The sequence below is a fragment of the Gossypium hirsutum genome, chromosome A12 (genome assembly GCF_007990345.1).
Source record: "Gossypium hirsutum isolate 1008001.06 chromosome A12, Gossypium_hirsutum_v2.1, whole genome shotgun sequence".
Classification (NCBI taxonomy): domain Eukaryota; kingdom Viridiplantae; phylum Streptophyta; class Magnoliopsida; order Malvales; family Malvaceae; genus Gossypium; species Gossypium hirsutum.
Window position 1 is genome coordinate 84,480,618 of NC_053435.1, and position 72,089 is coordinate 84,552,706.

Sequence of the window (72,089 nt, forward strand, 5' to 3'; positions counted from 1 at the left end):
ATCTCGATTGCGGTACTTTCAATGGGAATCAATGCACCTTCCTTCAACAACAAAAACAAGAGATACAGGAGAAAACGAAGGGTCAGAAGGATTAAAAAAGAAAGACCCAAATTTCCTTGGTGTATATATAATCTCAACCTATACCCAGAATTTCACCCCCCCAAAAAAAAAACCGTAATCATTTCAAAAAGTAAAAACCGAGTTACAATAATATCCATACCAGTGAACTAATCATTTCATCTACACCTCTTTCCACCCCTAGTCAGTGTGACAGAATTACATATAAAAGTAATTGAGTGTTCTAATGATCTACTCTTCTTTCAGCATATGAGAAGGTATAATGTCTTGAAGAAGGCCATGGTCTTTAAGCAAAGACTGCCCCGAGGTGCAAAGACGCCTCTCGTGAAGAAAACTCGAGTCAATGGAGGGACCATTATGACCAAAGTTCAAAGAAGACGAGCTATTGGCAAATGGATGTTGATGCTGCTGCTGCTGCTGCTGCTGCTGGTAGTAGTAGTGAGACTGAGTATTCCTTTGCATTGGCACACTGAAAGCTGCTGCGGCTCCGGCGGAGATGCCGGAATTTATAGTAGAACCGACGAGATTCGGCCGAGGCATGAGTGGGCTGGGGTGAGTGTGTTGGCCTTCGTAAGTGGTGACCACAATGCTTGGGTCGGTAAAAGATCTCTCCACTCTCTTTTTCACATTACATGAGGTGCTGGTGCAACGATAATAACTCCTGGGGAAATTAAAAAAAACTTAACCCATCAGCCAAATTTGTTGTCTGAAATTGGTGAAAAAGAGAATAAGGGGACAAAAATGGGTTAAAGTGTGAAAAGAAACATTGAAGTAAGTACCTAGGAAAAGGGCTGTTTTTAACAGCTTTTTGGCCGTACTTTCTCCATCTGTACCCATCTTCCAGATGATCAACCTCGCTCTTTGTCATGAACGCGAATCTCGGCTCTCTCTGTCTCTTCTGGTTTGTCTTCTTCACTTTCAACCTACACACCCAAAACCCCATCATAAACATAAAAAACCCATCTTTGTCTTGTGAGAAAAGGGGGTTAAACTTAAAAAAGAACAGAAAGAAAGTATACTCACTGTTTCTTGTTTTTTTGTTGGTCATCTTCTTCTTCTTGGTCGTCTTCTACTTTAACAGGTTCATCATTGATGGCTTCACTCGAAGCTGATGAAACCGAGGAAGAGTAAGGTGTAGCAGGCAGATTAAAACCCTGCTCAGGTGACTCCATCTTGGTCGAAACTGGAACTTGTTGAGCCACATCAAATGAAGGACAGGTAAAGTCTTGAACACCCAACAACTCCATAAACCCTAATGAAAAATTATTATTATCATCTTCACTACATGAATCAAATACACTTTGTAATGGGAAACCATTGCCTGTGTAATCACAAAACGATGAGTTTGAGTTTCCCATTACATAGTCTTCCATTTTTAAAGCCTCTTTTCTCTCCATGAATGTATGCATATAGGTTCAACAAAAAAAGAACTAAGAGAAACTTTGTTTAGTCAGTTTTTGATCTGATTTTATAAGGGCAGGTGAAAGAGAAGAGTTTTAGGTTTAGAAGAAATGGAAGAGAGTATAGGGGAAAATGGCAAACAATATAAATAATGGATGACATATTATTATCATTACCGGAAATTGTAAGTCAAAATTATTGTACGGAGATTCTACAGTGCCGGTTTTCATTCAATGCATGTCGACTATCTTTCATTTCATACGTAGAATTTGACTGAGTTAACCGGTCCACAAGTGTGAACGCAGTTCCGTCTCCACGTGAAGATTCTTATGGCTGTAATTTGTAAAAAAGCACCAAAGTCCCCTGGTTTTTGGCCTTTTGGTGGCCTTGGTTGTATAAAATATAAATATATATATCTTGGTTTAACTACAAAATTGGTTCCTAAATTATACTGCTTTTTTTCACTTGGATACCTAAATGTTTTTTAGTCATTAAGTGAGAATTAAAATATCAATTTCGTCTAATTTTATCCAAAAGATGTATGATGTCCAATAAAGAAATGTCACACATGTCGCATCCTTATCGTGAGTCGAAATTAATAGTTTAGAACCACTTGAATTTTGCTAAAAAATACTTTCAATACCCAAGTGTGAAAATCCATATAATTTGGGGGTGAATATAGCATTTAAACCTTATGGCTTTTGATGTGTTGAGATTTTGAGCATCTAAATTTAAATTTTATCGAATGTATATTTATACATATATGTGGATATATTTTATTTTGATTTTAAGTCTCATTATATACAAATTCTATTTGAATATATTCAAATTATTCATGTATTCGTCTGTGGATTGTAATAATTCAGGAGTTTTGTATATGTTCAAAATCGTATGATGTGAAAGTAAGTATATTTAATAATTTCCATAAAATAAACTGACATTCTTTTGGGTACGTGTATGTATTTCTATGGGGGTGTCAAAACCCTGAAAAACGAAAAATATTATTAAATGGGTACAACGTGTATTAGAGAAAGTGAAACTCGTTTAAGAGGATAAGATAACGTATTGCATATAATATTAGTGTATTTAGTTTAATAATTAATTAATAAAGTGAAAGGGACCTAATTTGTCCTATAATCAAAATGGCACTACGTTGTATTATTGAAATAACTACATTATAATAAAATTTATTTTTATTCTTACCTTTAACATCAAACGTCATTCTTCCAAAATAAATAAATAAATAATCAAAGGTCATTTCCTTCTTTATACAAAATAAATATATATATATTTTTTTTAATTTTGATAAGAGGAGGGAAATTGGATTTTTATATTTAAATCACTTTAATGATAAATTTGTATTTTAATTTTTTTAAAAAAATTTAAAATTAATCTTGATTTCTTTAAATATTTTAAAAATAATAATTTAATCTTTTAAAAGTTGTAAATTTTTACGTTCATTTTAACTCTTTTAAAATTTAAAATTTAAATTTGGTATCCCAAAAGAAATTTTTAACTTCGTCCTAGTCTAGATCCAAAAATTTGCTAATACACGTTGTTTGCTAAGCTCATATAAATCGAGTCTAATATTTTTTTTTAGATTTAATCATAAATTTATCTCTATACTTTATCAAAACTGAAAATTTAGTTTCAATACAAACAACCATGAACTTTTCAATTTTTCTAAAATACAAAAATGAAATCCTAACAATCTAAAATAAAAATACAAACTCCTCAATTTTATGGATAGATTCCATAACTTAAAAAAGAAATTGACTCATAACCCAATCCAACTCAATCTAAACACACCTCTAAAATATACCATGGATGATTATAAATAACCTAAACTAATAAGATTAAATGTGAAATGGCAGGGCATAAAAATTTTGCATAACTGCCCTCAATCTTCACTGATTAAAGTGGGTGATAATGGCACAAACTTTAGATTTTGCCGGCGAAAATCCCAAGAAGAAAAAGGGCAATAAAGATTAAAGAAGGGAGGAAGAAGATGATGAGAATTCTCTTTTGCTTTTGGCTTTAAGATTTTTAGGGATTGGTGTGGTAATATATAAAATATAATGCACGTGTGATGTAAAGCCATGAATTCGATCCCACCGCACGCTGACATAATTAGCGTGTAAGCTCAACTTACCTTTGCATGCCTCAATAATTCGATTCCTATCCTTTTTGGGTAAACCATTAATTTTACCTTCTTTTTTTTCACATACCATCTTTTGTTTTAGGAAATATGTGTTTAACCATGTTTGTTAAGTCAAATGATAAAAGAATTTGAGTGTAATTTCATGTTTTAGATAAAGAAAATGATTATGGGGAGTGTTGCTTTTACTTTTATTTTTTAATTTGGTGAGGCTGGAATTTGATAGTTGGATCTAAGAAACTTGGATTATATTAGATTATGGCTCATGCGTGATGTGAGTGAAAAAAATTATATAAAAAATCAGACGAGGTTTTAGTTGAAATAATATTGTTAATGCTACGATTAAACATGGCGGTGTAATTGGGTGGTTCACCTCATTGGATACAAGGCGAAGAGACACAATGGGAGTATTTAGGCTAAGATCGTGTTTTAGGTCAAGTTAGGAGTTGAAGAAAAAGAGGGAAAGAGAGAAGATAGAGAGAGCGTAGATGAATCCCCTTTTTAGTCAAAGCTAAGGGCTTATATACCTTTAGCTACAATCTCGAGACACCACGTGTTATGCCTCTATTAGTGAGTTTGGGGGAGGTGGCCAAGTGGTCTGCTATCATAGGTTTAGGTAGAGTGACGATTGAACATGTTTTCAATCACTTCAAATGGGATGTGGTAGTTGAGACCAACAGTGATAGTTAATAAGTGGAGTCTAGATGTACTCATATAAATGCTAAACATAGGAATGTCTGGAGGGTTTTGTCTAAGGAGTAACCGGGACCCTCATGAGGTGTAGATTTGAGGGGTTATCTCCTAATGGTGGATGTATAACATACATAATTAAGGTTTTACACACGGCAAAGCCAAAATTGTTAATAAGGGGGACGAGATAAATATATGTTCAAATGGGTCACGCTCAGCCTCTTTTAAGTATTTTTAAGTTCGAGATAATCTTGATTACTAAAATTTAGAAAAAAAATAAATTAAATTAAATGCTCAATTTGTATAAGATATTATAATTATTTAACTTTATTTTTACCTAATTAATATTTAGATACCATTTATACCTAGATATTGCAATTACTAAACTTTACTTTTACCAAATTAATATTTAGGTACTACTTTGTATTAATTTACCAAATTAAAACTAAAAATATTACTACATTTATCATAAAAATTATAAAAGAAATCCAATTAAAAAAACTTTGAGGGGCAACACAAATTTGCTTTTTTTAACACTAATTATAATATCAAAATAAAAAAATTTTAAACTTTAACAAAATTTTCAAATTTTTTTTGGGGGTGGGGCCGTTGCCAACCCCCTAAATTTATTTTTGGGTTTACAGATCATGGTACATTAAGCTCAAATCATATTATATGCAGGTATTTTATAGATTTTGTATAAAAAGAAAAATAAACCTTTAAATTAACATTTATTATTCTGCAAAATAATGACTTTTTTAACCATTTTTTAACTATATTGATGTCTAATTAACTCGTAATTCCAATCCATGCAAAGATTTCATGTATAAGAGTGTGGGTATATATGTACAAATAGAAGTATCCATAAGTTGAGCTAAGACTTGATTTTTAAAGAAAATTAGTAAGCTCGAACTATTTTATCCAAAAAAGTCTATATTACACTTAGAAAATAATAATATATATTAATAGTTTTATAAACAAAAAAAATTAAAAATCATTTATTTAAATTTGGACCAAATTGAATTAATCTATAAATAAAATTATTTGTCCAAGCTCGACTCAAATTTAATCAGGCCAACTTGACTAAGTGGACCACTTAGGCAAATCAACATCTCTCTATACAACACACTTAGGCAAATCAACATCTCTCTATACAACACACATCGTATTAAGAAGCAACACACTTAGGCAAATCAACATCTCTCTATACAACACACATCGTATTAATAAGCATAATTAGATTCTTTCTTTATTGGACCCCATGCACTTGATTAGATGAGATAAAGTGTAAATGATTAGAGGTGGACAAAACTTGATTTGATTATTTTTTTTAAATTTCGAATTTTGAATTAATCGAATTTAGTTATTCAATTTTTTTAGTCAACTTGAATGATTCAAATAACAGATTAGTCTAAATACCGCTTTAGTCCCTGTCAGTTTTGAAAATAAACAAATTAGTCTCTCTCTCAACAAAAATTTAAAAAATTATAAAAATTCCAAAATTTATAATTTTTAAAAATTATAAAAAATTATAAAAAATCTAACATTGACCTAAATAAATTAATTAACGATTTAAGTTTATCATATTAAAGTATTTTTTTCTTCTTATTTTGCTTTGAAAAACTTTCAAATAGATATGGTTTCAAATTTATATACTTTAACATAGAATTAGATATATTGTAATAATATTTTAATTTGACATGTTTAATTTTTTAATTTAACTCGAACAATTTCATTTGATTTGACTTAATTAGAATTTCATTTCATTCAACTCGATTCGAAAAATTTTCAAATCGAGTTAGGATAATAAAACAGGACTCTTCAACTCTAATTTTTTTACTCGATTTGACCGAATACTCACCCCTACAATTCACATAAAATAGTAATATAAAATTACTTATATTTTATCTTTATATTTTTTTATATAAAATTACATCTTGAGAAGCAGCTGATTTTAGAATATATATATATATATAATATAAAAGAAGGTAACTTTCAGTTGGAATAGTTATTTTAGTTCCAAAATGTTTTTTTAGTTATATTTAAACTGACTCTCAGTTTTATTTAAGTTTTAAATATGTTTTCTTACTATTTTTAATTATTATTTAAGTTTTAAATATTAATTTTCCTTTGAATTTTTAAGGAATTTTTAAAAAAATATTTTAAAAATTTCTTACAATGTTAATAAACCAAACCAATTTGTGCATCGCACGAGTAAAAAAATTAGTTACATTATATATATACTGATATTAAAATAGACATAAAAAAATGGTGAAATAAAATTATATATATTTTAAATATAATTTAATTGTGAATAAAAGTAAATAGGGATGAAGAATTGGTTAAGATGGAACACAAAATTAATGTGAACTGAAATTTTAAACATCAACCTTTTACCATAAAATTTTCTTAAATAATTAGTTTATTATTGCATGAAATTCATCCTCAAATGCCCAAAATAGTACTCTAATCCACTTGTATCTTTCAATTAAAGATATGGTATAATTTAGGTTAGTATAATATAAACAATGTATTAATCAACTTAATTTTAAATAATAAAAAATCATTATCACAAACATAAACAAATACTAAATAATTAAGTAGGTATGTACGTTAATCAAGTTTCCCATATTTTTTTTTATTTTGTTTATTAAAGGAAGAGACAATAATTTAGTAGAAACAAGATTTGTCTTGCAAAATCCAAACCAAAGATTATAGAACCCCATAAATCAATGTTGACTTCCTCACTTTTTCTTTTCCTTTTTTTTAATAAATTATTTTTAAATTTATATTCGAAACAAACTAAATCTCAAGTGAAAATTAAAGTTAAACCTTAATAATATTACAATTAAGAGTGCTCAAATAGTAGTAAACTTGAGCTCAAACTTGATTGGTTGAGATCGGCTCGAAGCATAATGAAGCTATTTGATCTTGAGTTTTATTATGTTCATTTATCAATATTCATACTCAAATATCAACTCGAGTTTAATTAAGTTTATTTGTATTTAAGCTTAAATTTTTTCATACTTCTAACTCTTCCTACATAATAAGAGTAAAAATCAGTGATGTTTGAATTAGATCGAACTAGCTGATTGGACTAGTTGGATCGGGGACCAGCCAAGGCACATGTTAAAAAAAGATACCGGACAGGTTGAACCGTGAATCGATCAAACCAACGATTGAACTATTAAAACTAAATTTCTTTTAATTTTTAATTAAATCAATCAAACTAAAAACCGATAATTTAATCAATTTAATTACAGATATAATTTTTAAAATATTAAGTAAAATATAATTTTTTTTAATACATATATGAATTAAACTTGCAAACCATTCAAATGGAATACTATAAAACTCGAACTTAGTCCACTTGAGTCGCTCAAATTCAAGCTCACGTTTAGCCACACTGTTCCCGTTTGTGGCGCGCAACCATTGGAACCTTTTGCCACGTTATCAGTCTCACACGTGTTATTTGGCTACGGGCTTTGCCTTTTTGGGACCCGCCTTTCCTTTAATTTTTTTCTTTTTGTTCTTTTTCGGGGCACCGCCAGTGTTCCACGTGGTTGATCCAACGGCTGAGATTTCCCTGTAGATGATGACGAAGCACGTGCCTTAGATTGTGCCGTGAGTTTGGCGTTTTAGCCAAAAATATCTTCAATCACGTTATAAGATTTGAGATCATTTTAATTGGACCGTTTATTTATTTAGTTGAATTTAATATCACAAATTAAATGTAAAATAGATTAAAATATTATTATATTTTAATAAAAAGGCCATATCTCTTAAAATTTTATAGGATAATATCACATTTACTACATATATTTTCATCAAACGTTTCAATATGATATTTGTATTTTAAAAATGTCCATTATGATACATAAACTATCAATATGCATTTTATTATGGTACCTAGTATTAATACCGTTAGCCAATGAATTACTAAATAGCCAATGAAAATTTGACAAAATGAATAATACAACATTATGTGAAAAACTAAATAAAATAAAAAATTAAATTAAAAAATAAATAACTAAACATACGGTTAATAAAAAAATACTAAATTTACATAAACAAAAACGTTATCTTCTCCGTTCAAGTAAATGACCATCTTCTCTAAAAAAATTTCTATTTGAAATAATTTTTAATTGATTTTCAAATAATATTTTTTATTATCCTCGAAAGTACACATACTTCCATGCAAGTTTAGCATTTACTTCCTTTTTCATTTCATTTATTTATTTATATTTTAGTTTTAACGTAATACTATATTATTCATATGGATTTGATGATTTGAAAAAAAAAAATTCCATGTCGAATTTTTATTGGTTGGTTTAGCAATTCACTAACTATGTTAGCACCAGGTACTATAATAATATATATATTGATAGTTTAGATACTACATCAGACATTTCCAAAATACAAGTATCACATTGAACATTTCATGAAAGTACAAGTGTCAATCGACACATATTGATACTTGAGTTTAACACATATCAATAGCTCATGTACCACATTAGACAAAAGTTATATATTTTGGTACATAAAGATAACAGTGTTAATTGCTAATATCATTACATTTGAACTTTTTCAAGATTTTGTTAATAGAATAACTTTTGTGTTAACTGTGAAATTGTTTAATTTGTGAAATATATTAAAATAGATGTAATTTAATTTGGATTTTAGTGTAGATTTGATAAAAATTAATTGCTAATATTATTAGTTAATCATGAATTTTCATCAAATCAACTCTAAAACCTGAATTAAATATTAAAAGTTAACACTGCTATTTTTAAATATAAAAAAGTATAACTTTTGTTAATTGCATGTAACACATTAAAAAAAATGTCAAACTCAAATATGCAATTTTTTTTATTATAAAAAACCATTAAGTTTATAAAATAATTAATTACAAAATATTCTATTTTACTTGTAATATTTCTCACTCATATGTCAATTTTTTTTCCATAAAATTCCATAGCGAAAAGACTTGTTTATTAATACTAAAAGTTTGGAATTATTTTTTATATACAAATTTGGAGGGAAAATGAATAATTGAAAGCTTAAATTCTGATTTTTAACGTCAACATACAACAATATTATCAATTTAAATAATTTTTAAGCTTAAAAAATTGGGTTTAAATCGATTGAGTCTTAGTTCGAATGGTATGAGTATTGTTATTAATGTAAAAGAATGTAGATTTGAGTGTGTTGAAACACATCATCTTTCTTTTACGAGTTGAGGAGGAATTATAGGTAATTCTAGACATTAATTCTATAAAAAAATAAATATCATCAAAACTTATAATATAATTATTAAAAAAACTTGATTTGAAATGCTTTTTTGAAAATAAAAATAATAAATTTAGAAAATAATAAACTATAGTAGAAGAAAATTATGTACTAGTTTTGGGACCGGTTTTATTGGTACCAAAAGCTTAAAACGGATAACCAATAGAGTGTACGTGTAGTGACATTGATTAATGTGATATATGAAATAATAATTCATGTAAGAGAAACCATCATACATTGATTAACCAATAATTAGACCAGAGTTGCTTAGGCCCTTTGGGTTAACTGTCGTGACGTGCTGGAATTTTTTATTTCGTAATTATGGTAATTAATTTTATCAAAAAATAAATAGATTGTCTGTCTAAAGAGGGCTAGTGAAGATGATTTTCACCGGATGATAACTTATTAGAATTGTAGTTAAATAATTTGTGTAAATTATGGTATTTTTTATGTGAATTTATTTTAGATTTGTTCAATTTTTTACAAGAATACATCTTTATTTAGGTGGGGATAATACGTGTCAATTGGTTTTTTTTTTTCAAAAGGACAAATGTGAGGATATTTTTTATTGATGAAACAAATAATATCGCAGTCCCACAATCCTCAAGTAAATTGTATCAATTGTTTCTGGTAGAATAACAACATGGGGGATAGAGATGACAACAACAATCCTATTATTTGGTATGAGAGTTTGATTTCAACCCCCAATTTGGCATCTGAAAATTTATAGTTTTCATTTAATACTTGATTTTCTTTGTTATAGTTAATTACGTTAGTTTAGTTTTAATGTTTAATTTAGCACTTGATTTTTTTTATTGTCCCAATTAAGTGTTATGTTTTTTATTATTAGAGTATACATGTCAAATATTTATAAGGCCACGTAATACCATTTGATTTGGGTATCAAAACAAACATTGAAACAAATGATATACTAACCCAATATTAAATATAAAAATTAATAAAAATAAGGGTAAATTATACAAATGGCCACCTAGCTATGTTCGCATTCCTCTTTTGTTCACTCAGCTTTAAAATTTTCAATTTAGACACTAAACTTTATATTCATTCCTATTTTGGTCACCAATCATTAAATTGACAACCAAAACACTTTTTCTAATTAGTATAATAACACATTTAGTCCTCAATATTTACATATTTCATCAAATTGATCCTAATTCTAAATATTTCAATAAATTTAACTTTTCACATTTACAATTTCTATCAATTTGATCCTCAACCTTCCTCAATTTTTAAACATGGAGATATTCCACATATATAAAATTGTAAATTTCAAAAAAAAAAAAAAATTCTCCAACCGTGCAGATACAACATACTTGTAATATAAATATTTGACATCACATAATGCCATGTCCATTTCTCCATCACTCAACTTTTCAATATAAATAAAAAAGATATGAATATTAAATTAAAGATTATTATTGACTTTAGTATCTGCAAAGTAAAATAAAAAAAATAATTATATAAATATATTTAATAAAATAAAAAAAGTAAACATGCGATATTTTTTAAATCCCACTTTAAAAAAACTAATTTTTATATTAGCATATTTGACAAAATTGGAGAATTTATTTTTTTTCGAAGTTTTATAAATTTATAAATATGAAATATCTTTATTTTAAAATTTTAAAAATTTTAATTAAGAAATTTGAGAGTAAAAACAATAAAATTTATAAATACGAAAGGTTAAATATATCAAATTATTTATAACTAAGATTTTGTGTTTTTGTTTGTTTCTAGAAATAAAATGTTTATGGAAAAATAAAAAAGGTGGGATTGTAGTCTTTTTGTGTATGCGGCTTTGGAATATTTTGGAGTTTGCTTTCGGTACACGCTCTAAAAATTTTTGTTTTTTTTACTCCTTGGTTAATTATTTGGCTAATTGTAAAATTAACCCAAAACTTTAATATAATTTTAAATTATTATAATATATTACTAATTGACTGGTGTTTCCTTGTTGGACACGTTTGGGAGCTCAAGAAAGATACAAAAAAATAAAAATAAAAAATTATAGGCCAATAAATAAATATTCCAACAATTCTCTTTGTAAATTATTTTTTTTAAAAAAAGTTGTTTTGTTTTGTTATGCCAAGTCGCCATCTTCCATTACCAGCCTACTTTTTGGACACGAAGCCCAATAGTTGACTGCATTCACTATTCAAACTCTACCCTACTTACTCTTTAATTATTTTTAAGAGTTTTTTTTTATAAAGAGAACTTAATTAATTTATTCAATGAAAGAGATTGTATAATTTAAAGGGAAATAATAAATATTCATTGTAAGTGGTGAAGTACAAGCTCCATCAATACAACAAAGGTTTCAACCTCACTATCAATAGAATATTATGGCACGTTAACACTTAGCTCTGTCACAACTCAAACACAACATATCTAGAGTGATTGTAAACACTTAATATAATAAGGAAATCAACTCCAGATGGTCCAAGGCGGTAGGTATAAATTAAAAAAAAGAACCGAGCATCCACCAAACTAGAGAGGACAATGACAAAACTAGCCCTAAAATCACTTGCAAAAACAAGATTACATGCATAAGTAAGACAAAAAAATACACTATAAGTGTAGACAAATTTTTTTAAAAATGAAGACTTACTAAACAATGGGAAAACAAACAAAAAAATATATAAAACTTAAGACAATACGGGTCCAAACTGACTCATTAAATTATTTATTATTCTGAAATACTCTCAAAATAAAAACAAATTAAGCAGCCAACGAAGGGTTACCCACTTTCTAAAAAAAACTGTCGGTGGTCGATGGTGTTTCAGCGATGATAGGCATCGTCATCTGTCCATCACAACTTGTGAATACGATAAAGATATCAATAAAATAGATATGCAAATTGAAAAGGGAATAGACACATGAAGAAAAAGAAAAAAAGAGAGGGTTGATGGACAGGAGAAAAAGGCGGGCAGTAGCTAGTACCGTCGCTGAGTAAAACAAAAAGATAAAGAAGCAAACGACTTGAGCAAAGAAAAAGAAATTTTTTTATAAAATTTTATATATTATTACTTTGGATCTCGAATAAATTTAAACTCGAGTTAGATTAAACCTTTAAATGAGAGATAAATTTTTTTATTATGGTTCTTTTCATCCTTAATATTCCAACTTAAAATTTTATTTAAAAAGCATTTTACTCGATAAGTGCCAACGTATCTGTGTTTTAATTTTACCTTTAGGGACTAAACTTAAATAATATTTTTTTTGGGTTGAAAGTATATATATAATACCTGCATGACCATTAGAAAAGATTGGAGGCATGAAACAAAGTTTTGTGATGTGATTACATATGTAATTGTTTATTGATATGGTGGGTGATAAAAGCTTAAATGTTATGCTGAGATGTGTATATTAAAATATTATTGTTAGTGTTAGAGGTCGTGAGTTTGAGTGTGTTGAAGTATATTATCCTTTAATTTAAAGGTTGGAGAAGGATTATGTGTAATTCTAGGCATTGTATCAAAAAAAGCAAATATGAAACAACTTATAATAAGATTAATTTTAAAAAATAATAAATTTTAATACATTTTAACAATTGTTTTAACCCATCAAATAGTTGAAATTTAATTAGAAAGGCACATAAAATTATTAAAAATATTTTAAAATTATCAAGAAAATATTTTTTAAATTTTTAAAAAATTAATTAATCATTTACATGGTATACATATGAATGCTACGTTAATAAAGTATATAAATATTAACTTTTACATTTATTTTGGGATCATTTGATAAACAAATCAAGTTCAAATGTTAAAAGAGGAAAAAAATTAAATAAAAAATTTAAACCCTAAACTAAATATTACGAATTAAAAAAATAAACAAATTCAAATTTAAGTAAAGGAGCATGAAATAATAAACTCCTCTCTTTTGATGAGAATAAAGTTTGTAGAAGATTTGGAATCAAGAGTTACCATTTTTAAGTTTCATGGGCCTTTGGTTTTTATGATTAATTCATATTAAATGATTTTATATTCAAATCAAAAAGCAAAATTGAGACCCCCCATTTTCAAATTTTATTTTACAATGAAATTAGGGTTTTTGTTGCTATTTCTTAGACGGATAAAGAAAAAGACAATTATCACTTACCTTATGCTTTCCATATTTTCACTATATTTGAATTTTTAAGTTTTAATTTAAGATAGTTTGATATCTGTGCTTTTATAATCCCTACTAATATTAATTTTTTTTTTTAGAGTTTACAAGTTAATCGAGTACGAATTTAATTGTATAATAATGAAAATATCTTTACTTTACAAACTAAATTATATTATTTTAAGTGTGTTTTTGTCCTTTATCCTTTTATATCTTTTTTTATAGAAAAATAGAAATATATATACAATAGGATTTCAACCAAAGCCCCTATAGTTTTCTAACATTTGTATTTTATCATTCAATTAAAACCTTATTTATTAATTTTTTTAATGAATATATTTATTACATAATTATGTTTTTCACTCACATCGTGAGTATGTCATAATTATATATCATTAATTAACGTGAAAATTTTCACATAAATATTAGTTTGAAATCATAATGTTAACATGGATTTTTTTTATGTGTGTTTTGGGAGGGTGGTGTTATATAAAAATTTACATCAATATTTTTGAATGGTGTTTGTAATGATGTTTAGTTGAAGCCAAATTGCATTTTACTCCTTCTACTAAAAAAATTAGGTAAATTAGTTCTTGTACGTTAGATTAAAAAGCAGATCGGTTCATTCTGTTAAAAATTTCATCCATTTGTACTATTAAAAACTGGTGTGACTTACAAAATAACTAGACAGTGCCATGTATCTCATGCCGACGTATAAAGACCCATATTTAACGATAGAAATGAATGAAATTTTTAATAGAAGGATAATTGTATTATTTGATCTAACGTACATAGATTAATTTACTCATTTTTTGAATAAATGGAACAGAATGTAATTTAACTCCTAGTATCGTGATCTTCATGGTAGTTTTACCTCGTTCAGTTGTAATAATGGATTCTGATTAAAACTATTGATATAGTTATAACTTAAAAAAGAAAAACACCTGGAGTACATTGTATATTTGTGTGTAATAGAGAGTCCAAATCATAATTTGACCGACAAAATCCGAAATCAAACATTTGTTAATGGTATTGAAATACCACATCAGCTTCTTTTTGCTGTCTCCTTCATACAATCTGTCTACATATGTATTTATGTCTGTCACTACCAGAGACAAGACAAATGCTCTAACAGTCTAACGTTGTATTAATTTTGACTGTCACCAAACAAAACAACATTATGAGCAGCGTAATAGATAAGAAACGTTGAATCCAGCAATGTAGGGAAAACAAAAACATTTTTTTCATGAAAAATTGACTACCACATGCATCTTCTTTATTTTCTGCAAATAAACATTACAACAAAAAGAAACTTGCCGACAGTAAAAATAATTTGGGTATTGTAAGATCGAGGGGGTCATCGAAAATGGCAGAAATGTACGATGGGTATGTACAAAATATGGGAAAAATATTCAGGTGGTCAGAAAAGGAAGGAATTTGGTCCATTCCCTATGTTTTTTTTCGAATGGTCCTAGTTTTTAGTACCCTGTGTGTGATTTTGCATTTAAGGCTAAATTTAGCTTCTTTCTAATTTGATTGGTTGGTGCCGACACATTTTGTACGAATTTTTTTATGTTTATACTGGAAATTTTTGGATTAGAATGGTAACTGTGATATCGGGTTTGAATCTGAATTTTCAAACATACAATCTTTGATTCTAGAGATAAACGTGTTTTGATTTGCTTCATCATATGACCATGGAATTTGACAGCTATCATGTGGCTAAATTTCAGCCTGAGTTGTGTTGTTGTTTCTTTGTTATTTCCTTTTTGAATTTATTAACATGGAGTGTTGCCAATAAGATAAAAGAGCAGTGGTTATGATCCTAGTTGGTAATAAAGTTTTTGAAACTACACTAGGTGAAATAATTAGACCACCAATTTTTAATTTTATCATTTTAATTGAATAAATTATTAAAAAAAATCGATTTAATCGTCAACCTATCTAACTCCGATATTTATTGACTAAACTAAAATCTTATTTTCATAAAATAAAAGGACCAAATTCTAACAAGTTAAAATAAAAAGATTAATTTCATTGCTTTTAGAAAATAAGAGAGACCAAAATTTGACATACTAAGATAAAAGAGATAAATTTTCAATTTCCATAAAATAAAGTGATGTACGAGATTTTAGATTAGTTAATTCGAAATTTGCCCACGCCCCATGATTTGAAGCGTTGATATGGCATTAGAGATGCTCCAAAATCTTGAAACAATGAAGGAACTATCATGTCATGTCCTGTACCTTTAAAGCTTATTAATGGTTTCTGGCCAATAACACTGGTGAAGCAAGCCGGTCCACACCATGACCCACTTTTTTTCTTTTAATACCTAAATCCAATCGAACATCAAGGGGGAACTTTAGTTGTCCGTATAAGAACTTCCACTAGCTTTGGACAAAATTAGGACAATTCAGTGCTTATAATGATCTATTATTGAAGCGGTTGTAATCAGTTTCCAAAGATTAACAATAACTAATTTAGCTCATGCTTATGTGCACTGGATAACTGGACATTTGGGGTTTGATTGACTTGCTTTAACATCTTCTCAAATCCTACCTGGTATTTGATCTAATAGGTGAACACTTTTATCCATCATTTCGGAAATCGGCATTAGTTAACAGGGCTGTGGGTTCATCTGAACGCTGATAGTCCATAGCTCCATCGAAGTGATGGGAGAGTAGTCGAAGAGATCAAACAAATGGTTAAAATACACGTATTTGATGTCTATTTTAATATGGGTATTGGAATTTAACAGTCCTCCGACCAACCACATGGAAAAACATTAAAAAGCTTAACATATGTTTTGGATACATACTTATGCCCACACTCGCATTGTGTTCATGTAACATAGCTCAAGTTACTAGTATGGCATAACTACCATGTTCTAATTTTGCTTTAGGTTATACTGCCTGTATTGATTCTGACAAAAGTAAGAACTTGAAATTTTTACCCATATAACAACGAGACTTTAATACCGATAAGTAAAACAAACTTCATGAATAAGGGGAAGAGATAACCTGGGAGGCTTAGCCATGAGATTATGATGTCTAAGAGGTGAGAGCACCTCACACCCTAGGCCATAGAACCTGTTCATGCGGCAACCATGGATTCAAAATAGCCATGGTACCCCTGTTTCATATGTCAATGTTCAGGATCATCAATAGAGAATCATGTTGTGTTCAATGTTAGCAACAAATTCACCCATAATTCGACATATTTATTACAACACAGAATATCCTCTACTGAAAGTACATTGTAGAAACCGGGTAGCAAACGTCAGCTATGATTATGGATTCTTGCTAGATGTTCATAAGTAAGCAACTTAAAATGTGTAACTGTGTATACTAATGGTCAGGGACGAAAATTTCTGATGTTGTTTGCAGCAGCACCATTAATTTCTTGCCTTTCAGTTACTAACACATTTATAATTGCACCAATTTTGGGCAAGAATCTGCAATTAATGAGTCATTGACATAGCAAACATCAGTTATTTTTATGGAATTCATATGTAAGCAATATATAGTAATTGTGTATACTTAGGTCAGGGAAGAAAATTTCTGATGTTGTTTGCAGTTGCACCATTAATTTCTTGCCCTTAGTTACTAACAAGTTCATAATTGCACCAAATTCGGACAGGAATCTCTAATTAATGAGTCATTGACAGAGCTTTCACTAACTTTGCATTTATAACCATAGGTGTTGCATCATGTATAATAGAAAAAGAACCACTAATGCACTTAAAGGGTGAAAATCGCCAAGAGTAGAAGAAACAGAGTTGTTAGTATACAAATATAAGCATATAACAGCAATAAATTAAGCCTCTTCCTTTATATGTAGGATTCAAAATGCTATATATACCAAAAAATATTGAAGTATGTGCCTCTTCAAGAAATTTTCTATCAAAAGGTATCCTTGAGCACAATGATAATAAGGCAAAGGAAAAGAGGGTAAACAGACCAAATTCAATCAGGTTGTATACTCTGATTACGTTAAATTTTGAGCTATATGACAATCAACTCAAAATAAAAGGCTTCTAACACCAGGACTAAGAAATTAGAAGAGACACAAGATGCAATTCAAAAGAGTTTTAAAAACTTTGATATTATCAAAGATCCACCAAAGGATACTACTTCAACGATATACAGAACATTGCAGTTAGTATCCTTGGAGTACGGTCTACAAGTCTCCGGAATTTGGGTTTTTGAGACAAGAATCGACTTGATGAAACAGTAATAGTGGGTCCTGATGAGACCATAAAGTCTTTTCTACTTCAATGCATACTTTTCAAGGCTTTATCCAGATCTTCCTCCTAGAGTTTGTTTAATGTTTATTATCCTCAAAACAACAGGAAGATGAGCCATGACATTAACTTTAGCGGAAAAGATTTGCCTTGTTATCTTAAACACTCGGACCGGAGAAGCAAAAGTTGAGATTAGTATCCATCTCGATAATTCATTCTGCAAGTACTAGTTATATTCAAGGTGCTACAAGCAACAAATTTTACATCCTAAACCACTTGACCATGATTCAGAAAACCCTGAAAATTTCAGGATAGGGTGTTCCCAAATAAAGGTCAACAAGAATTTTGAGGAATTTACTTAGCTAAGATGAATGAAAGCAATTAAAATAAGCAATTGTTCCTTTGTCTTTGTCCTAGCTTTCAAAGAAAAGGGAGTTTCATGCATAGATCTAATTGATGAAGCAATATTAAAAAAGGATGAAGATAGAATATCAAAGTTTTTTCAACAAGCACATGTATCAAATTTGCAATTAAAAGTGTGATTTTCTGCTGTATAATACTACTATTAATAGAAAAAGAATCCTGATCAGTAATACCTTTTTCAATCACCACTTACTTTACCCTTTCCTTTCCAATAATAGTAAGCTTTAAAGTTCTTTTTCCTAATATAACAAATCAAAATTCTGGAAAAATTCCTCAAAACATAGTCAAATATTTCATCAAATAAAATTAATCTAAAATTCGACATTACATTCAAATTTAGAGGATCGATCTCTCCTTAACTCACAATCAGGCTTGATAATAAAAGCTATTGTCTCTTCTTCTTCTTTTTTTCCTTTTTCTTCTCCAAAATTATAGATTAAAATTGCCAATCCCTTTGGGACCAGAAAGAAAAAAGGACAGCGACATGAAGAAACGATGGGGAAATTAGTGAAAAGACAGACTACGAGTTTGTGCGTGAATCTAATATGAAACAAATCCACATTTTTTGTGTGTGGATTACAGTTTTATTAGATTCACGCACAAAACCCGAAATATGGCTCTTCTTTTTTCAATTTTTTTAAAATTGTTTCAATAATTCCTTTATTCATCCAAATATGAGATGAACAGGGAGAGACTGAAAGAGGTTTCAATTTTGATTGTACAGTGGAAATTTGAAATGGATTTGGGAAAGATTTGGAATTGATGAACCCTAATGTAAGTGGCTCAGGTGTAACGGCAATACATGACAACCAGATGGATCATCGAATCTTTTAATTTACAAACATGTGCGTTTTGCCTTTATTGGAGACAGGCGGTGCAATGAACTAGGAACAACTGTACTTGGGACGGGTGGTGCAAATTACTAGGCAAATAGATTTGGTATAAATTTTTTTATATATATAATAAAATTAATGGTCAAATTTAATTAAAAAATAAATAATAATTAAATTAACTTAAAATATAAATATGAGGTAAAAAAATAATTCATAGGATTTTAGTTAGTTGAGAAAATATAGCATTTTTTTATTATATTTTGTTGATTATATTTTCATGGCATAATTTTTTATTTGGTCCTTTAACTTTACCAAAATAGTTATTTTAGCCTTTTATTTATTTTTTTGTCTCTTTCAGCCCTTCAATTTGCATTACTTGTCAAATCACCTTAAAATAGATAAAAAAGTTAACCTCTGTTAACTTTGTTGACGTGGTATCTGCATGGTAGTCCACGTATAGTCATGTCAATAATTAATTAATTTTTAAAAATTTAAAAATATCAAAAAAAAATTTATAATTTTTATGCTTTTTTAAATAATTTTTAAAAATAGTTTTTATACTTTTTTGAAATTTTAAAATTTTAAAATTAATTAATTTTTAATGTAGCATTCACGTACATGCCACGTCAACAAAGTTAACAAATATTAAATTTTCATCATTTTTAGTCGATTTGATAAACGACGCAAGTTTAAGAACTGAAAAAATGACAAAAAAAATCGAGAACTAAAATAGATTTTTTTTTCAAAATTGGAGAATTAAATTAATAACTATACCTATTTTCATAATTAACTTTCCATGGTTTTTCTTTATTGTTAAATTTCATACTTTAGCCGAGCAAAAGAACACCTTTTTCATTTTATTTGTAATTCATGGCAATTTAGTAACGCTACTTGTTTACTTATTATAAGATTTTTCTAAATAAATAAAAAAAATTTATCATCTCTTTGTTAAAAATATTAAATTAACAAAAATTATAAATATTAAGGACTAAATCTATCATTATATGTTTGAAATTTAGCCCCTTAGCTTTGTGAGAGTCTGATTTGACAACCCATTCTTAGTAACCTTATTATTTTGGGGCTACCTAATCTCACCGAGCTAGGCCCATAGGCCTGTTATAGATATAGATAAGTCCAATGTGCTCCACTTGGGCCAGTAATTGTTATATACAAGCTTTGGGCTCCCTTAATCAAATCATATGTCTTAGACCTTTTTTTAATCATATTTTGATTAAATTAGAGTCCAGCTGAATTAGACCTCTTAATAAGGATGGAGCTTTTTCAATACTGTTTTCTTCATCCATAAGATTTAAACTCGATTTTACATAAGAAGCATCTAACTTCTCATGGTAGGTATAAAAAAAATCTATTTATTTTATGATATCAAAAAAATACATAAAGTTGATTTTAAACAAAAAGGTTAAAATATGTCATAAGTCTATGTATCTTTGTAAATTTGAGATTTAGTTCTTGTACTTTTTAGATTTCAAAATTCAGGTCCAACTATTAACATTGTTAAAAATTATTTTATTAAATTCAGGTTCATTACAATATTTTTTCTAAATTATATTGTTATAGACCTGAAATTTGAAATATGAAAGGTAAATAAATTAAATTCCCGAAAATAAAAGTACAAGAACTAGATTCTAAATCTATGAAAAATACAGGAACAATATGGTATATTTTAACCTAAAAAAGAAATGCAAATTTACATTTTATTAATTACTTATTGTTATTTTTAAAATTTTAATCAATATTTTTAATTTAAAATACATCAAACCCAAAAATATGGTCTTGAGACTAATGAGGAATGGATCCATTCATGCATGCATTTGAAGAATAACATCAAATAATATATAAAAATCCTAAAAGTCAAATTGTGGGAAGAAATAATATTATCGAAAGCCTTGAATAACGGTTAGTTATGGTTGTTAGTTAAAGTGCAGTTGGTCATCTAACATCACACTTTCACTTTCATGAGTCTTGGGACTATACTTTTGGCGATTGGACCGACCTTAAAGAAGTGGATAATCTTTTGAAATAACATATGCCCAAACGCGTTTTCATTAACATATGACTCCTGGTCTTCCATCAAGGATATCATATTTTTCTAGGTCTCCAGTGTCCCATACTTTTATAGGTTACATCTCTGTTTAATATTGATTCGAGTTAGGTTGAATCTTTATATAAGAATAAAAGATGTGGTATAATGTAGTATTAAATCTAAATAGATTTGATTAAAAATTTTAAAAAATTTAATTAAAAATAAATTGTAATTTTTAAAGTTATTTAAACAAAATTTTATTATTACATACCTTAATTATTTTATAATTTTTAAAAAAATTAAATTAAATTTTATCATCTTTAGAGAGCAACACGTATTTTTACTATTAGGCTAATTTACAAAATAAACTTTTTTTTTATCACTTAACAGTGGCAAAAAGCATTACCTGCCTTTAGACTTGTCCCTGATCTTAGCACCAAACCAAAACTTTAACAAGCTGATATTGTATTGAAGTTCATTTGTGAATGTGTCATTCTATTAGAATTAATTAAATTATTTTTTATTATTAAATAAATTAATTTAGTTTATATATTATTAAAAAAATTAAATAAGATTAAATTGAAAAAGTTAACAGTTATTGTTTAAAAAATATTATTTATTATTTAATAAAATTATTATTTAAAAAAATGGTTCTATAAATAAAATCATTTATTTGGAGACACTTTTATATAATAAATGTTAATTCTATTACAATTTAAACTTAATTTTATTTAATAATATAAAGATTAAATTAATCCATTTAATAATAAATAAACTAATTTGATCCAATTTTTATAACATAAGAATTAGACCTTCGGGCCACCTGACTCAGCTCGGCCCAAAAGCCTGTCTAAAAAATAGGAGGGTTTGTGCAATATATAGGCTCAAAAAATAAACTTAAGCAAAAAATGAAGTCCGTTTAAAAAATGAGTCAAGCCTTTATTAAGTCATTTTTTGCTTAAGTCCGGCTTGAATTCACAAAAGGAAAAAAAAATCTACTATTTTTTGTTGTTTTAATGCTATTTTCTTCTTATTTTCTCTTTATTTTGCTACAATTTTACTATTATGTTCTTACTATTTTGTTGTTATTGTTTGGATATTATATAACACTTGTTTTATTGTTAATTTTGTTATTATTTTATAGGCATTTGCTTGTTAAGTTGTATCTATCTTAATGTTATTTAAATATACATATTTTTTTAAAGTTTAGAAATATTTATTTTAATATTTTTAATATTTTTGATGTATTATATATATATTAAAAATTATATAAAAATAATATAAAAAATTAATACGGACGGGTCGAGCTCAAATTTTAACATTTTTATCCTGGTTAGACTTGAATAATAATTTAAACTTATTTTTCGGACTGAACCCAAACTTAACAAATGGAACTAAATTCTTTATTCCGGCCTTGGACACCTGTAAGGACCTCTCAGTGATATATATCACTTTATTTGAAATGGTATTAGATAATATCAGAACCATGACCATTCAAATCTGCTGTTTCGTTTTCAAGGGGATTGAAGCGTTAGAAGCCGACAGGTATTGCCCAGATTTGTGTTTGGATTATTTAACCGCTGGCTTTGGGGGGGCTAACATTAATGAACACTTGTTGATTAAATGCGAAACTTCAGTATCTTGTTCTTCCCTCACCAAGCTGTTGTTTAATAGTTGTTCATTAGTTGTTTAGTAGTTATCTTACCCACTGGTTTTTTTGTTTGAATGACATGTTTGAAAACGACTACTAAAGCAATGGGGCACAGTCACTTACTCTCAAATACTTCTTTTCTGGCAATTTTGGTGTGTTCTTACACAACTTTCTATTTTATCTTTTATTATGAAACGGAAATTAAAGTTCAACACTTGGCATAAAATTTAGAGTTGATTTAAATTTTTTATTTAAATATTATTGAATGATTAAATTAAAAATCGATGAATTAATTAGTTTAATCATCAATTTAGATGGATGAAAACAAGAATCAAAATTTATCTCTACACAGAGATAATAAGGAGGCTATACTCTTCCAAATTTTTTAAGATTTAGAACTGAGATACTTAATAAAAGAAAAAAAAATTAAATAATTTAAATTTTTATCTAAATAATATAAATAAAATAATTATTAAGGAAAATGGTGGAACACCCCTATCAGTCATATCTCTCCTTGCTGCAAATTTGTTGAATGAAAAGATGAAAAGACATGACTCAATTGGCATGTCTTTCTAATATATAATTAATTAAGTCTTGTTAATCACAATAAGTTTATATTAAGAACCATTAATGTAATTGTTCCAAAAAGATGACCAATGTCCCATACATCATTTCATTCAAGTTGCTGTTCTAGCCATCAATTTGCCCTATGTTTCAGGCCATTAACATCTCCACATTGCAAAATATCTTATCCTTTTGGACCCAAATAACATGACACAGTAGTTACTGTCTAAAAACTTATTTGAAACATGAACTTAGATTGTTTCATTATTTTTTAATTTTAAGAAAGGGATGAATAATTACATCCTTAATTAGTATCAAACCTAAACAATAATCCAAAACTACTAGATAAAAGTAATTTAAAAGACAAAGACCACATCAGAAATTCCATTGGCTTCCTCGGTCCAAGGGAGATCGAGCTTTAATTTGCCATCGGCAGACCACTCGGGAGCCACCTCGGTACCGTTCAAGTAACAGGTCTTTGGAGCAACATTAGAATAGGCTAGGAAGTTCCCACTACCTTTGATTTTGAGCCTTGCAGCTGCTGCTCCGGTCTCGTTGTAGTCCAATTCTTGTATTGTCCCTCCGGAATTGAACATGTCGGTTACACCGATAGGGGCAAATTTGGCAATAGGACCAAGGTTTTTCACGGGCACGAAGCTGAAAATCTCGAATGAAGATGATTGGATGGTGACCTGGATCGGATTGGATTTCGGTGTCAACAGGAGTAGGCTTTCAGCTTGGTCTAGGTAGACAACATACTCTTCAGCCTCACCCATTGCAGCAGCTTCCATGCATTGGTCCCATTCGATATCGGTGATGTGCACTGAACCGGTGACAGGCTTGTAGCACTGTGGATAGCCGATGATCCTCCGAACCTTACCGTCCCAACCGGCACCTTGGCAGTTGAAAGCTCCAATAACACCTCCATACTGCACAAAGTCGTAAATTTGAGATCATATATGAAAAGTAACTTCATGTACAAGTAAAAAAAAAAAATGGTAATAATGGAGGTACCTTATTGAAATTCCATAGCTTGAGAAGGGACTTATTATCGATTAAAGGGTTTACAAAAAGACAATCTCGGGTCGGAAGGGCAAAGCGCTGGCACTTCGGGATGGTGCCATCAGGGTAAACCAGCTTCTTAATAAGGTCAAAATTATGGCAGCCAAGGGAGTCGCTCAGATAAACTGGTCCACCGCATATTGCCCTGGATCCAGCATGATATTTGGCACAAACATGGTCGGATTGGAACATGTCCCAATCAGGTTGTATGATCTGACCCATCCACAAGCTATTATAAGCACAGTGGATCATGTGAACACCTTGCAACCAGAAAACTCCATTCGGATCCCCATTCGGGTCTTGAAACCAGAAATCATCACCTGTAGTGAAATATAGATGAGACCAAAACTTGTTTTTGGTACACTTAATGTAAAGTGGTGGGAATTAAAAGACGTGTTTGAGTTTCGTACCAACTCTGCCCATGGATATCTGTTTTGTCCCAAGGAAGAAAAAATCATTGCATTGTTGCATGCTGGAGATGATTCCAGTCCCTTTGAAGTTCTTTGACAATGAACTCGATAAACCATTGTAGTAAGCCTTGGCAAGGTTAACCCTGCCTCCGTTCTTCGGATACATATTCGAGAGTCTGCATTAAGAACATAATCATATAGAATCTTTACAATGCTTCATCAAACATATAATATAGTACTAATTCGAGTTTATAAAGTTACTTACGTGGATGACATCGACTTTTACTCCAGTAACACCGGATTCAGAAAGATGAGAATGCATGGAATCAAAGAAATCATCAGCTTGACTTGGATGAACCAGTCCAATCCCACCTTCAACAATTTTATCCACGGCCAAATCCGGCATGGTCCCCTCAAGTCCTGGAGAGACATTACAAGGAACCACCTTACAGTCGAGGTGAGTTGCTCCTGGTCTAACACCACCCCAAGCACCACAAAGAGCATGCCACACCCAAATGTCGTCTAAACCTTTGAACTCGGTTCTCAAATCCCTTGTAAATGCCTTCAAGCCGAAGTCATCACCCTTGCAGTCAAAGCTTTCACAGTTTCCATTTGGGAGCCCACTTCCTTCTCCTTCAAACATAACATCCAATTCTTGTTTCAGCTTCTTGATCTTGGTTTCAAACTCGGAAACATCAGTAGCACCGGATTGAAGTGCCTTGTCACGAGCCTTGACCGCATGTTCGATTTCAATGGCCTTAGTGATCAGCATCCTAGGCTTTTGTGGATTGAATGACAAGGCATTAGAACCCAAGAAGGAACCACCCTTGTATTTTCTAAACTTGTCACACTCTTCAAACCTATGAAGCCTAGCAGTCATTTGTTCCCCACCAAGGACAAGGTTTTTAGCATCCTCATTAGGGTCATCACCATCATTATTAATGCTTTGCCACCCATCATCAATGATGACAAACCTCAGCGACACCCCTGCATCGGCAAACTCTTTAACACCCTGCCATACACCAGCCGGTTCAACGGTTAAGTAAAAAGCATCCCAAGTGCACCAACCAAATTTGTCAACCATACTAGGAAGGCTCTTCTCTTCCAAGACCTTAAAGGTATTAAGATGAACCCTAATGGCACTAAATGCTTCTTTCATCAAGTTGAAAGGGTTTTCAGACACATGAACATAAGCTATTGAACTAAAACAACATGACTTAACATGACTAGACCCACTCTCAGCAAAGATCATGACATGTCCATCATTACCAGGTCTAAGAGCAGACCTGAAACCACCTTCAATGATGGGTATAATTATTACATAGGACTTAATTTCAGGCACATCTAAAACTACCCATTGAGTTTCCATTTGCAAATCAGACCCTGAAGTTCCAACCCATTGTGTAGACCACCAGGTTTTGAACCTAAAGATACTCAAAAAGTTCCTATCAGCAAACCTACCCAATGAGTTCAGCACACTATCAGATGGCTCATCAGTATTGAACCCTAAGAACCCACCTTTGTGAGACAAAGCCTTGACTCGTTGAACCAAAGGAAACGGTGCATCAGACTCTGTTTCATTACAAACCAACGAAAATGGTCTGAAACTAACATTGCTAGGAACATCATGTAATAAAGGACAACCTTTGACACTGAACTTTCCCTTACATAAATCAAAACACTGATCCAAACTACTAGAACGAAGACGATTCAGAATAGAATTAACAGGGTTGTTTGGAGGTGCCATAACAAAAGCCAAAAAACTCTCAAATCCTAAACAGATTTATACACACAAAGATTGAATTTTTGGTTGTCAATGTGGGGATAACAAGAGACAAGATTTATACACACAAAGGGACCACTTTTTTTGGGGACTCTAAATCCTAAACAGATTTTAAGTTAATGCAGCGAGTGATTTACGAAGAAATGTGGGAAATAAATTTGGTAAACTTTAAAAAAAATGGAAAAAAAGGTTACAAGGAAAGAACAGTTATGGTAGTTGATGAACTTAAAAGAAAGAACACTGATTTTTTGCTTGCACACGAAGAAGATTTGGTGATGAGCTTTGTTTCAAGCTATGGATGTATATATAGAGAAGTTAAAGGACGTGGGTGTATAGTAAAAGCTGAATTTAAAATAGAATCAAAGTTTATCTAGATAAAAAGAAGATCATGTTGGGCGGTTGATTGTTAGTTTCCTGTTAATTTTGTCTTGCCTTGTTTTTAGTTAAAATCTTCGTACGCATAGAAACCTAATTTGATTTTTTGGTGTATGCATGCATGTATGGATGTTATGTTATGTTAATGTATGGTGAAAGAGAACTAGAAACTTCTTTAAACACTTAATATTGAACTTTGTGAATTTATTTTTATTTAGTTGTAGGGGCCAGTACTTATGCAGAAAGTAAAAAATGGTCGGTCAGAAATTTTATTTATTTTATTGGGAGATACCATTGGCCATAAGCCATTGACATGGGAAATGATGACATGAGGAAAGATCTCAAAGGTTTAATTTCGATTTGAGTCCCCCTACTATGATAAAACTCGAGATTTAATCTTACTCTAATTTAACATAACTTAATATCTCTATTTTTATAATATTACTAGTAGATCCAACTAATAATGTACAACTAGTAATAAATTTACATGTTGATCAAGTACTTAATGTGATAAAAAAATCCCTATCTCTATGAAAATTAATCTTTTCGAGGTTCATATTTATTCCACCTAATAATATCATCATCAAGACTTAAAAATTAATTTCTCTCTGTGTGAGTGTAATATGCCTTTTCACTGCATTCAACTTTTATTAGTCTCATCATCACTTTAAATGCAATAACTAATGGTGTTATTAATTCCAACCTCAAAACCAAATTTAAAAAGAAGGATTGAATTCTAAATCGTAATGTAGTACATGGACTAAAACCAGAATTAGTTGAATCCCAAATAGGTCTTTCTGCACGGATTTGTGGAGAGCAAGGTATTATCCAAAGCACGAAAGCCAACCTTAGTGTTGGGTAAAGGGTAAAGCTACTAATGAAATTATTTCTATAAAAAAAATTATACTATTAATGGTTAACAAAGTGAACAAACACTAAAAAATTATTGTTTTTTTAATAGAAACATTCAATTTTTAGACCAATTTAATAAAGGAAATAATTAGATATGGTGGCCAACTGATCTCTCCAGAAGACTGCAGAGATTTCTGGCCGATTAAGTGCGTATTGAAATTAATTTTCCAATTTAATGTTTAATTAATTATATGTATTAAAATATTAAAATAATATTTTATTACTATTTTTAGCTTGCTAATTAAGCATTTAAAGGTATACCATAAATAGTGTAAAAACGAATGTCCTTTTCATGGTCAAAATGGTCAATTCAACGTGAATCTCCGGACCCAAAGTGACCCATGCCCGACTATCAATCAAATCTTTTCTCAAAGTCAAAATTGAGGGTGAGTTTTGATAGGTGTTTTGGTGTAGAACGGTTAATTTATTTTTTTCACCCTATAATATTTAATTTTATTGTTACTGTTATTTTTATATTAACCACAAATGAATATATTGTCTATTCACACCCATCAATAATTACAAAAAAATTATAATATCTTCAAATTTTGGTAGTTTTGTTATATTTCATTATTTTAAAATTTTAAAATTTAAATCTAATTATTAGTTGATTATTTTTTTAAAAATTTGTAAGCATGACATTTTGAAATAAAATAATAGTAATTTGATAATAGGCTTATTCATGGACCAAGTTACTTGTTTAAACCCAAATGTCCATTCAAAATTTAGGAGAATTTGAATAAAAATATTAGACTCAAAAAATGGGATAAGATAAAAAGAAATTAAGCCCATTTAAAATATAGGCTAAGCTTGGACATAGAACTTCAAAGGCTGGATCTAATTTGGCCCATTTTTTTAAGTTTAAAATGTTTTATATTATGTTATTTTTATATAATATGTAAGTTTGGCCCGTTTAAAAGTGTGTAAATATCATGTCTAGGCCCGATCGAACCTGATCCGACCCATGAACATCTCTATATTTTATAATCATATAAAAAATATATTATAATGAATTTAAATTTAACAAAAAAAATCAACGGGGTTAACAAATAAATTTATAATTTTAATTAAAAATAAAGAAATTAAAATTCTTGAAATAAAAATAAAGAGTTAAATTTCAAATTTATGAAAAATATAAAAATTTAGACTATATTTTAAGATAAAATATATACAAGTGGGATATGTTTCATTTCTAACGATATTTTTTTCTTTTTGGAAAAAAACAGAAAGTGAGGATATAAATCTTACCATTTCATGGAAAGTGGAATAAATGGTTGCTTGAAAGTTGAAAGGTTTAAAATAAAAATATTTAAATATTTAAAAAATTTATTTTTGCATATTATTATTAAGTTATCTTCATTATTTTGAATATAAATTACTTATTTTTACATAAAAATTAAAATAATTATAAATTAAATAAAAATAGAATTTAACTAAATCAGAAATCATTCAAATACCATCGATTGCATCAATTTTCATTTTCTCAAATTTTTAGCTCAACTTTAAGTCAAACTATGACATTAATCTCTACATTATGTATAAATTGTAGATTTAGTCCATGTACTCTATTTTAATCAATTTTAATTTCTATACTTTTTGAATTTTGAAATTTCAGTCTTAACCCAAATAATAACAGTTAAATTGGTTAGGTTAAATTCTACCATTACTCTCGTATTATGCGTAAGTTGTGGGTTTAATCCCTACTGTCCATTTTGTCATTTTTAGTTTCTATACTTGTCGAATTTTGAAATTTCAATGTTGACTTTTACTGGATAGTTATTAAATCTATTAACTAAAATAATACGACTATTTTGTGAGTAATAAGAAACGAACAAGGCTTTATACATATGATAATATGTTTATCGAATAAGATTTTAAACGTATTAAAATTTAACTTAAAAAAATTTAATGACTATTGTCCAATAGGGATATTACATGACGGTTATATTTATTGATCAATAGGGATATTACAATCCTTCTTCAGAGTTTATATTTATTAGCATAAGAAGTATAAATGAAATAAAACTCTACTTCTAATGAATATTAGAGCCCTAAAGTGCATCAAACTTATCTTGATATTGATGAATACCCTTTAATAATAAAATATTTATAACAAAAAAAATAATTTTTAATTAATTTATTTTTTTCAATAATTTATCAAACAAGACCTAAGTGTGAACCTGCTTAGTTCACCTATCATTCTTTTCTCTCTTTTGTGAACCCGCTTAGTTCACCTATCATTCTTTTCTCTCTTTTCTTTTTTTGAAAAAAAAAATCATAGTGCTTATTTAGTGAATTTTATATAATTCAACGAAAATTCAATTAAATATATCTGTAACGACTCATATTTTATGGGCACCGGAAAAGTGAGTTTAGGGCCTCCGTCTTAGGAAAATGAGTTCGTAAATATTTTTATTATTAATTACTTACTATTAATAACAAATAATATTAATTAATATTAATTGCTAATAACTTGTAATTTGATTAATTGATAAGCATTTAAATTGTTATATAATTTCGATTGTTAATTGGTTTAGTAGTGGAATTTGATAAAATCGCCCTGAACTGAAGAAAGTATCTGTCCTAGCTCTGACCAAATATTCTTTCGTATCAAGAATCAAGAACGAAAATGTGGATATAGTCGAATGGTAAAATTTCTCTTTACCAAGGAGAAGACACGGGTTCGATTCCTGCTATCCGTCCAGGGCAATGTATTTAAGATAAGAGGATAAAAGATTCGTTATAGTTGACTGTAAATAGTTGACTGGAATTGGAATATAATACACCCCCCTAAAAGAAAAAATGACTAGTTAATTGTGACTTGAATTAATTTTTAATTAGGTGAATTTATTTTTAATTAGAAGTAATTATTAAATTGAATAGAGCATAAAAGCTTAATAATAGAATAGAGAAAGGATAAAGGATTAAATTAGTAATTAAACTAAATCAGAGAAATGTGTAAGTTAGAAAATAAATACATGTGTATTTAAATTATTAGTACAAATGTATATAATATATAAATTTACTTATAAATTAAGTAAAAGATACTTACTTATAAATTAAGTAAAAGATATTTACTTATTATTATTATTATTATTATTATTATTATTATTATTATTATCAATTAATTGAGATAATGACAAATGTATGGTGATGAAATATTACATGTGTACATTTGTGTATGAATACACATGTAATATTTTTATTTGTATTAATTAGATATTTTATTATTAATTATTAATTAAGTAAATGAAAGAAATAAAATGAAATAGAGAATAAATAAAATAAAGAAAAACAAGAAAAAAATAGAGAAGAAACGAAATAGAAAGAAAGAAAGAATAAAAGAAAATAAAAAAGAGAAATTAGGGTTTGAAAGCTTGAAAGTTAAATTGGTAAGTCAATTAAGTCCCTTTCTTAGTGATTTTGATGTTTTTGAAGTTCTGAGGTTGAATACTTTTGAATTTGTGTGAAAATATTGAAAGATGATATACTTTTTAGTAGGGTTTATGTTGAACTAATGATGAAATTGGGGGTTTAATTGATAGAAATTTTGATTTAAATTGATTAAAGGATTAAATTGTAAACAAGGTCATAAGTTTTGTGTTATAGGGATTAAATTGATAGAAATTCAAAATTATGGAAAAAATGATAAAAATTTGATGATTATATTAAAGTTTTGATGGAAATTGAATAAGGAAATAATATGAATTATAAAAAGGGAAGAAGATGAAAATAGTTAGGACAAATTTGGGATTTAGGTTAAAGTTGCATGGAAAGTTATTATTTTTTTTATAAAATATGTGTGTTATTAATTAATTATAATTATGCTAATTTTCGTAGCAAATAAAGAAACCGAGACGTTGAATGCGAAGGGAAAGGAAAAAGTGATCGAGGAGTAGCTAGAGAAAATATCGGTTTGTATTTCCTTAATTCAAGTTATTTATTATTAAATGTTTAATTTCAATATATGTTCATGAAAAATGAAATTGAGGTAAGTAGTGATATTTGAATTGAATGAGAATTAGATTTGATTGATGAATGTATACATGTGTGAAATTGAATTGTATAATGATTTGTGGTGAATTTGAAATTGTGATTGAATTGTTATTGTGATTGATTTGAATTCGAATGATTCTAATACCCTATTAACTAGTCGGGCTAGGGTGGATATAGTTGGCATGCCATAGGATAGGAAGAATTCAGGGATTCTTCGACCTCGAGTCGATGAGACACTTGGTGTGTTATATTTACTTCGGATAGATTTGATGAGGCGTTGGTCGCCACTTTGCTTCGGCTTAGCCGATGAGACGTTGGTCGTCACTTGTTTGCTTCGAACTATCCGATGAGGCGTTGGCTGCCACTCTGGTGTGTTTGGTTGGATCCGTGTATCCTTCAAAGTCCGAGTGATGTTAATAGGGGAAATATATGTGAAGAGAAAAATTAAATGAAATTGATAAATTAAATTATTGAATGAAATGAGAAAGTGATATTATAAGATGAAATGAGAAATACAATTTGAGCTATGAGATTGAAGGCATAAAACCAAGGCTCATGAATTATTCATATTTGAATGTGAATTGGATATTTATATGTGATTGAGAGATGAACCAAAGGTTCATGAATAGTTGGTAATCTTATTGATGAGATATTGAATCAAATACTGAAAATGATAGAATGAAAATATGATAACTTAGTATGAATTATATGTATGATTTGTTAATTATCTATGCATGTTTATAATATTTTATATTTGCTATAATTTGAATTATGGTAATATCACTGAGTATTTCCAATACTCAGCATACGGTTTGTTCTGTGCGCAGGCTAGGTAAAGTTGAAGTTTGGTGCAGCATCCGAGTCAATCCCGACCTCAGCTTAATTTCTGGTGATGAATCTATCTTTTGGAAATATGGCATGTATTAGGTTTTGTTTGTCACTTAAATATATTTTATGTTTTGGGTGTAAGATAATTTGTAACTTTTAAGAAGTATTTGAAATGAATAAATGAATGTTATTTGATCAAGATTTATAAGTCAATGTTTTGGGTATGAATTAGGTGTGTTTGATATGTGAAAATAGCTCAAAAATGGTGAAAAATCAGGTTTTCACACGGCTAAGTCACATGGGCGTGTGCCCAGGCCATGTGGCAAAGTCAGAATTTGTGAGAAAGTAAGATCTGCCCACGGGCTGGCCCCACGACCATGGGAGCCCCACGGGCATGTCCCAGGCCACACTTAATTTTTAAGGGTTAACATGTAGTTTGTCTCCAAAACTTATCCAAAAGTACCTAGTTAGTACTAGAACTTGTCCTTAAATTTGTATTTTTAAAATTAATTTATATTTTAAATAGACTTTTAATTTTTTAATTTATGCCTGTCATGTGTCATATTAAGAGGTTGTCTGTTGTTACTATAAGATTGATTATCAATATCACATTAGCACAAATTAGCAGTATTAATAGGAAGGTACAAATCTAAAGACGAAATACAAATTCAGATTCCAATTACATAAAAATAATTAAATACAAGATACTTTTAATAATTTCAAAGAAAACTATATATTTACCCTAAATATTTTAACCAAAAAATTTTAATGAAGTACAATCAATTAAAGCAGAGGAATGATGACGTGTGGGGCCAGCCTAACCCATTGCATAATAAAAAGAAGAAGAAGCAAATGGGCCCAAATTAACCAAGTTGGGTGAGAAAATCTACTTCAAAAAGTTGGAACCGACCTTTAACAAGGAAAAGATAAAAATAAGAAGAAAACAAAAACAAATTACAAAAGAAAATTATAGACAGAGACTTTTTTATTTATTCTTTCTAAAAATGATTTTTAAAATATTTCTGTTTTATTTTTTATTTTTGAAAATTAAAATACAGTTTAGTAAAGAGAAAGTAAAAATTTGTTTAATAAAAATATAAAAACATATTTTCTACCTATTTTCCAACCCATAGGAACATAATAAAAAACTAAAAAGATTCTTACATTTATATAGATTCGAAATAGGTAAGAAATTTAAATTTTTTTATCGAATTTTAGCAAACATAATATATTTTTGTAAAACTAATAAAAATAATTTTTATATATTAAACTGCTAATCAAAATGCAACTATTTTTATATAATATCAACTATCAAGCTAGATCTTTTATTTTTAATTTTTTTTCACATATTATATTAAAACCACTTCACAAGAAAATTTATGGAATAAATAGGAATAAAATAGGTATGTAAAATTAAGTTTAAGGGTAAAAATGGATCTTTCACTTTTATATAATAATTTTTATTAGAATTATAATTGTTTTTATATAATATCAAAATGCAATTATATTTACATAATATCATGCTAGACCTTTCATTTTTCTTTAAATTTTTTTTCACATATTATATAAAACCACCTCCTACGAAATTTTATGGAATAAATAGAGGCAAAATAGGTATATAAACTTAAATTTAAGGGTCAAAATGGATCTTTCACTTTTATATAACAGTTTTTATTAGAATTAAAATTATTTTTAAAATTATTATTAAATAACTAATCAAAATGAAATTATTTTTACTTAATATCAATATATATATTTTAGAATAATATCATTATATCTTTACTTGAGTTAGGAAGAAGAGCTTGCCTTGAAATGGTGTTGCCCTAACATGTTGAAGTCTTGACATTTGACTATTTGATTCAAAGTAGGGAATCAACATGGTTGAAAGGGGTTTTTTTACTGAAATAATTTAAAAAAAAATTATTTACCAAAATAAGTTGTTAGCCTGATTATTTATTAAAATGGGTTGTTTTTCTCATTCGCGCCTATCTGACAGACGCAATTCAATTTTTTATATTAATTTTTATATTTTTTTAAATAAAATATTTTTTTATTTTTATTAAAAATATTTAAATATATATACAGGTAAAAATACAGTCTAACGGGTCAAAATACGGGTAAAAACAGGTTGCGCCTGTCAAATAGGTGCGATTAATCGAGCCTGACAGGTAGGCTCGGATGGGCTGCCCACACAGTCCCCCTCCTGCAGCAGCAGACCGCCCACCCCGCTGCCCCTTCTGCCCGCACAGTAGATCTCCTGTAGCCTCTATTGCTGCATGCATGTAATTTTTTTGTTATTAATTATTAATTATAAAATATTTATGTTTAATGTTTATAGTTTTGGATTAATATTTTGTATGAATGTAATTTTTTTTTATAATTATTTTAAAATTAATTTGTTAGTAATTTAGGATTATGTTAAAATTTTTTGTGTTTGTAATTATTTTAAAATTAATTTATTAGTAATTTAGGATTAAGTTATAAATTGTTGTGTTTAGTTTAGTATTTGGTGAGTTTAACATATAAGTTTAGAAAAAAATTAAAAATCATTTCATTTTGAAAATGAATTTGGACAAATGATGTTTAAGCTCATTTAAATTTTTTAAGTTACTATTAAGTATTGGTATGTTAATGGTTGCTGTTAACTCATTTAATTTTTTTTATATCAACTTGAATATCAAGATTAAGTTATATAAATTATTTAACACCCATAAATACCAATGTTTCTAGTGTTTTGTATTTTAAGCAACAGACGTTCCTGTGGGCTCCACCATTTGCGCCTCTGAGATAGGCATGATTAGTCGCGCCTCTGAGAAAGGCTCAACTAGTTGCGCCTCAGAGATAGACGCAATCTGTATTCGTATCTATACATGGGTCATACTGATCCGAAAATAAAAAATAATATCTTATTTAAAAAAAAATATTTTAATATAAAAAAAAGAGTCGCGCTTGTCAAATAGGCGCGAATGAAAAAAACAACCCATTTTGGTAAATAATCCAGCTAACAACCTATTTTGGTATATAATTTTTTTTAACTTATATCAGTAAAAAACCCTGGTTGAAAGGCAATTGCTCAGTATACCCAAAATTGAACCATTAGAGTTGCTTAATTTATAAAATTGTTTGGTATTTGTTAAATTCTTTATTTCGAGTTTATTTTTTAATTTTTGTAGTTATTCATAAACAATATTAGCGATAATTTTCATTATCTTCTACCATAAGAGAACGTGCATGAATGAAAGACTGTACATTGATGTTCTTTAAGTTAATGACAAATTTTAACAAGGTACTGAGCTAGGATATGGAAGCTTATTTTATCAAGATTATGTTTCTTGGTGTTGTATTTTGGTTTACTTATGGAAGATGTTGCATAAATATATATTTCAATAGGATATTGAATAAAATAATATTTCTATCTCTTATATCTATCCATGTCCTCTTTGGTTATTTGCAAGTTACAAATTTTCTTTGTATATATTAATTTTTCGATTTTTTTAATGTTACCATTGCAGAAGCTTTAGTTGTTGTGCAAATTCTTAAAGGACAATTCTCGGCAAATAATATAGTTGGTTGCTCAAGAGAATAGAAGATGATTTATTTGACCTTGAAAATATATATAAAAGATAAAATTGAGACAAAATTGTTACTTTAAGTCTCATTTCTAATGAAAAAACTACTTTAAATACTAATTTGAAAATCATGATATAACTTAGGGGTTAATTTACAAAACAACACAGCAAAACCAAAACCATAAAGCAAAGAAAAACGGCCCAAGAAACAGCCCATAGAAACAAAGACCCAGCAGACTAATCAGCAGGGGATCTCTAAGACTATGCGTCCCAGCTGGAAAAACATCAACAAACCCCTACTTGAAACATAACTCCACCGCCTAGGGAAAGCAACAATTCATTAAAACCATCCATCACGTCCATCCATCAATCAGCAAGCTGGCAAAACCTACTCCCAAAAAAACCCATCTCCTACCTTGAATAAACCAACAATTAGCTTTCTTCAAAGAACCCCTCTCCCTTCAACTTCAGCAGCCCGTCCCCTCATCTCCCTACTTGTTCCGTCCATCTCTGTTCTTCGATCGCCACAGCTTCAACACCAGGAAGAACCCTATATGACAGATAAGTAGAAACTCCCAATTTAATTTCTTCAGACGCAATTGCATGAGCCACTCTGTTAAAATCCCTATGTATGAAACGAAAAACACAGAGATTAAAATTTAAACACCGCTGCTTTGAGTCTCTAATAAATGTTACGATTTCTGATCTGTCCTCATGTTCTTGCAGTTTGTAGATCACTGTCTGAGAATCTCCCTCCACCTCCACTTCACTCAGCCCAAGTTGTACATCTTGTAACGTCCCGATTTTTGGGTTTGGAAGTATTGGACCTTGAGTCTAGGATTGGGTAGAAGACAGCCCTAATAATTTGGATATTATTATTATTAGAAAAATATTACTGTATGTATGTTTCAAAATTTTTTATGAAAATTATTATTACTATAATTATTATTATTAGATAGGAAAATATATATATTTATAAAAGTATTGTTGTCTTGGTGTTTAAACTCTAGGAAAAAAATTGTTTTAATTTTTGCCTCATAGAGGGAATATGGGCATAAGGCTTTTAAAATAAATTGGGCAAGACTGGGCCTGAAGAAGCGTACCTGGCCAAGTGATTAGCATGCTAGGTAGTGGGAAGGAGAGTTGGGGTTTGACTCCCAGCATGTGCAAAAGTGTTTTATTTTTCTTATATTAGGGAACGACACAGGGAAGCCTTATATATAGTAGGGGTTAAAAGGTAACACAAAGGAAAGCTCGGTCCAGTGGCAGAGGCGCTGGGAGTGTGGTATAGTGCCTAGGTTCGAGGGTTGGCGCACGTAAAGGCTTGTTTTTATTTTAGAAGCCAGGTCGCACTAAAGTAAGGTTTAAGAATAGTTGCGACCGAGTTATGCCACAAGGAGCACCTGTAGCGCAGTGGCAGCAGCGTGCTAGGCATGCGAAGAGGGCACAGGTTCGAGTCCTTGCACGGGTGAATTCTGTTTTATTTTTAAAGCGGGCCAGAACTGAAGCAGGTAAGGTTTATAATTAATTGTAACCATATATTAGGAAAGGAGAAAGTGTGGTGCAGTGGCCAGCAGCTCGGGCGAAGGTGCAAGGGGGCAAGACGGATGGAGGTCCGGGGTTTGAGCCCTCATCTCGCGCACGCAAGGTTGAGAATTTTGCTGCATGCGTGGGGAAGGAGTTGGGGTCTGATCAGGATTCTTGGTAGCATGCTGAGGCGGTGCAAATGGTGGGCTGATCGGTCAAGAGTTTGAATAGAATTCAAACATTGAATGTGGCCAAAAATCAAGGAGTAATTTCGGGGAATTAGAATTTCTATGCCGAAATACACTCACTCGACCATAGCTAATAAGTGCCGTATATTTTGGCCTTTAGGATTTAGTTTTTTCATCTTTTCTTTTATTTTCTTCTCTTCATCTAATTTCTCTTCTTCTTTTCCGCCATAGCCGAATCCTTCTTCTATTTTACTCATCTCCATTTTCTAATAATTTGTTCCTAAGCTTATGCACAAAAGATGAAATCTCGGGAGCATATATTTCTTCTGTGCCGATTTTTTCTAACCAAACCCTCTGATTCTTCTCCATCTTGTGGCTGATTCTTTCTTCTTTTAAACCCTAAAGTTCTGACAAAGCCACTACAAAACTCTCATATCTCATCTTCTTCATTTTTTCAAAAATCCAAAAATCCCATAGTTTAGAGGCATAGTCGAATTTTTAGACCAGAAAAGGAACGACTTCTGCTAGGGTTTGAAGGTTAGATCTACATCAGAATCGAATAAGAACTAAAGTGGAATCGTTGGCTGAAGGAATCGGTGGTAAGTTTTCGAAACTATTTCTTTATTTCGGGAGTTAAGAAAAGCCGAAACCCTTATGGGTGGCTAGCGTTTTGGATTAAGGGTTTTGTGCATCTTTCTGTTTGGTTGTGTAAGCGTTAGTGTGGACAAGGGGGCGTACAGTAAAAGGTTTGAAGGTAAACTCGGTTGGACATCTAGATCTAGACCATATTTCGGCAGAAAGGTAAGAACTTTGGGGTTTAAGGCATTATCGACTGAATATGGTAAGGGGTCTAGTACGTAACTTGTTCTTGATATTTAGACTGACGTATTAGTAACTTGATTGTAGGCAACTCGTGTGTGGATCTCGCCAATGTATCGTTACAAATCAGGTGTGTAAACGACACCCATTAGTAGACTAGATCGGCAAAAGCGGAAAGTCGAAATGCCGAAAAGTCGGCATTTCGAGAACTTGCGAGCGTCCGAGTGCTCGTGGGATTATTTGTATTGATAATTTTGGTAACTTCAACGGTAAGATTGCAGAGTGCGTAATTTCGTGCACTTCGGTATATTTGGGCTTAATGGGCCGAAAACGGGTTAATTGGCCAATGGGCCCAATTTGGTAAAAACACTCGGTAAGTGTTTCTATTAATACGTTAATAACTGTAATAAGCATGAAACCCTAAAAAGACTGATAAAATACTGAATTACCTCTGTAAGGTAGAATTATTGTAATACCCTTGAAGGGGGGTAAGTTTACGATTACGCACCTTGAGGGTAAATAGTTGTTCTTACGCTATAATCTGACTGTCTTTTTGAAACATGCCTTGTTAATTATATATATTTTGCATACATGTCATACTGCATGGGGTTGGGTTTTGTTATGGAGGAAGAACCCGTTCTGGTGGCTGTGCCACATATTCTGATATAAGCAGCTTTGCTGCGGATTATAGTTAGTGCCGCAACTAGTGCTAACATTGTAAGTGTAGGGATGACGTGGGTGATTTATTCCCCACAGGAAGTGTAGGGATGGGCGGAGGCAAGTGCAGGGTTGGATGAGGTTATCATGCATTAATCATATGAGACTGTTTTGTTGTGGGCCAACTGTATTGAATGGGCCCAACTGTGTTAATATGGGCAAGGCCCAATATATCTCGACTTGTAATAGGGCTACGACCCAGATTAATACTGATATGGGCTAGGCCCAATATACTCTGATACTGTAAGGGGCTATGGCCCAGATTAATATTGATATGGGCTAAGGCCCAGTTAACACTGATTTCTGAATAGGGCTTAGGCCCAGTAAAGCTTGAACTGATTTGGGCTCTTGTTGGGATACTTTACACACTGAGTTTTCCAAACTCACCCCTTTCTCTTCCATGCTTGCAGGTGAGCCCTAGTTGGTAGACTTGGAGCTGGGCGGGATTTAGAGTGGCCACGAGGATTAAATTTTTGGTTTTTAAATAAGTTTCAAGTAGCTTCCTTTTAAATTTCGCATTTATTTTTGATTATTTCTATTTTGGTTAAAGTTGTAATAAGGCTGCTCTATTATATTTATTTTGGGTTTTTAAATTACTTAAATCATTTTCAACTTGAGATTCACATCACTTAAATTAATTCCTTAAAATTGGTTAGTTCTAGGGCGCGTTTTATAAAAGTTATTTTTAAAATATCAAGATAACTGAGCAAAGCTTCCGCAACGTAAATGTTTTCAAAGGAAATAAATATTTTAAATAGACTTAAACTTAATTTGTTGTGCGTGGACAAGTAATAAGCTTAAAGTGTGGCAATGGATGTGTGCATGTATAGGATTGGATCATGGAAGAGCTAGGTAATTAAGCAGTCTAGTTGACTCATCTTCTCTTTTCTGGCATCCTGTCTGGTGCACAGCTTCCATTCACTTTAATCTTTAACGAAGATATTTTTTAAACACTAAGAAAGACTTTGGATAAAACATGACTTTTCTAGTAACGCTTCAATGTGATACGCGGGATTCGGTCGTAACGCCTGGGTCAGGTTTGGGGTGTTACATTTAGTGGTATCAGAGCCTGGTTACAACAATTCGGCTGTAGATCAGGGTTCGAAAAGTTTTTCAAAAAATTTTGCTAAACTTAGGCCCAAGAAGGGTATTTTGGAAACGGTTTTGAAAAATTATTTTCAAAGATATTTTACAAGGTATACATGTTTTAAGGTTCAATCTTAAAATGGTTTAAGTTTTTCTGGGTTTCAGAAATTTGATAACCGAAGAAGTGGCACACTGAATCCCCGACACCAAGTCTGTAAGTATTTTTATTCTGTATTATACTGAAATATTTTTGTACTACTATAGATAGTACTGAGACCCTACTATGATTCTGTAGTTAGGGTAATACTGAAACTGTAGAAACTGAGACAGTAGGGAAAACTGAAAACTTTAGAAGACAGAGACTGTAGCTAGGATACGATACTGCGAAAACAAGAACTTTGAAATACTCTTTATGCATAGGACATCTGTATAAATACTAAAATTTTTGAATCGAGATCTTGGTAGTTATTGTTATGCATCATGATAATTTAGAGTGTTGATATGGATTCTGAGGGTAAGCGAAGTCTGCCAACTTCGGGTAGCGGTAACTCGTAGCTTAGGACTGAGGCACTGGCCGAGTTAGTAAGAAAAGTGGTAGAAGAAGTATTGGATACTAGAATGAAGGAAATTAGGGAAACGCTTCAAGTAGGGAGCTTGGAGTGCAAGAAAAGGAAGGATCCTAGTTCTCAGAGAATAGAGCCTCGTTCTGTAAAACATGTTAATACACGACCAAACTTTCCGACCTGTAAGAACTGCAACAGGCGTCATCCGGGTGAGTGCCATAGGAAGACAGGAGCATGCTTTAGATGCGGGTCACGGAAATATCGAGCTCAAGATTGCCAAGTTTATTCTAGTTAGGAGTGCGTGATGTGTGGGTATGAATTGTGTACGTGTGCGATAAAGTGTTTATTTATTTCGGTAATTAGATGTTCTGGGTCGTATTAAAATTATTTAGATTAGGATGCGCAGCGGTAGCATAGTAGCATAGTGTTATACTATTATTTTAGTTTTGAAATTTCGAGGACGAAATTTCTTTAAGGGGATTAGAGTTGTAACGCCCCGATTTTTGGGCTTGTAAGTATTGGGCCTTGAGTCTGGGATCGGGTAGAAGACGGCCCGAATAATTTGGATATTATTATTATTAGAAAAATATTACTGTATGTATGTTTCAAAATTTTTATGAAAATTATTATTACTATAATTATTATTATTAGATAGGAAAAATATATATATATATTTATAAAAGTCTTGTTGTCTTAGTGTTTAAACTCTAGGAAAAAAAATTGTTTTAATTTTTGCCTCATAGAGGGAATCTGGGCATAAGGCTTATAAAATAAATTGGGCAAGACTAGGCATGAAGAAGTGTACCTGGCCCAGTGGTTGGCATGCTAGGTAGTGGGAAGGAGAGCTGGGGTTCGACTCCCAGCATATGCAAAAGTGTTTTATTTTTCTTATATCAGGGAACGACGTAGGGAAGCCTTATATATAGTTGGGGTTAAAAGGTAACACAAAGGGAAGCTCAGTCTAGTGGCAGAGGCGCTGGGAGTATGGTATAGTGCCTAGGTTGGAGGGTTGGGGCATGCAAAGGCTTGTTTTTATTTTAGAAGCCAGGTCGCACTAACATAAGGTTTAAGAATAGTTGTGACTAAGTTATGTCAGAAGAAGCACCTGTGGCGCAGTGGCAGCAGCGTGTTGGGCATGCAGGGAGGGCGCAGGTTCGAGTCCTTGCACGAGCGAATTCCGTTTTATTTTTAAAGCGGGCCAGAACTGAAGCAGGTAAGGTTTATAATTAATTGTAACCATATATTAGTAAAGGAAAAAGTGTGGTGCAGTGGCCAGCAGCTCGGGCGAAGACGCAAGGGGTCAAGGCGGTTGGAAGTTTGGGGTTCGAGCCTCATCTCGCGCATGGGAGACTGGGATTTTTGCTGCATGCGTGGGGAAGGAGTTGGGGTCTGATCAGGACTCTTGGCAGCATGCTCTGAGGCGGTGCAAACGGTGGGCTGATCGGTCAAGAGTTTGAATAGAATTCAAACATTGAACGTGGCCAAAAATCAAGGAGCAATTCAGGGATTTAGAATTTCTATGCCGAAATACACTCACTTGGCCATAACTAATAAGTACCGTATATTTTGGCCTTTAGGATTCAGTTTTTTCTTCTTCTTTTTTTTTCTCTTCATCTACTTTCTCTTCTTCTTTTCCTCCATAGCCGAATCTTTTTACTATTTTACTCATCTCCATTTTTTAATCATTTGTTCCTAAGCTTATGCATAAAAGCTGAAATCCCGAGAGCCTATATTTCTTCTGTGCCGATTTCTTCTAGCCAAACCCTCTGATTCTTTTCCATCTTGTGGCCGATTCTTTCTTCTTGTAAACCCTGAAGTTCTGTCGACAAAGCCGCTACAAAACTTTTATATCTCATCTTCTTCACTGTTTCAAAAAGCCGAAAGCCCCATAGTTTAGGGGCATAGTCGAATCTTTAGACCAGAAAAGGACCGACTTCTGCTAGGGTTTGAAGGTTAGATCTACATCAGAATCGAATAAGAACTAAAGTGGAATCGTTGGCTGAAGGAACCGGTGGTAAGTTTTCGAAACTATTTCTTTATTTTGGGAGTTAAGAAAAGCAGAAACCCTTATGGGTGGCTAGCGTTTTGGATTAAGGGTTTTGTGCCTCTTTCTGTTTGGTTGTGTAAGCGTTAGTGTGGACAAAGGGGCGTACAGCAAAGGGCTTGAAGGTTAACTCGGTTGGACATCTAGATCTAGGCCATATTTCGGCAGAAAGGTAAGAACTTTGGGGTTTAAGGCATTATCGGCTGAATATGGTAAGGGGTCTAGTACGTAGCTTGTTCTTGATATTTAGACTGACGTATTAGTAACTTGATTGTAGGCAACTCGTGTGTGGATCTCGCCAATGTATCGTTACAAATCAGGTGTGTAAACGACACCCATTAGTAGACTAGATCGGTAAAAGCCGAAAGTCGAAATGCCGAAAAGTCGGCATTTCGAGAACTTGCGAGCGTGCGAGCGCTCGTGGGATATTTTGTATTGATAATTTTGGTAACTTCAATGGTAAGATTGCAAAGTGCGCAATTTTGTGCACTTCGGTATATTTGGGCTCAATGGGCCAAAAACGGGTTAATGGGCTAATGGGCCCAATTCAGTAAAAACGCTCAATAAGTGTTTCTGTTAATACGTTAATAACTGTAATGAGCATGAAACCCTAAAAAAATTGATAAAATTACTGAAATACCTCTGTAAGGTAGAATTATCGTAATACCCCTGAAGGGGGTAAGTTTACGATTACACCCTTCGAGGGTAAATAGCTGTTCTTACGCTATAATCTGACTGTCTTTCTGAAACATGCCTTGTTAATTATATATATTCTGCATGCATGTCATACTGCATGGGGTTGGGTTTTGTTATGGAGGAAGAACCCGTTTTGGTGGCTGTGCCACATATTCTGATATAAGCAGCTTTGCTGCGGATTATAGTTAGTGCCGCAACTGGTGCTAACACTGTAAGTGTAGGGGTGGCGTGGTGATTTATTCCCCACAGGAAGTGTAGGGATGGACGGAGGCAAGTGCAGGGTTGGATGAGGTTATCATGCATTAATCATATGAGACTGTTTTGTTATGGGCCAATTGTATTGAATGGGCCCAACAGTGTTAATATGGGCAAGGCCCAATATATCTCTACTTATAATAGGGCTGCGGCCCAGATTAATATTGATATGGGCTAGGCCCAATATACTCTGATACTGTAAGGGGCTATGGCCCAGATTAATATTGATATGGGCTAAGGCCCAGTTAACACTGATTTCTGAATAGGGCTTCGGCCCAGTAAAGCTTGAACTGATTTGGGCTCTGGTTGGGATGCTGTACACACTGAGTTTTCTAAACTCACCCTCTTTCTCTTCCATCCTTGCAGGTGAGCCCTAGTTGGTAGACTTGGAGTTGGGCGGGATTCAGAGTGGCCACGAAGATTAAATTTCTGGTTTTTAAATAAGTTTCAATTAGCTTCCTTTTAAATTTCGCATTTATTTTTGATTATTTCTATTTTGGTTAAAGTTGTAATAAGGCCGCTCTATTATTTTTATTTTGGGTTTTTAAATTACTTAAATCATTTTCAACTTGAGATTCACATCACTTAAATTGATTCCTTAAAATTGGTTAGCTCTAGGGCACGTTTTATAAAAGTTACTTATTTTCAAAATATCACGATAACTGAGCAAAGCTTCCGCAACGTAAATGTTTTCATAGGAAATAAATATTTTAAATAGACTTAAACTTAATTTGTTGTGCGTGGACAAGTAATAAGCTTAAAGTGTGGCAATGGATGTGTGCATGTCTAGGATTGGATCATGGAAGAGCTAGGTACTTAAGCAGTCTAATTGACTCACCTCCTCTTTTCTGGCATCCTACCTGGTGCACAGTTTCCATTCACTTTAATCTTTAATGAAGATATTCTTTAAACACTAAGAAAGACTTTAGATAAAACATGACTTTTCTAGTAACGCTTCAATGTGACACGCCGAATTCGGTCGTAACGTCTGGGCCGGGTTTGGGGTGTTACACATCCAGATCAAGAGCCTGAAGGCATGCCACCGCCTCAGCCGCAAAAACTGAAGGTATATTCACATTTAAAATAGTACTAGAGCAAATCACTTCTGCTTTTTCATTTCTGACTACTAATCATTTCGGCATCGAAGTTTATCTTGACTCTCGAACCACTCGGAGCTGCCCATCTGTCCATCGAGATCCTTCTCTCAGGTACATCCATGTTCAAGCCTTCTAATTCTTTCAAATAGTTAAGAAGAAAATCTGCAATTTAGGAGCGCGATTCCATTTTCCCCTCATGAATAAACTTATTTCTGGAGTTCCAAATCGCCCATAATGCACATGTAAACAATCTACACTTGGAAACAGAATGAGAGTAAAAAATATGAATTAGAACTTCTTGAAAATCAGCATTAAGCCCTGAGCTAGGCCAGCAAAAGTTTAACTTTTCCCATATCTCTTTTGCAACAGGGCAGTCCCTGAATATATGCTCTCTCGTTTCCGCTACTGCTTGACACCTTCTACAATTGGCAGAAACCATCAACCTCTTGTAGTACAGATTACTATTGTTAGGGAGATAGTTGCGAGAACATCTCCACATTATAATTTTGATTTTAGTTGGCAGTTCTATGTTCCATAGTTTCTTGTAAAATAATTTGTACCTTTTCTGTATTTGATTCTGGCCTTCATGTAAAATATACTTGTATCCACTACGAACCGAGTAGTCTCTAGTTGGCTCTCCTCTCCAAATAGTGAAGTCCTTATGCGAGCTTAAGGCCAATGGAATACATAAGATCCTCTCAGCCTCCCTCTCCATAAATGTACTATGAATCAAATCCACCTTCCATTTTCGTGTAGAAGAATCAATCAAATCTGCAACCTTAATCACCCCTAAATTGGGGTTTGAATTTTGGAGTCTAACTTCCTCTATTCCAGTGATCCAAGCATCTTTCCAAATAGACACTTACTTACCATCGCCAATTCGCCATCCTAAACCTTTCATAAGGAGGCCCTTTGCAGCCCAAATGCTTTGTCAGGTAAAGGAAGGTAAATTGCCCAGCCTAGATTTTAAAAAATCAGAATCTTTATAATATTTTTCCTTCAAATGTGACAGCCCTAATTTGAACCTAGTCGAAAAGTGGTTGCGGGACCACAAAACCGAGTCACAGAATTATTTAAATACTTTTTTCTATATTTATTATATGTGAAGTATCATGTGTGAAAGTATCATGTCTTAATTTTGTCATTTGGATGTGAAATTATTAAAAAGGACTTATTTGTGAAACTTTGAAAATGTGATAGGTTAAATTGTAGTGGTCAAATAATGCATGGTTTAAAAAAATGTGGACTTGCATGTCAAATTCCCCACTTTTGAGATAGTGGCCGGCCATGATGATATTTGATACAAAATATATGTATTTTATATTAGTATTATAATAACTAAACGGTTTTATAATATAAAATAAAGATAAGTAAAATAGCTAAAGGGTGAAAAAAACAAAGTGCTCATCTTTGTTTCTTCTTAGTCGAATTTAAAGAAAGAAAAGGGAGCTAAGCCATTCGGTCACCTTTAAGCTTGAATTAAGGTAAGTAATTCATGTTAGTTCTTGAAATTTTAGCATATTTTAAGCTAGTTACTAAGTCCCTTACTTAGCCCATGTCAAAATTTTGAATTTTGTGGTGATATGAGCAATCGGCCATGGAAGAATTTAAAGGGAATGGCTGTTGTCTTTATGTTTTAATGAGTAATTGTGGATGGGTGAAGTTTGAGCTAGTTAAATGTTCATATAGGTGGATTAGATTATAAGGGGAAATCGGCTTGTGTGTATGTGTAGTTGCCGAATGTGAATTTAGATAACATTTGAGTAATGTTTGTGTTTTAAAATGATGGAATGGAGATTTAAGCTTGATAAAATTTTGTTAAGAATGAATGAAAGAAATATGTGTATTCGGCTATGGATGGTTGGATAATAAATTGGTGTGGATGCTTTGAATGAGATATGCACGATTATCAGTTGAATTTAAGGTTTGTTAAATTTGTCTTTATCATTGCCGAATGAGTTTAATGGTTAAAGAAAATTGTTAAGTGCTTAGTTAATGTGCATTCGGTCATTTAGGATGAGTATACATTTGATAATGTTTTGATGCTTTGAAATGGAATTTAATTATTAAATGAGCTCTAAGCTTGTTGAATTTTGAGATGTGATGGGAGCAAATTTGACATGAGCATATTTTGCTAATGACATGTTGATAAATGTTGAGTTATGGTAACATGATATTAACTTAGTTATCAAGTTGCCGAATGTGCTTATAAGTAAGTGAAGTTATGTTATAATTGAGCTAAGTGTGGCTAGTAAAGCCTATTTAGTTTTCTTGCTATATTTGACCATAAATATGTTTGAGTGATTTCGATTATAGCTTAACGTTTAGTTAAGCATGATTGATGTTTTTAATTATATAGTTGTATAACTGAGTTTGTTTTGGTTGAGTGTTATTTTGTTAAAGGATTGCTATTATTAAGCTTAAAGGCATTCAGTCATGAGATGGATTAAGGTGAATAAATGTTTATTTGTTTGCTTGAATTAAGCTCAAGAGCAAATGGAGCCAAATTCGGATAAGGGGAAAGCAAAAGTAGTTGATTAATCAACCCGTAATTGTTCAATGACATTCAAGGTAAGTTCTTAAGTGTTTAAGCTTGATTCTTTTTATATGCCTAAGTGTTAAATTAATATGGCAAAGAGAATGTTAATTTTATTTAGTTAATGTGCCGAATATATAATGATTTAAGGCTATAAGTCGATTATGGCTATTATGCTTAAGTTGAATTGGATTTGGAAATTTGATGCACTAAATGAGTGTTACAATGAATAAACTATGCCGTATATGTGCTGGAAGAGATATCGAGATTTGTGATTATTGAATATCTAAAGGAAACCATGATGTGTATAAAATTATTATTAGTCATATGTGGTAGCCGAATGTGGCTTGGTACTAAAGTGATTAAATGTGAACTTCGATGAGGTAAATGTTAGTGATCGATGATATAAGTTATACATTATAATATATATTCGGGTTTCAAACCTAGCAGGCCTTGTGCCGGTGATAAATTTTGGGCTTTGAGCCTAGCAGGCGTAATGCCGGTGAAATGATATCAGACTTAAAGGTCTAGCAAGCTTTAAGCTGGTGAATATTATCGGGCTTCGAGCCTAGCAGACGTAATGCCGGTGAAATGATATCGGGCTTAAAGGTCTAGCAAGCTTTAAGCTGGTGAATATTATCGGGCTCCGAACCTAGCAGGCGTAATGCCGGTGAAATGATATCGGACTTAAAGGTCTAGCAGGCTGATTGCCGGTGATGAAATTAGGTTATTACCTAGCAGGCAAATTGCCGGTGAACTATTAAAAGTGTGGCGCTATAAGACTATGGGCTAATACGATATGTGGATTCGTTCCGTAAAGTAAATTATTCAGGTACGAACAACCTAATTATGCACATTTGAATTAAATGAATTTGATGATTGATGAATCGAACATATGAGAAATGGTTTCATGTTTATGTTCAACTATGAGACCTTGTGTTAGATCGGCAATTGAATTTGTGTAATACATTAAGTTGACCAGGTATATGTTATATACCTATATATGTTAGATTGATCGGAATTGAATCATGGATGTGAAATGAGAAGTATATGTGAAGATGTTATATATATCTGAAATAGAATTTATGGTGACCTTGTAATCATAGGTCCATGCTTGTGATGAATAAAAATGTGATGAAATTGAATGGTGATATACATGTTTAAATAATATGAATGCAAAGAATGCGTGAAAGAGTAAATTTGTAATAAATCTGCTTGGGATAGCAGCAGTAATGTGATTTTTAAAAATCACCATAAATTGTGGGAGTTGAGTTAGAGGCTGAATAAATTATGTAATTAAAGCTTAATGAGTCTAGTTTCTTATAAAAGAAACTGTGTAAGCAAAAGAATTGCCAATAATGAGATATTTGAAGTGATGTGGGACAGAGTCAAAATGACTTCTAGATCCCCTGTTCTGTTTTTATAAAATCATTATAAATTGTACAAAAATGGTCATAAGATAAAATTTATATGCTTAGCCTCCTTAATGAGTATAGTTTCAAATGAAATAAATTAGAACATATTTTGAATTCTATACAATGAGAAATTTGATTCGAAGTTAAGAGTGGTCAGAATAGTCGAACAGTGAAATAGGGGAAACTTTAAGAAAATATGGTATTGAATGGCCAAACCAAAAATTATGAAAATTTTATGGATAGAAGATATATGAATCTATTTTCAGGGAAAATTAACAGAACTTGATTTGGAGTTTCATAGCTCCAGTTATAAATAATTTAGTTACTGTTGCTTAGGAAGACAGGTTGTAGTGAATTTGTGATTATGTTGCAAACATTGATAAAACTTGTTAATGAGTTGCTAATTGTTTTCTTATGAACTTACTAAGCTTTGAAGCTTACTCCCTGTTCTCTTTCCCCATTTCTCATAGGTCTGTACAATAGCTCGAGTTGGAAGGGCCGGAGATAACACCACACTATCAAGTTATCATATGAAGTGAGAAGGATTGTAAATCATTAAGGTTTAAGGCATGTATAGGAGACTCCATTTTTCTGAGTGTGAGTTATGTATAATGATAATGTGTAATCATATGATATAATTTCATTATTTATAAAGTTTTGAATGTATGAATAATTGTATGAGTGTTTAGGATTGTTCAGGGTGGCAAATGGGTTGTCATATAGCTTAGAAGTGTCCACATGGATGACACACGGGCGTGTGTCTAGGCCTTGTGTGATACACGGTCACACCATACTGGTGTGTTCTCAGGACATGTGTCCCCTGCAACTTAAACCCCTATTCTGTTTTGGTAACACGGTCGTGTCTAATGTCACACGGGCATGTGAAGTAGTTAAATGCTAAATTTCTTAAGTGACTGAAGGTTCTCGGTTTATCTCCGAACCCACTTATATGTGCGATATGGGCCCGATACGTAAATAAATAAGAAAATTGAAATCAAATGTATTCCATGAAGGTAATTTTTGAATGCCACAGCCTGAAATAGGGTAAAAGTGTTTGGTAGCACCTTGAACCCTGTTCCGGTGTTGGGGCCGGGTGAGGGGTGTTACATCAACGTGCGCGCTAGTAAAGAATTAGGACTACGTAATAAACGCCAGCCTTGTTTGGCCAATAACGTAATATTAAAAAGACTAAGACTGCGAAAGTCCATACCACCATCCTCCTTAAGTTCACTAAGAGCCTTCCAATCGCACCAATGCATACCCCTCTTTCCATGACCTTTTTGCCACCAAAAGGAGTTCGTTATATTTTCAAGTTCAGAACAAAAGGATTTTGACAAAAGAAAACATGCCATCGAATAGGTGGGGATTGCTTGCAAAACAACTTTTATAAACACATCTTTACCTCCTTGAGAAATAAATCTTATGCTCCAACTGTTAATCTTCTGTTTCAACCTATCTTTCAGGATTTGAAAAGCCCATTTCCTTTTCCTTCCCAACCTATTTGGAAGTCCCAAATATTTCTCCATATCAGTTAAACATCTCACATTCAGACCTTGAAATACCAAGTTTTTCCCCTGATCAATCACATTTGTGCTGAAAAAATAGTGGATTTCTCAAAATTGACGCATTGCCCCGAACATTCCTCATATTCTTTGAGAATTTATTTAAATGCATTTATCCCCCTATTAGACACCTCGCCAAAAAGGATGCAATCATCTGCAAACATAAGGTGAGTAATTGTTGGAGAAGATCTATACACCTTGGCCCTACAAAGCTTCCTTTCCTGGCTAGCCAATCTCATAAGCGCCGACAGCCCTTCTCCATAGAATAGAAACAAATAAGGACTTAACGGGTCACCCTGTCGCAAACCCCTCATAGCCTGAAAAATCGACCCCTCCTCTCCATTAATGAAAATAGAGTAGTGAACAGAATTAATACAGCAGAAAATAACATCCATAAATACTTCTGCAAAACCCATTTTTGTCATTACCCCTCTGATAAAAGACCATTCCACCATATCGTAGGCCTTACTCATGTTAAGTTTTAAAGCCATAAACCCTTTTCTACCAGTTTTTTTATTCTTGAAAGAATGAAGAATCTCGTATGCCAATAACACATTGCCCGTAATCAGTCTTCCAGGAGCAAACGCGTTTTGAGCCGCGTCAATACACTCTTCCAGCACCTCCTATAGACGATTTGCCACTATCTTAGCAATGATCTTGTAAATCACCGTACACAAACTTATGGGGCGAAAATTTTTAAGGTTCAAAAGATTAACCGTTTTTGGGATCAAACTATTTGCGTCCTATTAATATCTCCCAGCGAACCATCGAAATTCAAGATATTCAAGCAGAACTCACTAGTGTCATTACCAATAATATTCCAAAACTTCTGGTAAAAAACTGCTGGAAAACCGTCAGGCCTAGACTTCTTTGTGGGGCCCATACTTTTCAAGGCCTTCACGATCTCTTCCTCTGAGTAAGGAGCCAGAAATCTCTGATTCATATTATCAGAAATACATGAATGAACCCCCGAAAGGACATGATCCAAATTTCCAATACCTTTAGACCCAAATAATTCAAAAAAATAATCCCGAGTGATATTCTCTATTTCCTTCCTTTCCGTCCTTCCTCTCTGTAGCAATAAAACCATCACTTAGTTGCAGCCCACGAATCCGATTAGTATGTCGTCTCTGAGAGGCATGTCTGTGGAAAAATAGTGTTTTTATCTCCCATGTTTAACCAATTAACTCTTGCACGTTGCTCCCAATATCTTTCCTCCTTGTCCATCTCTATGTTCAAATATAATTTCACTTTCATGAGTTCCTCCAAACTCCCTTCCAATCTATCCTCACAATTCAACTCCTTCAGTCTTCTATTCAATCGTTGCACTTCACTTGTTCTTTTATGTTTTATCTTCCTCGCCCATTCTTGCAACCCCAAAGCCAAAATGGACATGCGATTAAGGAAAGAACTAGAACTCTCATTCCATAGCTTTCTAGTCACTTCCTCACACGATTCTTCATGAACCCACCAAGATTCAAATCGGAATCTATCATGTCCTCTATTCAACTCTCCCTTATTCGTCTCAATAAGCAAAGGGCAGTGATCTGATAAAGAGTGAGGAAGATGCCTTAAAGAATATGTTGGGAAAGTTGGAGCCAGCCATCAGTAGCAACTCCTCTGTCAAGTCTTTCCCTAATATTTCAATCCAATATTCAACCCCTTTCCCAAGTAAACCAAGGACCAGAAAAACCAATATCCAACAATTGACAAACATTCCACGTTTGACAGAAAGCCTCCATTCGATTCTCCTTCCTAGGTAAACCCCTCTTTTTTTGTGAGCAAAAAGAATATCATTAAAATCACCACCTACCAGCCAAGGAAGTGAATTATTTCTCCCCAATCTTTTGAGTAGTTCCCACGTCTCCTCCTTAAACCTTACATCTGGAGTTCCATAAAAACCCGTAAAACGCCACCGAGGACTGTCCTTCTCTTCTTGGATCTGCACATGAATGCAATTTTTTGAGAAACTTTTTAAGGTGACTAATTGTCCTCCATTCCACCCAATACTTAGTCCCTCTTAAGAACCATCAGCAGGAACATCAACTCCATTAAAAAACCCACACCGTTTCCAAACACCTCCATCTTATTAGCATCCAATTTAGTCTCCATGAGGAACATAATTTGGGGATGATGAAGTTTCAGCACGTGCTGAAGTCTTCTAACTGCTCGCGGACTCCCCAATCCATGAACATTCTAGCAATAAATTTTTATTTCTTCCGGTCGGCATGCTCCATGGCAGCTGCTGATATCTAAAAGCCTACCACTAACCTCCAATGAATCCTGACCATTAGAAACATTAGAGATCAAAAAATCAAACTTTTGTCTTTTTTCCCCTCCTCATTAATTATTGGATCATCTTCTAATTCACATTCTATACTTGAAATCTCCACTCCAGTATTGGTCCCCTTATCGTCAGAAAATTTCCTTAAGTCATTCCCTTGATTAATAGGTCCCACAAATTGACTTTTCCCCTTCCCCACAATTAGTCCCTCATTAAGTCTGAAATTTCCCCCTTTCTGGCCATTATTCAGTATGCCTGAAACATTGGAACCTTCCAAATTTATTCCCAAAATATTGTGCATGCTAGCCCATGATCAACGCCTTTGATTTTGACTAGAATTTTGGCCAAATTGCATCCCACCATAATTCTTGCCAAAATTACTGTCACCTTCTTCCCTCAACCAAATACTGTTGGCAGTGCTAGCTCTTCTAACCGGGACCCTCAACGTCAAATCCCACCCCCAACTCTAATTCCTACAAATTAGTTTGTAATCACATCGGACAAAAATTATCTCCATGCCCAAGGCATCCACATAAAAAGCAAAACAAAGTTAATTTCTCATACTTAAATTTTGTATAAGTGAACCTTGAAGCAGAAATCATAATTGAACCTTGAAGCAGAAATCATAATTTTCTTCTTCCTTTTCAGAGGCCTTCTAACATCAATCTGAACACGAATACGCATATAGTTCCTATACCCATAAAGAACTTGCTTCGTATCATACTCCAAAAATCGACCAAGGAAATTTCCAAACTGCAACGCCATTAAATCTTTAAAAAAACCAGGTGGCAAGTCATGCACCTGAACCCACCAGTCCGAAAAAACTAATGGAACAGCCATCGGATCTTCGTTCTCTTAAATCCTATGAAAAATCAACAGGTGATTGTTGAAAGTCCAAAGAGCTCCTGTTATAACCCAAGAAATATCAAGTTCATTAAAAAACTTGAACAAAAATCGCCTCTTGCCCAAATCAGAAATTTGCACCCCCTAAAGGATGACCAAATATTAGCCAAAGTATTCCTCATGGCCGGGAAATGCACCACACTAGCCGTAAGGAAACACCTCACTAAACAAAATCTGTAAACATTGGTTTGTTCATCTACCTCTCCTGGCAAAGCAAAAGCATCTTCTTCCATATCCACTAAACTCAGATCTGCAATACCACTCTTCATACCCTCAAATCAGCTCCCGAACACAGCTTCCTAGATCACGAACGAGCACCAAACTAGATTCAAAAATAAAAGAAAATAAAACTTTGAAAAAGAAAAAGAAGACTCCAAATCGTGCCACTAGGCAGACAGAAACGTGCCAGACGGCAGACGTCTTATAAAAATATAGTAAAAATATAGTACTATGATTTTATCAAAATTGTATTACTAAAATCCATCCTAAACTATAAAAAATTTTATTAATGAATTTTACTATAAAATATTACTATAAACATTAAAGAATTATAAATTACATTAATTTATAATTTTTTGTATATATAGAAAGAAAAAATAAATCTTCTTATGTATTCTTAAAAAACTGTCATTCAAACTTTGATTGTGTCGAAAAAAATTGGTATTAAAATCTTGAGCTTAAAGTCTAAATTTATTTTAGTTATTTAATTTAAATTAAATTATTAAAATTTAATTGAGTGCCTCCTAAGTAGCTTAATTAGGCTTTACTCAAATCAAAAGAAATTCTCCATTTAAGGTTATTCTTTTTTCAATATAATATAACTTTATTAAATCCCAGAAATAATTTTTTTAAAAAAATCTCGATTTGTTTTTCCGCTAGCAAATATCATCATCCTTGCGTTACGTTACATTCACGTTAATTGCAAAACTCATAAAATATTATTATGTATAATGATAATTTAGTCCTTAAAAATTGCACATTTTTATCATTTTGGTCCTTACTCCTTTTTTATCACCTTGACCCTTAACCTCCAAAATTTGTTCAAATGATTTACTTTTAGATGAAACAACTAACTGAAATTTAAAAACATTAACGGCATTGAAGTAACTATTCATGTAGCAGTCCACGTAAAATTAATAAAAATATTAAAAATTCAACAAATTAAAAAGAGTCTATACAAATTTTACTTTGTCACATCAATGCCGCTATAATTTCCATAATTCAACCAATTTTTCTATCCGAGAAAAAATAATTTGACTAAATTTTAAAAATTGAGAATAAAAAAAATAAAGGTTGAAATGAAAAATGAATTTACCTTATTATTATTTCATTATTTATTTATTTTTGGTGCAAAAGGAAAGTAGTTTTAAATTTTAGTGCGTCAATGTGAAGAAATTAAATTAAAATGAATCATGTTGTGAAATTTGCTTTATCTTTATTTAGGGGTCATTTAGGAACTGACAGTTCGACACGGCATGTGTTAGCTTTTATACAAGTGGGATATTAAAAGTTGAACTATTCACTTTCAAAGTATAAATTAAAAATTGGTCCTCCAAAATCTATATGTCGGTGGATTAATTGCTGAATTTTGCCTCTAAAATTGGTCCTCCGAAAATCAATACGTCGGTGGATTAATTGCTCAACTTTGCCTTTGGATAATCCCCTCATATATCTTTCGTTAAATTTTATTATTAGTCTGTATTTTGTAAAAATTATAGATTTAATATTTGTATTTTAATTTAATTATTTTTGGTTTAAAATTTAAAATTTTAGTCTTAACAAAACGATAATTGTCAGATTTATTAAGTTAATTATGTAATTTTTAAAATTTGATGCACCAAATTTTTTATCATATATGTAATGTTGTATCGGCTTATTATTTTCACACATTACTCATTAAAAATTCAGTTAATGGATTAAAAATTGTCATTTGCGTATCAAAACTGAAATTTCAAAAATTAAAAAGTGTAGGGACTTAAAATGACCCAATTGCGGAATATGGATCAAATTTTCAATTGTACACATAATACAAGATTAATAATTAGATTTAAACAAATAGATTTAATTGCTACTGTTTGAGTGGGGACTAAAATTTCAAATTTAAAAAAATACAAAAGCTAAAATTAATCAAATTAAAATATATGTACTAAAACACAACTTTCACAAAAGTACAATTTAACCTAATATCCCAATTTGAAGATACTAATAAGCAATACTCCACCTAACATGATATGTCATCATTTCTAATATTTTTATCAAAATATAATTGTCGAAAACTTTTTAGAAATCAACTTTTATTTTAAAAAAGAAAATGGAGTCGTCACCAATCCTTTACGTATTGAGAAGGGTTAGCACTCTCATAACGCCCAAAACTGGTACCTAATTGATTATTTGATGTCTTAGTGTCGATAATTAAAAATTCAAAGAAAATTTAAGATACAATCCCCTTCTTGCATGATTGCAAACTAAATTGAATTTTATGGAAAGAGCCTTCCTATTTCGAGTCAATCGAGAAAAGTATCATGTCCCATAAGTTAGGGCACGATATCTCGAAAATAAAGATTCTTGTTATTTGATTATTACCTAAATCTTATATATTTTGAATTTTAAAAGGATGCTCGTTTATCTTGGTTCAAGGAGAAATTCGTACCCCATAAGTTAGGGCACTATTTCTCGAATCCCTAAACAAAGAACATTGCATCGGTTTTAAAAAAAATTCATTTTTATGCATCGGATAAAAATGAATATAACGTTTAATGCAATATGTGATTAATTTATTCAAGTGTTGGTACAAAAATAAACGAATATTTAAACATGTTGCATAATATGGAAATGGCAAAATTAGTATAGAATAACTTACATAGTTAAAAAATGATAACAAAATAATAACAAGTGGTAGTTGGAATAATTTTTAGCCGATTAATAATACTATTTAATAATGGCAATAATAGTAAAATAATAAGTGGAACATTTGTAATGATAAAAAATGGTAAAGTAATAAAAAATTATGATAATGCTATGATCATAGTTGTGTAATATTAGTGATGACAAAATAAAATATTAATTAGCAAAAACAATCTTTTAACAATAACATCAACATTAAAAAATAAAGAAATAAAAAAATAAAAAACTAAAATGAACCAAAATGAGATGATTAAGAAACTTAAGGATAAAAATGAGATGATTAAGAAACTAAAATAATGTAACAGCCCGATTTTGGGCCTAGTCGGAACAGTGGTTTCGGGACCACTATTTCGAGGCGAGAGAAAATTATTTTAGTATTTTTTATGTGTTATAATATAATTTTATAAGTGCATGTAAATTTTGGTAAGTTAATTTTAGCAATTTCTAGTCCAATTTCAAAAAAGGACTAAATCGCGTAAAAGGTAAAAGTTGTGTTTTAATACCTAAAGGTGTTAAATTGCCTTGTATCTTAAATTGGGGGTACTTAAAGTGAAATTAGGCCATTGAAAGTGTGATGGCCGAGACAAAATTGTTGAAAAGTCAAAATTAGGTGAAATTTGGTCACCAATTTTGACTAGTTTTATTATTAACAAATCAAAAAGAAAAAGCTATCATTTTCTCTTCTCCTTCACCGAAATATGCAGCAAAGAAAGGGCTTTGAAGCTGGAAAATTTCAGCAACATATTTCCCTTGCTTGTAAGTGATTTTAATGTCTTTGCTTGATGATTTTTACATTTTTGGAACCCCTAAAGCATGAGCTTTCATATGAGGGTCTATTTTACAAAATGATGAAGAGTCTAGGGTTTTGCCATGAGAGTAAATGTGTTGTTTTCTGTGTTTTTATGGAAGATTATGAGTCCTAGTTGTCTAATAAACAACTTTTGTGAAAGAAATTGCATGAAAACACCTTAAAAAAGGCTAGATTGCTAAGTTGTAAAATGAGTTGTAAATGTGTGAAATAGTTGAAATTATGAGTTGCTATAGTTATGAAAATGGTTCATCTAGACTCAAGGAGTAAAGGAATGTGATAAAAATTATTTTACGAGCCTAGGGGTAATTTGGTAATTTTGGCAAAATATAGGAGCAAAACTGTAAAAATTGCCCAAGTGTGTCAATGGACTAATTTGATCAGTACATTGTTTTAATAAGTTGAATGTGATATTTTAGATGATGAAAATCGAGATTTGGACCTAGAACGGAAAGAAATCGATTAAGGGATAATTACGTCTTTTTTTCACCTTTGTGGTATCGAGGTAAGTTCATGTGTAAATAATGTAGCATAATTGTTATTTTTAAGTTATTGATTTTAAATATATGATATGCTGGTTTCTATCATGAAATATATGCTTTGTGGTTATTTTTGAATAAAATGCAAGTTATGTGTATTATCTGTTAAATATAAAGTGCTACCGAGTATTGGTTTCGGTATTTTACGGAAGATGGCAAGGAGATGTGTTCGAGGAAAATCCCGTTTGAACCTTAGGAATAGATTAGGATACAAGTGACATGTCACTAGGATGGTTGAGCATCCGAACTCGTTGAGTTGAGTCCGAGTTCACTTATGGATGCGAATGTTCGAACTCGTTGAGTTGAGTCCGAGTTCGTGAGATGTAACTAGGCATCCGAGCTCGTTGAGTTGAGTCCGAGTTCACTTATGGATGCGAACGCCCGAGCTCATTGAGTTGAGTCCGAGTTCACTTATGGGCGGGTTACATGGTAGCTTGGCTACATATGTGGCACTTATGTGCAAACTTTCCATGTATCCGAATTATATTCCGATGTGTTCAACGGGTAAAATTCTACTCAAATGGAGGAATACTCGAGATGAAAGGGACGTATTGGTAAATGTTGTGAAATGGATACTTTGAACAGGTATGTACTTAACCCTCGGGTTGAAAACTTGACATAACAACAACATGGTAAGATGATAAATGAAAATGAGATATGAATGTCTCGGTGATGATTATACAAACGATGTTGTATTAATTTTGTGAACAATGATCATGAATGAGTAATTTAGCCTTGACAGATTTGAGTTACTGCAGTAGTGTAACTTTGAAAATACACTAAAAATAGTGAAAAATGAGTTAGAGGCAGAATAAAATATGGGATTAAAGCTTAATGAGTCTATTTTCACATGAAAGAAACAGGGGAAGAAAAAGAATTCCATATTGTGTGATATTTGAATTCTTGTGAAACAGGGTCTGAATGAATTCGAGATCCCCTGTTCTGACTTTAGAAATTCAGCACAAATTGTAAAAAAATTATTAAGAGTCATACCTTACATTCATGGATTCCTTATTGAGTCTATTTTTAGGGGAAATAAACTCCATGGTCGTTGGAATTTTTACAGGGAGAAATTCGGTTTGTAGTGCACAGGGGTCAGAGTGGTCATACCCTGAAACAGGGGAGACTTTAACTAATAAACTGTACTAATTGGCCCAACCAAAAATTCTAGAAAAAAATTAGTAAGTAGAAATATGAGTCTAGTTTCAAGAGAAATAGACAATAACATTATTCGAGTCTTGTACTATGAGATAATTGAATTTTAGTATAGAAGGGTCGGAACTGTCAGACAGTGAATCAGGGGTAAATTTGAGGAATAAACTGTACTATTTGGCTTAACCAAAAATTCTGAAAATTTTATGGAAGAAATGAAAATAAGTCTAGTTTTAGGGAAAATTAACAGAACTTAATTCGGAGTTTCGTAACTCCAGATATAAATAATTTAGTGACCGTTGCTCAGAAAGACAGCTTGTAGTGAACTTGAGAATATGTTGTAAACATTGATAAAACAAGTTAATGGGTGCTTATTGTTTTCATATGAACTTACTAAGCGAAAGCTTACCCCCCTCTTCTTTCCCATGTTTTCTAGGGTTTCCAGGTTAGCTCGGGCTGGAGACCGTCAGAGATATTATCACACTGTCAAGCTAACGCTATTGGTGTAGTGATTTCAAGTACTTTGAGCCTATGGCATGTATAGGAGTTTAAATATTAGAGTATGTGATATGGCTTTAACCATATGTGTTGGCCTACTTTGATTATGGGGTTGTAAATCTATTTTAATTATGCATGCATGTGCTATGGTATTATGTGATGAGTTTATAATGATTATAGTATGAATGTGGTAAAGATGTGAGTAAAATCTATGATATCTATTGCATGTGAAATTGCCATAATCATGACATGTTAGGAATGTTTAAGTACCTAATTTTGCCATGTTGTATGTTATTGTATAAGTATGCGTGTATCTATTGTGAGTGTGACAAAATGGCTTGGAAAATAGCCTTGTATTTGTCCAGGTTTTTGGACACGGGTTTGGGACACGGGCGTGTGCTCTATACCCACACGGGCGCATGAAGCCTTGATGCAAGAGATTTTCTAAGTTTTTCATGAGTTCTCAGTTGGGTCCCGAACCACTCCGGATGTATGTTTTGGGCCTCGTAAGCCCGTATATGGGACAGGTTGTATGTTAAAATAAAAGTTTTTAATTATTTGAGATTCCATGGCCCTGTTTAGTATGAAAGTGTTAGTAAAAGTTAGGTAGCACCTCGAACCCCGTCCCGGCGTCGGATGCGGGCGAGGGGTGTTGCAAATGAGATGTAAATTAAAGGACAAAATATAAATAAGGAATTAAAAATGCTGAAAATTAAATAAATACAAAATGGAAAGATTAAATAAAAAGATTAAATCAAAACCATAATAAAATTTTAGGGGATAAAATAATAAAAATAGTAAATAAAGAGGCAGAATTAAATAAATGAGGGATTAAATTGAAATTTAAATAGAACTTAAAGCATAAATTGCGAAATAAATAAGAAAAAGGAAGTAAAGGGCTAAATTGAAAATATAACAAAATTTAGCGCCTAAATTTCAAGGAAACAAAATATAAAGGATTAAATTAAAATGGAATAGAAAATTTGGGCTCAAAGAGCAATTAATCCAATCCGTGTCATTTTCCTTGGGTTGAAAGTAGGTCAAAGAACCAAATCGCAAATGAATCAAAATAATGGGGTAAAAATGAAATAAAATAAGAATACGTAGGACTAATTTAAAACATGCTAAAAAGTGGAAATACCAAAATGACAAAAAACTCATTCCTTTAAAAACACGCAGATCTAAAGGAGTTCGGGTCGGGTTATTGGGCTAAGCGTCAAAACGACATTGTTTTGGGCATTTTAAGCTACGCCCCAAAACGACGTCGTATAGTGTCCCTATATAAATGAAAAAAAATTAAAAAAAACATTCCTCTTCTTTGTTTTTTTAAAAAAAAACCTTCTTCTTTTTTTTTCTCTCAACTTTCTCCATTTTCGGTCTTAAGTATCACCGCGACCACCGCCTCCGGTGGTCAGAAAATACCCAAAACACCTCATTTTGATCCTTTCGATTTCCTTTACCTAAATCCAAGACTAAATACCTCTAAATCTTTATCGAGATACCAAAAAAGCCCAAGGAACCCTTCAGTTTCTTTTCTCTGATGAAGCCATTGACGAACCCCAATGGGTTGGAAGACCCCTCAAATAGGTAGAGAACCGCCGCAGAAACGACGCGGTAAGTTTTTTTTAAATATTGTTTTTTTGTTTTTTATAAAATGAAAATAAAAATAGAAAAAAAGAATAGCATATTAAAATTAAAAAGAACACATTTTTTGATTTTTTTGATTCTCTGCTGAATTTCTTCGAGAAAAAATTACAGTCTGTTTGTTAGGCTTTTATAGCCAAATCGATTACATTTTTTATTTTTTTCTCTGCTGCTGCTGTTGTTGCTGTTTCTGTTTCTTTCTTTTTCGTTTTTGTAAGCGTTTTTGCGTGATAGTGGCGAGGAGCTCTTCGGTTAATCATGGTAGGGAATCGCATTTTTTTCCATTTTAGGAGGACAGACCTCGAGCGGCGCACTTGCTGACGTGGTAGAGGCAGTGGCTGGAAGGAGTTTAGGGTTTTAAGGTTTTCTTTTTTTGTTTAAGTTTTGGGCTATTGGGTATTTGGGCTTTAGGGCTTTGTTTTTTTGTGTACTTAGGCTTGTATTTTTGTAAATGGACTCTTTTTGGACTTTTATTAATTTTCTGGTTTATTAATTTTTTTGTTTTTGGTTTGGTTTAGTTTGGGTTAGGCCGGACAAAATTGGGCTACTACAATAATATTTAATATTTAATTATTTTTAATGATATTATCAATTGTTTTTAGGAGTCATTTAACCAATAACTTAGTTGATGGTAAAAGTACCATAAAACCTCCTGTACTATAACATAGATTGAATTTTAGTCTCTTCACTGAAAAATGTGTAAATTAACCTTTGTATATTAGATGAGTGAGCAAAACAACCTCTCTATAAAAATTTGGTGTTTATATATAAGGTATAACAATAAATTTTGTAACACCCCTAATCCGTAACTGCCGCCGAAATAGGATAAGAGGTATTACTGAACTTATAATAACATTCAAAACAATCATTATCAAATAATCGTATCATTATGGTAAATGTCATTCATTCACATTCAATAAGAACTTAAATCGAGCATACAAAGCCTAACTCATGCATTCGGAACCAATCTGATAACATATAAAAGTTTCGGAAACTTAGAAAATTTTCAGCTTTTAAAAGGTCACATGCCCGTGTGTCTAAGCCTTGGCAAAACAGGGCATACATACTGATTTATCCACACGGCCACAAGACATGCCCGTGTTCCAAGCCGTGTGAAAATTAAGGAGGCTACTGACTTGGCCACACGACCGACCACATGTCCATATGCCATCTCGTGTGCCACACACGACTAGTGGACACGCCCGTGTCAAAACTGGATGGTATACTGACTTTAATTCGTAGGGTACCCCAAGGGACACACGGCTGTGTAACATGATCGTGTGTTGCACACAGTTGAGACACATGCCCGTGTGGACAAAAATAGACCATTTGAATAGCCAATTTGCCACCCCAATTTGGGTCAAACTACAAGCACCAAACCAAGCATATATGCACAACCATTTCAGCCAATATCTATACCAAACCATACATAATTCATTCTATAACATTACCAATCATTTCAAATCTCAATATTCATTAATCAATTCATACCAAAACTTAAACTAAAATCATACCTAAACATATGATCAATACATCATTCAATCAAATGCTCCAAACTTTCCAAAACTTTCCAACATTGACCACTTCTTTTGGCCAACCAAAACATACCACAATTTCACATTAGCATCACATATCATATATCATTATCAAACTATAAGTTTAAACACAAACTAGCCATATCACATGGTTAAATATGTACATCACAAAATATAATTCCACAACTTCTAGCCTATACATGTCATTTATTTCACATTTTAGCCCCTCAAAATAATATTTTTACAATTTTGCCCATTTTACTCAAAATCATCAAAAATCCAAAGACAAAACATATAAACCCAACATCAAACTTTCATATTTCATCAATTAACAACATAAAGCTCATGAATTCATCCATGGCACATTTCAAAATCATCAACAAAATTAGAAATTGAGACATGGGCTTAATAAGTATTCGAAGCAACGATTACAAAAACGTAGAAATTATCAAAAACGGATTAAAAACCATACCTTAATCACAGTCACAAATGCTGAAACCCTAAGAGCTTTTATTCTTTCTTTTAAAATGGCTTTGTTTTCTATTTTACTTTCATATAATTAACTTAATAGGCTAAATACCAATTTTGCCCCTTTATTAAACCATAAATGAATTATAACATAATACCCATTTAAGTCACTTTATTCATTAAATGGTCAAATAACCTCATAAGGATCTCACAATCATAAAGCCAAGTCAAATAGACACTTTTAACAAGTAGCAGGTAACTTTTACATTTTACGCGATTAGGTCATTTTTTAAAATTAAGTACACAAAAATTTAAATTTCCATACGAGATTTTAACATATGCTCATTCACATATCATAAACATGAAAAATAATATTTAAATATTTTTCTAACTCAGATATGCGGTCCCAAAACCACTGTTCCTACTAAGGTCAAAACCAGACTGTTACAATTCTCCCCCCTTTAGGGATTTTCGTCCCTGAAAATCTTACCGTTGAATAGATTCAGATATTGTTGTTTCATAGCATCTTCAGGCGCCCACGTGGCCTCTTCAATACCGTGTCGATGCCACATCACTTTTTCCAATGGAATTTTCTTATTTCACAGTTCTTTAACCTCTCGAGCTAAGATACGGGTCGATTTTTCTTCATAAGTCATATCAGACTGAATTTCAATCTCAAATGGAGGAATCACGTGCAAAGGATCGGATCTGTATTGTCGAACCATCGATACGTGAAACACATCATGAATCTTTTCTAACTTTGGTGGCAACAACAATCTATATGCTACCAGCCCAACACGCTCAGTAATCTTATACGGCCCAATGGACCTCGGACTCAATTTCCCTTTTCTACCGAACCGAAGTACTTTCTTCCATGGAGACACCTTCAAAAACACTCTTTCGCCGATCTCAAACTCAATATCTTTTCTTTTCAAATCCGCATAAGATTTCTGATGATCGGAAGCTGCTTTCAAACTATCTTGGATCACTTTTACTTTCTGATCAGTTTCTTTTATCAAATCAACCCCGTGAATCTTATTTTCACTGAGCTCTGTCCAATACAAAGGTGTACGAAATTTGTGACCATATAACGCTTCGTACGGTGCCATTTTAATGCTCGACTGAAAACTATTATTATAAACAAATTCGATCAAGGGAAAATATTGTTCCCACGTACCTTCAAACTCAAGAATGCAACATCTTAACATGTCCTCGAGTATCTGAATAATTTGCTCGGATTGACCATCCGTTTGTAGGTGAAAAGTAGTACCGAAGTGCAATTTAGTACCCAGAGTATCTTGTAATTTCTTTCAGAATCGTGATGTGAATCTAAGGTCTCTGTTTAACACTATAGACAATGGCACACCATGCAATCTCACAATATTAGAAATGTATAACTCAGCTAATTTATCAAGTGAGTAATCGTATCGAACCGGAATAAAATGAGCTGATTTCGTTAATCGATCAACTACAACCCAGATAACATCTTTCTTTCTTGGAGACAGGGGTAAACCCAAAACAAAATCCATTGTCACTCGATCCCATTTCCACTTCGGAACCATAATCGGTTGTAACAAATTAGATGACACCTGATGTTCAGCTTTAACTTGCTGACAAATCAAACATTTCAAAACAAAGCTAGAAATATCTCTTTTCATTCCGGACCACCAGTAATACTGTTTCAAATCATTATACATTTTTGTACTAACAGGATGCACATATAACCAACTGTTATGAGCTTCACTCAAAATCATCTGAATTAACTCTGGATTTCTCGGGACACAAATTCTATCTTGGAATCTCAGACAATCATCTTTATCAACTCTGAAATTTGAATCAGACTCAACATCACACTGAGCTCGTTTACCTAAAATTTCATTATCAATCTTCTAAGCTTCTATAATCTACTGTAAAAACAAAGGTCTCACTTTTAACTCCGCTAAAACTGATCCATCATCAGACAAAACCAAATGAGTATTCATCGCACGTAGAGCAAATAATGATTTCTGAATTAAAGCATCTACAACAACATTTGCCTTACCCAAATGATAGTCAATCACAAGTTTATAGTCTTTTAGCAGTTCTAACCATCTTCTCTGTTGCAGATTCAGATCTTTCTGAGTCATCAGATATTTCAAACTCTTATGATCAGAATATACATGACATTTCTCACCAAACAGGTAGTGGCGCCAAATCTTTAGAGCAAACACAATCGCAGTTAACTTAAGATCGCGTGTTGGATAGTTCTTTTCATGTGGCTTCAATTGTCTTGAAGCATAAGTAATGAATCTGCCTTCGTGCATTAAAACATATCCCAGACCGATCAACGAAGCATCACTGTATATCACAAATTCTTTACCCGATTTAGGTTGTACCAATACCGGAGCTTCAGTCAACAAAGTTTTGAACTGATCGAAGTAGTTCTGACACTTTTCAGACCACTCAAATATAACATCTTTTTGAAGTAACTTTGTCAACAGAGTCACAATCATAGAAAAGTCTTTTACGAACCTTCTATAATAACCGGTGAGTCCCAGAAAACTACAGACTTCAGAGACATTCCTTGAAGGTTTCCAATCCAGAATAGCCGAAATCTTGCTCGGATTAACTCGAATACCAGATACTGATACAATATGACCCAGAAAACCTACTTCTTGCAACCAGAATTCACATTTACTGAACTTCACATATAACTGTTTATCTCACAGAATCTGTAGTATTAATCTCAGATGCTTGGCATGTTCGGATTCATCATGTGAGTAAATCAATATGTCATCAATGAATACAACAACAAATTAATCTAGATACAGTCTGAAAATTTTATTCATTAAATCCATAAAGATAGTAGGTGCATTAGTCAATCCGAAAGGCATAACTAAGAATTCATAGTGGCCATACCTCGTTTTAAAAGTAGTTTTCAGAATATCTGAGTCTTTTACTCGCAACTGATAATAGCCCGATCTCAAATCTATTTTCGAAAATACAACAGCTCCTTTCAACTGATCAAACAAGTCATCAATTCGAGGCAGATGATACTTATTCTTGATAGTCACTTTATTCAACTAACGATAATCTATACACATTCTTATTGTACCGTCTTTCTTTTTCATGAATAGAACCAGAGCTCCTCAAGGTGAGAAACTCGATTTAGCAAATCCTCTATCGGTCAACTCTTGCAAGTGAGACTTTAATTCTTTCAATTCGATCAGAGCCATTTTATACGGAGCTATCGAAATCGGAGTAGTTTCAGGTACTAATTCAATGCCGAATTCAACTTCTCGTATTGGAGGTATACCTAGAAGTTCCTCAGGAAACACATTAGAAAACTTACAGACAACAAGCACAGATTCAACTTTCTTTTCTGACACTTTCGAATCGATCACATAAGCAAAGTAGGCTTCACCTCTTTTTTTCAAAATACTCAGAGCTTTTATTGAAGATGTTACAACAGGTAATCCATTCAAACCACTAGATTCAATTTGGATTATTGTATCATTCTTGCATCTCAAATAAATAGTTTTTCGTTTGCAGTTCACAATAGCATCATGCAAAGCTAACAAATCTATACTCAAAATTATATCAAATTCATCGAAAGGTAACAAAATAAGATCAGTCGAAAAAAAATGTCTCGAAACATTAACGGGCAATTCTTGCAGACTTTATCAACCAAAATAGATCTGCCTAGGAGGTTCGAAACTCTAATTACAAATTCAGTAGACTCTACAGGAAAAGTCTTACTGTTCACTAATTTCATGCATATATACGAATGTGCCGATCCAGGATCTATCAAAGTAATCACAGAAGTATCATAAAGAGTAAATGTACCCGTAATCACCTCTGGTGATGAAGCTTCCTCACAAGCTCGGATATCATAGGCTCTGGCAGGTGCATGAGCCTCGGATCTAACAGTTGTATCTTTTGTCCCTCTCTGACTGCCACTTATATTTTCCGTATTTCTAAGAGGTCTACCACGAGAAGCATTGTCACTCGGTCTCAAATTTTGCACACTTTCTTACTCGACAGATTCAGGGCAATCACGGGTAAAATGGTCTAACGATCCATATCTGAAACAAGCCTGATCATACAGTCTATAATTACTGGGATATCTTTTACCACAATGCTTGCACTCAGGGCGATCAGATTTAGCATTTCTGACACTGGCAACGGATGTTGCTGGAGCTTTGAAGTTCGACTGCTATCTAGCACGATCTTCATTCGAATGCCCCACATTAGCCTTTGAGTGGCTATTATCATCTATGAATTTCTTTGATGCAGACTGAAATGATTTGCCCGATGATCTCTTTCATACCTCTCTAGCTTCAAAATCATCTTTTCTTTTCTCTTTCCTGAGATCTTCAGCTTTACATGCTCGTTTAACAAGTACAAAAAATTCTTTAATTTCAAGAATTCCGGCTAACAAAAGGATATCTTCATTTAACCCATCATCAAATCTTTTGTGCATTATTGCCTCAGAAGATACACATTCACGAGTATACTAACTCAGCCTTATAAATTCCCGCCCATATTTTGTGACAGACATGCTGCCTTGTTTAAGCTCGAAAAACTCTTTACGTTTCTGATCAATGAATCTCTGACTGATGTATTTCTTTCGAAATTTGACTTGGAAGAAATCCCCGGTGACTCGCTCACTCGAAACTATCGATATCAAAGTTTTCCACCAGTGGTACGCCATATGTCTCAGAAGTGAAACGACACATTTTATACATTCCTTGGGACTCAAAGACAATTCATCAAACACTCTTATCATGTTCTCTAACTAGAACTCAGCTTTTTCAGTATCATTGTTCATTGTAGCTCGGAATTCCTCAGCCCCATACTTTCTAATCTTATCTACTGGAGGCTTACTTATCTGAATCGAATTCACTGATGGCATAACAAGAGCTTGTGGCGAATTAACCAAGGGTGGAGGTTGCTGAACAACCGGATTGGTTCTACTATATTGGCTAAACCAATCGTTCATCATCTGATAGAAGGCTTGTCTAGCCTCACCATCACTTCCACTCGTAGCCAGTCTAGAATCAGATGGCGAAGTCCCTTGCGCAGAAGCAGGCGCATTGCTTTCGACATCTTCCGCTATAGCTCGTTCGAGATCCATTTGCTATAAAAAAGCACATTTCAATGTCAGGATTCATCACACTATCACAATTCATAAATATGGCATAAATATGGCATGTATAGCTAGACTCACATACGTTATGGTAGTCCTAAAACCGACTAAACCATAGCTCTGATACCAATAAAATGTAACACCTCTAACTCATAACTGTCATCGGAATAGGCTAAGAGGCATTACTGAACTTATAATAACATTCAGAACAATCATTATCAAATAATCATATCATTACCGTAAATGTCATTCATAACATTCAATAAGAACTTAAATCGAGCATACAAAGCCAAACTCATATATTTGGAACCAATCTGATAATATATAAAATTTTCAACTTTTAAAAGGATATACGCCCGTGTGAACAGGTCGTGTGTCACACACGGCCTTAGACACGCCCGTATGTCTAAGCCGTGGCAAAACAAGGCATACATACTGATTTATCCACATGGCCACAAGACACGCCTGTGTTCTAGGCCATGTGAAAATTAAGGAGGCTACTGACTTGGCCACACGGTCGACCACAAGAATATATGCTAGCCCGTGCGCCACACATGACCAGTAGACACGCCCATTTGTCTAGGCCGTGTCAAAACTGGAGGGTATACTGACTTTAATTCGTAAGGTACCCTAGGGGACACACGACCGTGTGTCAGACACGACTGAGACACACACCCGTGTCTTTGCCCGTGTGGACAAAAATAGGCCATTTGAATAGCCAATTTGCCACCCCAATTTGGTTCAACCTACAAGCACCAAACCAAACATATATTCACAACCATTTCAACCAATATCTATACCAAACCATACATAATTCATGCTATAACATTACCAATCATTTCAAATCTCAATATTCATTAATCAATTCATACCAAAACTTAAACTAAAATCATACCTAAACATATGATCAATATATCATTCAATAAAATGCTCCAAACTTTCCAAAACTTCCCAACATTGAACATCTCTTTTGGCCAACCAAAACATACCAAAATTTCACATTAGCATCACATATCATATACCATTATCAAACTATAAGTTTAAACACAAACTAGCCATATCACATGGCTAAATATGTACATCAAAAAACATAATTCCATAACTTCTAGCCTATACATTTCATTTATTTCTTGTTTTAGTCCCTCAAAATAACATTTTTACAATTTAGCCTATTTTACTCAAAATCATCAAAAATCCAAAGACAAAACATATAAACCCAACATTAAACTTTAATATTTCATCAATTAACAACATAAATCTCATGAATTCATCCATGGCACATTTCAAAATTATGAAAAAAAATTAGAAATTGAGACATGGGCTTGATAGTATTCGAAGCAACGATTACAAAAACGTAGAAATTATCAAAAACGAATCAAAAACCATACCTCAATCACAATCACAAGTGTCGAAACCCTAAGAGCTTTTATTATTTCTTTTTCTTTGCTAATTTCAGCTATGAACACATAAAATGGCTTTGTTTTCTATTTTGTTTTCATATAATTAACTTAATAGGTTAAATACCAATTTTTCCCTTTTATTAAACCATAAATGAATTATAACATAATACCCATTGAAGTCATTTTATTCATTAAATGGTCAAATAACCTCATAAGGACCTCACAATCATAAAGCCAAGACAAATAGGCACTTTTAACAAGTAGCGGGTAACTTTTACATTTTACGCGATTAGGTCCTTTTTCAAAATTAAGCACACAAACATTTAAATTTCCATACGATGTTTTCAAACATATTCATTCACATATCATAAACACGAAAAATAATATTTAAATATTTTTTTGACTCGGATATGTGGTCCCGAAACCACTGTTCCTACTAGGGTCAAAACTGGACTGTTACAAATTTGGTCATTAACCATTACACATTTGTTCAATTTTGTCACATCCCAAAAGTCGGGTTAGAAGAAATTGAGTTTGTGATACCACAATTGGTCACGCCCTGATTTTTGAGTTAAGATTGTGAAAATTTTATCAAGTGAATTAATTTGGTTCAGTGGTTGAGAGATGTGAATAGTGTGTGCAAGGTTTCGGGTTCTAATCGTTTCTTTTGAATTTTTTCCTAAACCCCTATCTTTAAACTTATAGCTTATATATTATTTTTGCTCAAGTGATGTCAAGAATAAGCTTGCTAGTTCAGTGGTAAGGTTTCAGCTTACCAAAGGGTTTCGAGTTTGAATCTTGTTGTGCGCAAGTGGAAATTATTTTGTTTTAAACTCTGGGAAAAATATGATAAGGATAACTATCAGATTTAGTGGGAGTTAGCGGGAATATGAGTGGTTTAGTGGGAGTTAGTGGGGATATGGGTGGTTTAATGGGAGTTAGTAGGGATATGGGTGACTTTAAAAAAATTATTATTAAAATTATTTTCCCTACAAAATTCCTCTTCTGCAATCGTCTACATTTTTTCTCAGATTTTATTTTTCACATTAGTTTTCTGATTTTTTTGAAATTAATTTGACGTTTTCCTTTCCCAAAATATTATTTCTTATTTTCTCTATTTTGATCTCTGCAAAAATTCCTTCTCTTCTCTATTTTGTTTCCAATTCTTATTATGGAGACTCTATTTTTCTGCTAATCCTTGTGTTGTGCATTTTGAACGAGAACTAGTGGGTTCATCATTGTGTGAGAATTATTTTAGCATTTACTTATTCAGCATATAGTGGGTGTAAAAGCCCATTTCTTTGATGTGTCGAAATAGTAGTTTCGGGACCACAAAACTGTCGTGTGAGTCTGTAAATATTATTATTTAATATTTTAAAATATTATATGGTGTAATAATAAATTTTGATTTAATGATTTTTGATTAAATGGAAGAACAATTAGGTTCAAGTGGTAAGACCCCAAAGTCAAGTGGTTTTAGAAAATGAGGTATCGAGACCTCGTTTCTATAAATCAAGTTGTAAATATTTATAAAAATATTTACGGAGTGTTATTAAGATTTTTTTAAAGTTTCGTTAAGAAATTTTAATGTTTCGATAGTTAATTAAGCAAAAAGGACTAAATTGTAGAAGATGCAAAAATTAAATTCTATTAACTAAAGGTGTTAAATAGATAAGTAAAGGTAATTAAATGGACTAAAATGACAAATATATCATGCCATAAACTAGTGGGCGGTTGGTGACTAATTTATATTAGATTAAATGATTTTTTTTAAAGTTATTAAAGTAAATAATAAGTAATAAATTAATAAAAACAAAAACCTATTTTGTTTATGTATTTCTTCTTCAACAGAGAGAACTCCATTTTTGGATCAAGGAGCATTTG

General features: G+C 32.1%; 2 protein-coding genes and 1 long non-coding RNA gene across 3 annotated transcripts in view; all 3 read right to left on the reverse strand.

The window, feature by feature from the left end:
• Positions 1–1,793, reverse strand: part of LOC107951301 (WRKY transcription factor 23) — a 1,998-nt gene extending 205 nt beyond the window's left edge. Inside the window, exons 1-3 of the mRNA XM_016886303.2 lie at positions 1,102–1,793; positions 858–1,001; positions 1–739 (exon numbers count right to left, since the gene is read on the reverse strand). The exon at positions 1–739 is cut by the window's left edge and continues 205 nt beyond it. Coding sequence (XP_016741792.1) covers positions 310–739; positions 858–1,001; positions 1,102–1,487 — 960 coding nt within the window. The 5' untranslated portion in view covers positions 1,488–1,793 and the 3' untranslated portion in view covers positions 1–309. The remainder of the gene's footprint in view (positions 740–857; positions 1,002–1,101) is intronic.
• A 14,712-nt stretch (positions 1,794–16,505) lies between these two features.
• Positions 16,506–19,289, reverse strand: LOC121210922 (uncharacterized). Its single transcript, XR_005906193.1, has 2 exons — positions 18,584–19,289; positions 16,506–17,198 (listed from the first exon to the last, which is right to left on the reverse strand). It is a non-coding gene; the product is annotated as an uncharacterized lncRNA (long non-coding RNA).
• Positions 19,290–23,551: 4,262 nt separating this feature from the next.
• Positions 23,552–27,042, reverse strand: LOC107951300 (stachyose synthase-like). Its single transcript, XM_016886302.2, is given in 5 exon segments — positions 23,552–24,431; positions 24,517–24,884; positions 24,975–25,126; positions 25,128–25,150; positions 25,240–27,042. Coding segments are annotated over 5 exon segments (2,598 nt in total). The 5' UTR covers positions 26,722–27,042; the 3' UTR covers positions 23,552–23,858.
• Positions 27,043–72,089: the final 45,047 nt, after the last annotated feature.